The sequence below is a fragment of the Nuphar pumila genome, chromosome 2 (assembly GCF_984573655.1).
Source record: "Nuphar pumila chromosome 2, dmNupPumi1.hap1.1, whole genome shotgun sequence".
NCBI lineage: Eukaryota > Viridiplantae > Streptophyta > Magnoliopsida > Nymphaeales > Nymphaeaceae > Nuphar > Nuphar pumila.
This window is the reverse complement of record NC_143250.1, coordinates 148,391,728-148,463,816: the sequence shown is the minus strand read 5'-3', so window position 1 is coordinate 148,463,816 and position 72,089 is coordinate 148,391,728. Positions and strand designations below refer to the sequence as shown.

The 72,089-nt window shown below is 36.9% G+C and overlaps 2 protein-coding genes across 2 annotated transcripts in view; one reads left to right on the top strand and one right to left on the bottom strand.

Annotated features, from left to right (window-relative positions):
• The window catches only part of LOC149847603 (chlorophyll a-b binding protein CP26, chloroplastic-like), a 3,095-nt gene extending 2,450 nt beyond the window's left edge, over positions 1–645 (top strand). Inside the window, exons 5-6 of the mRNA XM_089997119.1 lie at positions 38–172; positions 294–645. Coding sequence (XP_089853245.1) covers positions 38–172; positions 294–548 — 390 coding nt within the window. The 3' untranslated portion in view covers positions 549–645. The remainder of the gene's footprint in view (positions 1–37; positions 173–293) is intronic.
• A 29,136-nt stretch (positions 646–29,781) lies between these two features.
• Positions 29,782–55,250, bottom strand: LOC149847602 (protein BEARSKIN2-like). The gene is made up of 4 exons (XM_089994266.1): positions 55,091–55,250; positions 53,762–54,033; positions 30,709–30,714; positions 29,782–30,396 (listed from the first exon to the last, which is right to left on the bottom strand). The coding sequence occupies exons 1-4, from the start codon at positions 55,248–55,250 to the stop codon at positions 29,782–29,784; spliced, it is 1,053 nt and encodes a 350-aa protein (XP_089850392.1).
• Positions 55,251–72,089: the final 16,839 nt, after the last annotated feature.

Here is a 72,089-nt window from a genome sequence, read left to right as displayed (position 1 = left end):
AGACATGATTAACCATTCATTGCTAAAACTTTTGCAGACTGGAGCTCTCCTCTTGGATGGGAACACCCTCAGTTACTTCGGTAAAAACATCCCCATCAACCTTGTAGTTGCAGTCATCGCTGAAATTGTCCTCCTTGGAGGCGCTGAATATTACAGGATTATCAACGGGCTGGTCCGTATCCATTTCTCTCCTTTTCTACTCAATACTGCATTTTTTTAGCCTTCTTTCATGTCACTGAGGAAGCAATATAATGACCGGCAACATGGTCATTGGCTTGTTGGTTTGCTTGTAGAATCTTGAGGACAAGCTTCACCCAGGTGGTCCATTTGACCCGCTTGGCTTAGCCAACGACCCAGACCAGGCAGCACTGTTGAAGGTGAAGGAGATCAAGAATGGAAGGCTAGCCATGTTCGCCATGCTAGGTTTTTTTATCCAGGCCTATGTCACCGGCCAAGGCCCTGTGGAGAACCTAGCAGCTCACCTAAGCGACCCTTTTGGAAACAACCTCCTCACTGTCATTGCAGGAGAGCGAGCCCCAGTTCTGTAATGAATTTTAAATTTATTCCACAGTGTTGAATCCGAACATTCTCCTTGCTCCAATGACACATCCTCTCTGCTTAAGAAAACAGGTCATTTTTCTTTTATTTTATCTTCCTTCTTTTGTGGCTTTATTATCTTAATTATTATAACCATGATGAAGGCAGCTGCATCGCAGAGAGAGAGAGAGAGAGAGAGAGATGACTACCAAATTGGATTGCGTCACCATATTTCATCTTAGACTAAATGCCTCCACTACAAAAATTGGTAGAGATCAAAAAGAAAAAAAAAATATAACTTTATACAACAAAAGAGACCACAATTAAAGGAGTCACCATCTTCATGGTGTGACCATGGCCACAAGGACTCCGTTCATCTGGTAGGGGCGACTTGTGAATGTCACCAAGTTGATGGGATGTCACAAGTTCGAAACCCACAGGTAGCGTCCCTTGCCGCAAAGGTCAAAGCTGCGTGTACTGCATGGTGGGCAGGGGGGCATCAAGGGTTTTGCCAGCAGATGTGCGGTCGGTGATGGGGTCCCTTGCCACTCCAAACTACATAGTCCTATGCACCGCCTAAAGATTGAGGATACCAATGGTTGACTGTATCTCAGTGCCCTTCTCATATTATTCATCTCTATGTGGCTGAATGGCTCCATCCAAAAGTAAAAAAAATACATGACACCTAGCAACAAAAGACAAACCTAAGTAGGAAGACAGACGTAGAATTTCCACACTATATCCAGAGAAATACATATATCCCAAAGGAAAGCTGCGGACTCAAAATTTCCAGACCAAAACAATCACAAAAAATGAATCTCAGGAAAGATCCAGTCTTAAGTTGTACACTGAATTATAATGAATGAAGGGCAAGACAAAAAAATTAGTAGAACCTTCAAAATAAGTCAGGATTAATCGATTGTGCCCCCACAATTAAGTTCTTAAGCACATACTTTATAGGCAGAATTCTTTTTACTTGAAATCACTGGCCGATGCATGTTCGACATGGCTGCAATCAACCCCCATTTAAAGTTTAACTGAAGACGAATCTTGTTGATTGCTCTTTGGCTGGATAGGCCATGCTCTTTCATTTGAAATTGAGCACACCTCTGCTCTCTATCAATGTCAGCAGTTCAGATTTATGAAGCATCTTTAGCATTTTGGGCAAAATCTAGAATCATGTCTTTGATTTGTGAATAAACAAAGATCGTGCACATCCCGAACAGTATTGGTTCATCAAGTAGATAATGATGCATAACTGATTCTGTTATACTCTTTGAGGAGCTGGACCTCTTGCAGGTCTCCAGTCAGATCCAAGCTCTTTAGGCTTAGGTTAATCTTATCCATCCTCAGATATATTTCATGTATTTGTAAACAGGACATGGCTAGACTACTGAGTAAGATAAGCTGATCCTCCATTGCTCCTCTCCCCAACATATATTTTTCTTGCTTGTAAGTGTTCATATATATATATATATATATATATAGGCGTGTGTATGTATGTGTGTGTAGGTATACAGTTAGGAGTCTTTGACAAATGAAGGTTAAAGATCCCTGACTTCAAACGACTACAAATAAAAAACATAAAAGGAATAACCATCAGGATGTGTAATGAATGACTTCTATAAAAGTGATTCATTCTTAACCTTAGTCTGATTTAGCTTAAAGGCTTAATAAACAATCTCAATAATCTCATGAGCACAATTCAAGATCGTGAGTTCATATCAGGGACAGTTGCTTACTCTCTGCTCACCAAGGGGCAGCTCAAGATGATGCTACTATTTTATATGGGCAACATTATCTTCATATACAAGGAAAAAATGAAGAAGCTATAGTTCTCATTATTATCTAACAAAAGAAAGTAAAAAGAAAGATTGATTTTTCACAGTAAAAGCATGATAGAGGCATTTATCCAATATTCTTTCAACCACCAAAATCCCAATATATTGTTAAAGATGGTGATGCACTAAAATGATACATGTTGATATGAAGTATCAAATCAGTAATCATGAACACACAGGAAACACCAAATGCATTACCAGATAGATCAGTCTATTACTGTGATTCACGGCCCATGTCTCATACATTAACCATTCTTTGCCACATAGCTTCCTGAAACTTCATCTTCTGATAGGAAGATCATGCTATCATGGGGCAAATAAGGCTTTTATTGCAGTACACAATATTCTTGTAATAGCATCGAAAGGGGGAAAAAACGACTGACAGTGTCTTCCAGTAACCCTGTTCCATTATGTTAGAGTGTATTGAAATATTAATATGATCTCTCCCTCCCACTGCGCATCCATGTCATCTATGAACAGGTAAACCCCTAAGCATTGATGAGAATATGACATTGATTATCCACCCACTGAAAATGGCACTACATTTGTGTTCACAACAATATACATGGTTTATTTATTAACCTATACATGAATCCAGTCTCTAGTACTTATAGCATCAAACATTCATAGGATTAACAGGGAAGACATTTTGAATTCTAATACAAGAATGAGTAAAGCAAGTAGTCTCTTTCCGATTTTGGATAACAAATAAGCAACTGATTTCCTTATGTTGTATAAAATAAATACATGAAACCAAGGTTGTAAGTAGCATATGTAACCCATATCGGTCGAGCCCAAAGTTATATACATATCGTAGTGTATAGTAAAAAATCATAAATTTTTAATAAAAATTTTCAAAAAATCCAAAAAATCAAGAATAATAAAAAAAATAGCAAATATTCTAAAAAAAATCATAACACATGATGAATTGATGGTAAATTGCACAAAATACAACCATAAAATCATATATGAAGCATTTATGTTTCTATGAGTTGCATAAAACATCATCAAACATCAACTAATATAGATAATATTGCATGCATATCTCACAAGTACAATGCAAAATATTAAATATCTTGCAATTAAGAACATGCCACAAGACTCATACTTTCATATTACATAAACAAAAACAAAATAACCAAGTTTATAAATACTCAAGTGTTAAATAACTAAGTTTTTTGAAAATATAACTTCAATCATCACCATCATCATTATCTTCTTCTTCTCCTCTTCCTCCTTTGACATCCATATCGTTTCCAATATACGTGGATTGCGCATACCAAGGCGGTTACAATTTTTTTGAAAATGCCCTTCTAAAAAAAAAATTAAAAAAAAACTTTAGTTTGCAAAAATTTTCAAAAACCCATTTCTTGTTTAACCTAAAATCACTTTCTGAAATTTTGCCTTTTAATTTTTATTTTTCGAAAGAAAATCTAAAATGTAAGTGGCTCAGAAGACGAGATCTAAAATAGAATTTTGAGAGATTTTGCAAAATATTGATTTTAAAATTTGAGGATTTTCTAAAGGAGAGCTTTTGAAATAGAAGAATTAATTTTAAATTTTGAATTTTAAAAATAGATATGGATCTGAGATTTTGAGTAAAGATTGAGTTTAGATCTCGAACTGAGAAAAAATGAGAGGAATTGATCCAAATAGAGATTGGATCTGAATGAAATACCTGAGCCATACAGAGAATTGATTTTGGATTTTTAGATGTAAAGTGAAAAATAGAGGACCCAGGCTCAAAATTGGATCTAAATGTCTGATCTGGATTCGAGGTTGGGTCAAGTATAGAAAATAAAATTGGATTTCGGATCTTCAATAAGGAAGTGAATCTGAGAAATGATTAAAAATTGACCCAATTGCCCTTCTAACTGACTCAGAAGGTGGGTCCTAGGGGCAAAAAGAGAAATTTTAAAACTTTAAAAAAATTGGGGTGTTTACACCGGCATGTGCCAACTCGATCTAGTTCATTCAGATATAACAACAAGAAACCACTACCTACTTCTCGGTATAGATTCTTGATCGAGAACCTCGATGAAGAAGAAATCGTGTGGGACTACTTCAACCGTCAAGAGTCACTCTCTTGATACACCTATGCGTACGATGAGCGATTCAAGCTACTCAGACCTCTTCTTCTTCATTTATTACCAGCTAGAGCAATGTGTCAGACAGTTCTCGCAGAGGCAGAAGCGAATTGATGCTCGACTATTATTAGGCATGGTGCCAGAGTTCAATCTAAAGTCTGATAAGTGGTCTGGAGCATACCATTTCGCTAAAAATAGCTGAGATTCTTTTGTCACCCTCACAATTTTTCCTAGTCCTCAAGTGTTTTCTGACTACCGTGAGTGGTGGCAGATTGTTTGTCTGCCCCCCTTTTGTCAAGTTTATTATTAATAAAATTATCATCCTTCAATAATTCTCATTCTATCATGGTTTGACGACCTCGCCTAGGTAACAAGGTATATTTTAGTTATTTATCAATGCAATTGTCATTATTCCAGCGACGACCCAATCCTTGGTAATGGGATATGTTTCAAATTGTCAACTTGATCCTCAATAAATATTCTCCCTCTATTTGTTTTATCCCAAATCATTTTTTTAGAGTCTAATCATCCAGCTTATTCTGCAGAGAGCATTCATGATCCCATATGGTTCAGACAAGGTCTGGGAAGAAAACCGCACTCGTCCAACAAATCAGCTACTCTTCTGCATCTGAACAAGAAATGGCCTCTCCATGATCCGCCAGGGACCAGAGCCAGCAATCCAATGATGACATTGATCCTCATATGTACTCATTATTTCGGAAGATGATGATTAAAATGATGTCTAAGGAAGCTGAAGCCAGTCCCAGAAAGGCTCCTGCCAAGAAGAAGACTCACTTTACTCTTTCTACCAACAATAACAAAGGCAACATAAATAATCGTGATAAAAATTTAGAGGGATTCAAAGGCCAAAAAGGAAAGTTCTTCAACAATGATAAGACTCTCCAATCTAGTCCCTAACATAAAGAGAAAGATCAAAAAAAAAATAAAGCGCAAGAACTGGAGTACTGATCGAAAGTTCACCCCTCTAGACCAGACACTCGAGAGTGTTCTGAAACACATGCTCGCAAGAGATATGGTATGTTTGCCTAAAGCCGCTGATCCCCCAGCAATTATGGGCAGATTCAAAGAACAGTTCTGAAAATTTCATCGAGCAGTAGGGCACGACACCGAGCACTGCTTCATCCTGAAGAACATCATCCAATATTGCATCGACAAAAATCTCCTTGTTCAAGATAAAGAAGACACCAGTCAGCCATCTTGATCAAGCTTCTCTTTGAAACTGACAATGCCAATGTTTTGTCTTTCCTTTCATTTTGCTTTTGAAGGAGCAATTTAGTATCGTTTCTTTCCTCAATTTATCATTCTTTCTTCAAAGACATCAATACAACATCAATTTTCCTCATAGCTTGGTGATATCTTCTTTATATATTGTCGTTCTTTCTCTTTTTTTTTTCAATATGCCTTTTTGCAAAGAGTAACCTCTTTTAGAGTACCTCCCGAGTCAATCAAGAAATGCATCATAAATTTTTCTCTTGTTATCTTCAGACAATGTTTGTCAAATACCAATTATTTATCCTTTTGTTCAATATTTTATTTCTTAGTCACATTGGGGGCATCTTTTGAAAGTCGATTTTTACCTCAAAATGTTTTGTATGCAGACAGAATCAAATAAAATCTTTCATCATTCATTTGCATTTATTTGCATCAAATTTATATCCATTTAGGAAAAGGGATAAATTTTGAGACCCTCGCAGTTGTCCAAGTCATCGTGAGGGTGAAGATTGAAAATCTCTCATCACAATCATCAAGCACTTTCAAAACACCCCTCTTTTCCAAATTCGATCTTCGGGTCAAGTCTTCTATCAAAACCATTTTCGCCAATCTTGCCAAAATCAACCTTTGGGTTGAGTCTTTTCCTAAATCCAGCTTTTACTAGTCGAACTCTCTAAATTCGGTTTTTACTGGTCAATGTTTCCGAACCCAATCCACACTAGTCTAGTTTTCCTTCAAAGATTTGAGTTTCGACTCAAATTTTCTTTCCTTCAAACTTCAAGAATTGGTCTAGAGAATCCGAGTTCTGACTCGAATTTTCTTCCAAATCCAATTCGCCTAGTTTTCATTTAAAGATTTGAGTTCTGACTCAAATTTCCTTCCTTTAAATTCCAGAATTTGTCTAGAAAATCTGAGTTCCGACTCAAATTTTCTTCTAAATCCAATTCGTCTAGTTTTCCTTTAAAGAATCGAGTTTTGGCTTGAATTTTCTTCCTTCAAATTAAAAAATTGGTTTAAAAAATTTGAATTCCAACTCAAATTTTCTTTTAAATCCAATTTGTCTAGTTTTTCTTTAAAGATTCGAGTTCTGACTCAAATTTCCTTCCTTTAAATTCCAGAATCGGTCTAGAAAATCCAAGTTTCGACTCAAATTTTCTTTCAAATCTAATTCATCTAGTTTTCTTTTGAAAATTTGAGTGTCTACTCGAACCTTATTTCAAATTCAAGAATTGGTCTAGAAGATCTGAGTTCCGACTCAAATCTTCTTTCAAATCCAATTTGTCTAGTTCCTTTTGAAGACTCGATTTTCGACTCAAACTTTCCTTCTAAACCTAGCTTTGCGTTGGTCCTTTTATAAAATCTAGCTTTACGTTGCTCCCTTCACAAAATCCAGTGTTTGTGCTGGTACTATTTCAAAATTCAGTGCTTGTGCTGGTACTTTTTAAAAATCCAGTGTTCGTGGTGGTACTTTTTTAAAATCCAGTGTTCGTACTGATACTTCTTCAAAATCCAATGTTCGTGCTAGTACTTTTTCAAATTTCATTTTTCATGCTGGTACTTTTTCAAAATCTAGTGCTCATGCTGGTACTTTTTCAAAATCTAGTGTTCGTGCTGGTACTTTTTCAAAATCCAGTGTTTGTGCTAGTACTTTTTTTTCAAAATCCAGTGTTCGTGCGGGTACTATTTCAAAATTCAGTGTTTATGCTAGTACTTTTTCAAAATCCAGTGTTCGTGCTGGTACTTTTTCAAAATCCAGTGTTCATGCTGGTACTTTTCCAAAATCTAGTGTTCGTGCTGGTACTTTTTCAAAATTCAATGCTCATGCTAGTACTTTTTCAAAATCCAGTGTTCGTGCTGGTATTTTTTCAAAATCCAGTGTTCATGCTGGTACTTTTTTTCAAAATCCAATGTCTGTGCTGATACTTTTTCAAAATCCAGTGTTCGTGCTGGTACTTTTTTAAAATCCAGTGTTTGTGCTGGTACTTTTTCAAAATCTAGTGTTCGTGTTGGTACTTTTTCAAAATTCAGTATTCATGCTGGTACTTTTTTAAAATCCAGTGTTCGTGTTGGTACTTTTTCAAAATTTAATGTTCATGCTTGTACTTTTTCAAAACCCAGTGTTCGTGGTGGTGCTTCTTTAAAATCCAGTGTCCGTACTGGTCGCCCTTCCAAAATTCAATCCAAACACTAGTCTCGCATTAGGGTTCATGCTCAATGCCAATCTTCAGACCTACGAGCCAATCAATCTTTATCAGACCTTCGGGTCACTCCAGTCTATCAAACTGACCTTAGAGTCACCAATTTTTAGCAATCAGATTTCTGGGTCACCATTTTGTCAAATCGATCTTCGGGTCACGAATTTTAATCAAGCAAACCTTCGGGTTATCAATTTTATCAAAGTCACTCCCAATTGGCTCAATATCAGTTATCAATCATTTTTCTTGCGAGGGACCCTTTTTCAGGTAGAGCTCGAGGAAGCTCATTCTTTTTTCATGCAATCATTGTTTGTTCGCTAAACCATTTTCTAGGGAGAGTTTGAAGGGAGTTGCGTTTTGCGAACCGTTTGCAAGACAATTTTTATTATCACATAAGGAACCCCTTTTCGAAGGAGAGTTTCAATGGAAGTTCATTCTTCATGTGGCCACCCAATATTTTTTGTTAGTCCATCTCGTCATTGAGGACTCTATTTTCAAGGAGAATATGATAGACTCGCTCCTCTATGACAATTCATCGACCTTACCCAATCAATCACCTTTCCATAAGAGAAGTCTGGAGTTAGGAAGTTTCGACGAAAGCTTAATTTCTCGTTGAAAGTTCATTTTGCAGACACCTCCTCTTCAAGGAAGAGAGAAGCATTTTTTATTACCCGTTCAGGTAAGAATCAAGCCTGAGTCTCTCTTTTAGGGAAAGGAGAGGAGAATTTATTCACAGATATGTCAATCGAACGTCAAGCAATTTCTTTCACCAAGGATTTCAAGAATATTTTGCCAAATTATCATAAAAAAATAGTCATTGATCTCAAAACTTTCATTGCACAAAAAATTACCTCAAATTACCTTCATTATTCTTTCCAAAAGGATAAGACTTATGCAAAGAAAGAAGAAAATTCAAGTTTTTCTGTTGGTCAACCAAAAGGATGAAGAAAAATCTTTGATATGACTAGCAAGGAAAATTCAATGATGTTGAAAAGCCATAAGTAAATTGATATTGATCATAGCTATGGCACATTTTTAAAGACTATTCTTCTGGTAATAAGGCAGTAGAAATTTCTTGAGCAAAAAAAAAATCCACTCAATTTCAATATCTCTTCAATCATTTAAGCTACAATTAATTATCTACAAAAGGGATCTCTCAATCATCGTCAAGTTGAAAACTCATGAATGAGTTAGACCCCCGAGGCCAAAGAAGACTCGGATCATCTCCAAGTTGAAGGAGTATATGATGCGTCCTTTCAGGCAAAGTTTAAATCATCGTCAAGTTGAAGGCCGATGCGATAAACCTTTCCCCAATCCCTAAAAGATATTTGATCATGGTTATCATAAAGAGATTTTCAATCCAATGAGACAATTTTATCAATTTAATTCTCGGGACTAAAGAAGACTTAGATCATCTTCAAGTTGAAAAAGTATATGATGTGTCCTTTCAGAAAAAATCAGAACATCACCAAGTTGAATATTGATGTGATGAAATTCTTGTCAAATCCCAAGAAAGCTCACTTTTCATGTCTCAAAAGAGCATAAAAGATCATCAAGAGATTTCAATCAAAGAGACAACATCATTAATATAATTCTTGGGACCAAAGAAGACTTAAAACATCTCCAAGTTGAAGGAGTATGTGACATGCCCTTCCAGGGAAAATCAAAACATAGCCGAGTTGAAGGCTAATGTGATGAAATTCTCGCCAAACCCCAAGAAAGTTCAATTCCTATGTCTCAAAAGAGTGCAAAAAGATCATCATGGGTAAACCCCAAATATCAAACTGTCAAAACTGCCAAGAATTATCTTTATTCATATGAAATTCTTTTATCAATGTCTTTTCATAAGCCACTTTTATGATATTGAGAGCAATTTTTTTATTTTCATATCAAGGAAATGGATAGCTTCCTTGAAGAAACCCAACAACAATAATTTGATTTTGATTCTAGATTCTAGAGAGTTAACTCAGTTGGAGGAAATACTCTAGGTAGAAGAGGGAATATCTTTCAAACAAATGTGCTTACATTTCAATTATTTTGAATCAACTATAATTTTTATCTTATTGACAATCTTTTCAAGCTATCCCGACATGAAGTGAGAGTTTATGTCCATTTTGATATATCATGGCGTTGTTATTATCCATTTTTAGGACTTGATAACACGAGTTTTCAAGACCCTTCCCTTCTTATTTTGATTTGAGCCTGAGCTCTCAGATTCGCACACTTTCCTGTGTTCCCCACTGTCCCACCATAGACAGTCCTATTGTCCCATCATAGATAGTTTGTTTTTGGTTTGAGGTCGAGACACCATTTATATTTTTCTGCAAAAGGTCATCAGTTTCAAAAGTCATTCTGTCTTAGCAATGAGACGTCCAAGATCAACCCCTTTTCAAGCTTTAGGGAACCTCATTTTTCATTCTTTTACAAACCCCTCTCAGATTTATTGTGCAAAATCTGAAGGTTCCATCGTGGTTTCTCCTTTCGAGAATTTTGTTTTCACGTTCAGGGTAGGGTTAAACATGAATTATTTTTGTGAAAGGTTATTGTTTTAAAAGTCATTCAGTCTCAACAATGAGTCACCCAAGATCAACCCCTTTTCAAGCTTTAGGGAACCCCATTTTTCATCATTTTGCAAACCCCTCTCGGATTTATTGTGCAAAATCCGAATGTTCCGTCGTGGTTTCTCCTTTCGAGAATTTTGTTTTCCTGTTTAGGGTAAGGGTTAAACCTAAATTGTTTTTGCGAAAAGTTATTGTTTTAAAAGTCATTCAGTCTCAGCAATGAGACACCCAAGATCAACCCATTTTCAAGCTTTAGGGAACCCCATTTTTCATCCATTTACAAACCCCTCTCGGATTTATTATACAAAATCTGAAGGTTCCATCATGGTTTCTCCTTTCGAGAATTCCGTTTTTCCGTTTAGGGTAAGGGTTAAATCTGAATTGTTTTTGCAAAAGGTTATTGTTTTAAAAGCCATTCAGTCTCACCAATGCGACACCCAAGATCAACCCCTTTTCAAGCTTTAGAGACTCCCATTTTCTTCCTTTTGCAAACCCCTCTGAGATTTATTGTGCAAAATTTAAAGATTCCGCCATGGTTTCTCATTTTGAGAATTTTGTTTTCCCATTCAAGGTAAGGGTAAAACCTGAATTATTTTTGCAAAAGGTTATTGTTTTAAAAGCCATTCAGTCTCAACAATGAGATGCCCAAGATCATTCTCTTTTCAAGCTCTAAAGAACCCTATTTTCTTCATTTTGCAAACCCCTCTTAGATTTATTATGCAAAATCCGAAGGTTCCATCATGGTTTCTTCATTCGAAGATTTCATTATCCATACCCGTTCAGGTTAAGGGTTACACCTGAGCCTCCATTTGTGAGGTATTTTATCCATGCTCGTTCAGGTTAACGGTTACACCTGAGCCTCCTCTGTGAGGTATCTTTCATCCCATCCAGGTTAAGGGCTAAGCCTGAGCCTCGTTCCAATGAGGTGAATTTTCTTATCCATTCTCCATGTCATATCTATCATTATCACCTGAATCAATTCTTTCATACTCAGTCAGATCTTTCTAATTGGAGCATTTTTATAGTCTAAATTTGGTGTATTTTTCTTTGCCACTAAGCTCAGCTTTTAATCGGCTTAGCAGCAAAGAGGGGCATCTATAAACACCCTAAATTTTCCACATTCGCTCACAAACCCTTTCCTCTTGCCACTGGGATCCGCTCTCTAATTCTTCAAGAAATTGATTGGTCGACATCTGAGCCAGGGCCATCCAGAGCCAAAATTTTGCCCCAAAATCAAATACTTTAAAATTTATTCTCAATTTCAATCATCAATTTTTGCCTTCGAACAGAAATGTTCAACTCTTTGTCTCTGCCAAAGGTACGGGACTTCAAATCCCTCATCCAGGGTTTGCATTTTGCATATCATTTCATGTTATTTTATGGCATTGCATGGCATTTTTGAGATTCAAAACTCTGGTTTTTCAAAATCTTTCAATCTAGATTCAAGTTTTAAAATTTTCCTTTCGAAATCAATTTCAAAAACCTAGGTTTTAGATCGATATTTGCCACTTACCAACCCCCAGGATCTTGTATTCCTTTATTTCAAAATATTTTCTTTAGAAAGCGATCTTCATTCATTTTAAACTCAATTTTTAATTGATCTCAATTCTCAGATGAGACCCATCTAGGTGGTGTCGCTTCTGGATTCCTTCATTTCTCAAATTTCAGAGTTTTAGTTGATTTAGGACTCTATCTTTTTACCTTCTTGAACCTTTTCAAAATTCTATTTTTGATTTTAAACCAGAAGTAGCCTTGTCCCTTGTCCATTCCCTTCATTTTGACCCAAATCTCAGAGTTTCAGTCGGACTAGGACTCTATTACAGAGTTTCAATCGGATTAGGACTTTATCTTTCGTTTCTATTTTCACCTATTTTCAATAAGATCCTTTAAAATCTTTTAAAAGAAACTAAAATTTTAGTGTTTCAGTCAGACTAGGACTCTATCATATAGTTTCAGTCGGATTAGGAATCTATCTTTCATCTCTATTTTCATTTGTTTTTAAGAAAATATTCCAAAATCTTTTGAAAGAAATTAAAATTTTAGAGTTTTAGTCAGATAAAGACTTTGTTCTAGAGTTTTAGTTAAATTAGGACTCTAACCCTGACTTCATTTTTTAAGAAAATCTTTCAAAAACTTATTTATTCATCTTTCAAAAAATCAATTTTTAGGACTTTATTAGGGGTATAGTTTAGACTTCACCTTGCAAACCGTCCACCATTCATTTCTATCTGACTTCCTTGTATTCGGATATGAAGTATAGTAAACTTATTGAGCTTGCGAGGCTAATATGAATGGTTCATATGTTTCAAACCTTGATTTATGATTCACCTCCATAATGCCTGAGGCTTTGTCGACTCTTGTTGTGGGATCAAACCAACGACACTTGAATAAAGTTATCGTGTTATATATGCCTAAGTAAGTCAACTCCATTATTTCTTCAATAACACCGTAGTTGTCATATTCATTTTCACCATAACTGCTACCCTTGACACACACGCCACTATTCATCATTGACTTGTTTATATTGTATTCTTTTGTATGGAATCGATAATCATTTATGATGTATCAGTTGTAACATTGCACAACTTTGGTCAGACCATTTTGTAAATCACATATTTTTTTATCATTAACATCACCTTGGCGGACCTACAAGCATAAACAATGATTGTAATCATGACCAATTAAGTAACATATTGTTGTTTACACGTAAAGAATGCATGTCATCGTCCTTACCAACTCTTTCAATCATGCCCCCAACTTATTTTCACGTTCTTTCTATACTTCTGAATCAGTGAGATGTGAAAGTTCTCTTAGCAACTCCAGATCAAATCATATGCACTTAACAAATATTTATATTATCGAACCATATACACACGTATAGAACTTAGTGTTACATATTAAGTATACTTACTCAATGTAGGGGTCGATCGCTGAGCAATTAAAAATGTTATAGATCTGTGTTGCATCTTGATCTTGATCTTCCAAGAGTCTTGACCGACAACTGCCAAAGGCATGCCCAAGTGGTTAAAATATTGACAGTTTGTCAACTATAGTAAATTGTTTTCCATCATCATTATGAGGTGGGCAAGTGTAACGTGTTAAAATGTGAGGTTCAAAGTACATAGATGAGAAATTTGAAATCTCTTTTAAAGTGTACGCCTTAGAAATTGAACCCTCCACTCTTGCTTTATTTCAAACCTTTTTTTTGAGGTCAAACATGCATCTATCAATAATATACATCTCGTAATACAATAAATTTTTAATAGCATTAGAACAAAAAGTATAAATAAAAATATACCTTTCAAATGGGTACATCCACCGATATTGCACTGGACCACCAACCCTAAGTTCATATGGCAAATATATGATCACATGTTCCAACCCTAAGTTCATATGGACTGTGGGTCTCGGACCCGGGCCGCGCCCCCCATTACTGATAAGTAAAAATAAAATAAATAAAAAGGTTTTAAGAAAAGGGGCATACAAACGCCCAAAAAAATCTGTTAGGGTTCTGAAGGAATCCTAACATGATGGAAAAGGGGAGGGGAGGTGCGTAGCCGCCAGAGGTGAGGGTAATGGCCTCCTCCCTTTTTGGGAGGCCACCCTCCTACTAAAGGGGTCTCGAACCCCTCTTCCTCTCACTCTCCTCTTCCTACCTTGGTACCTCCCATCTCACTCTCATTTTTGTGCGCGACAGTAGGACCACCGCTGGCGGCGACCTTCTTCTCGCAACAACAACATCCCCAACCGTCGATTAAGGTAGGATCTCTGTAACTTTTCTTGTAGCTATACCTATGCTCGGGTGTGTGCGAGTGGGGCACCAAAAATCCTCAATAGGGGAGGGGTGTTCAACGTCCTGAAAAGGGGGTTCTGTTAACCCTAATATGAGAACCCCAAATCTACGATTTGGGGGTTTCGGATGTGTAGGTTTCTCTATAATTTTGCATATGTGCCAGTTCCAAGTATGAAATGTGTTGTTGTCAAACTCACATTGATTTTTTTTTTGGGATTTTCAATTCGAAGGAAGGGTTTCTGTGATTCATGGATTGGGTATTTTGTTTCAAGGATGCACACACAGTCTATTCATGTGGGTTGAAGAGTGCACGTCTATAGACCGTGCTTATGGAATTTTTGGTCATGCTACAAGTTCCTTAGATTCAGTATTCTAATCAGCCATGTTTGTCATTTTTTTTTATATAATGAATTTTTGAAATGTTCATTTTGATCGAACATCTTATCTTCGGACAAAAAAAATGTGCCTATTATGAATGTTTACATGTTTATGTTAAGGAGTGTGTATAATTGTACTACTTTAACCTAAAACTGCATCTCTATTTGCTTTAGCATCAAGGAGGTTGTGTGTTTGTATCTCAAACTATGTTTGCATATGACTACTTAATTATGGCAGATTGTATATTGTTTTAAATATTTTCGCCATGAGTGAAATCCGTAGTGCGCATTATTTTCTGAAATTACTAATTGAAACTTATAGTGGAATTTGATGTCCTACCATTTGATACTCTACATTACACTCAACGACCGATATGCACATATTAGACTAATCCAGACACGAATGTACATATTCCAGTTTTTAAGCATGCATAGTTCAAACACTTAGGGTTATGTTTGGGACCACACGTATCCCTGCGGTACACTTGGAAACACAGAGCCATGCTTGTGGGTTGAAAAAATCTTTCTATGAATACACTTATATACATGTATATTTATCAGTTTTTGTAGTTGGCTTATATTCCAAAAATTTGTATTTTTGTATACGGGTCCAGACCCTATGTTAGACAAACTTGCATTTGTTTTTGGGCATGTTCTCTTATTGTTAAATGGTTCTTTGAAAATTATACTCAAGATATGCTTGTTAGGACAAAAATTGTAGATTGGTTGTTGTAGAAACACCATGTTATTTCTTGAAATTATTGCATGCAAATCAGAATTTTGTGAATTGATCCTCCTTGGTCCACTATTACTTTATGTATGTTTCATACTTTATTTCATTATATAGTGCATTCACCTAAGGGTTCAAACACCTGCACACGAGTAATGGTAGAGCCCAACTGGTTTAATAATATTGTGGTACCTTAAATGGAAATTTTATTAAGTTAATCATTTTGGGAAATCTTGTCTAATTGGGCAATATGAGTTGATTACCGGATGCGGGTACTTGAGCTATTAGCTTGTGTGTTATGGCAATAAAACTGATGAAAAACTTAATCTTAAATGGGGTGTGCTCGACTGGTTTAAAGGCACCAGGGCTTGTGTGCTTGACTGGTTTAAAGGCACCAGGGCTTGTGTGCTTGACTGGTTTAAAGGTACCGGAGCACTCTGAGTGGGTCTGTGCAATCAAATAGACAAAAAAAATCGGCTCATATACCCTTGTAAGATTACAAAGGGTGGGGATCTACTACTATGGTAGTAAATTTTGAGGAAACACCCATGTACTTCAGAAAATTTAATTAAATGAAAAGATCAACCCACTCAGATTCGGGCTTACCTTGGAGAGGGTAGGTGGTACAAAACTCTGGGGACATGTGTTTAATTGTTTTGAGCGGAAATGACTCGTTGGTCTCCAGTCCTCGGAGTTGGGGGACCCGGACTACCAATGTGTCCTAGGTGATAGCTCTTTGTTCTTCTGTAGAAGTTAGGGATGCATCCTGTTTTGGTTTGGGCCTTTGGGAGGTTCTCTCGGTCATTGACCACTCCCTTAGGAATTACAATTTTGGTTAGAACATTCGGATTAATAAAACACTCATGAATAGTAAACCTCTGAATGTTCTCTTTCATTACGGGTGATTCGGCCCACGTGTACCCACGGGATAATTAAAGATAAGCATTTGAATTAGATCATCTTAGGTATCACATCTCAGTAGGTAGTGACAAATTTACAATTTTACCCATACACAGTTATTTTGAAAATGTGGGCATTTACATTTAGCATTCAATGAAATTTGTGGTTATGAGATATTTAAATGTTGTTAATGATGTTACATGCCAATTAGCTTCTGATAAATTATTGGTTGTCGTAGCGTAGATCTTTACTTACTCGTGTATATCCTGAAAATCACACACGACACCCATGATGTCTTTTTTTTAAATCGTTGTAATTTTGAAAAGATTTTTAAATGTAAAACATGTGAAAACCAGACATCAAATCATAAAAACCGGTTCTCACTAGTGGATGAGACCGGGTCGAACTCAGGGAACGGGAATATTTCGTATTCAAGTACACAAATCTAACTATTCTTTATTGTCGAATTTATTGAAGTGTAAAGTGTTCAAGAAAAGTAAAAACAACTAACTATTACAACAAATGAATACCCTTCGCAGAGGGCGTAAAGTGCAATATTTACAAACCCAATCAAAATTCTAATCTAAACTGAAAAGTAAAAATCTTCTATCTTCGTACTTCGTGTCACGTAGTCGCTTCCGCTCCAGTCTGTGCTATCCTGCACAATTCAAATGAACACGAGCAGTACCAGAGATAGAAATAGAAACCTATATTAACTAGCTAAATCTTAAAGAACACTGAAGAATATCATCAAAAGAATTTCATGACAATTAAAACTACCTTAACTAACACAAGTAACTAACACTCCACTTTATGAAATCTAATTATTTCAATTAATGAACAATAACGACAATTAACAACTAACATTTCCTCAACAAAACATGCAAAATACACGATTAGGGAATTGAATCAAGGACTTGATATGAAACAAGAAGACTAGTAAACTGAAAAGATCATAAAAAGGAATTGTAAAAACAGATATTTGGTAAAAAACATATTTAAAAACAGGAATTACATGTAATGAAAGACAAGAAACCTAAAAAAATTGAATTCAGGAGATGAAAAACAAGGAATTACTAAAAAAATTAAAGAAAAACTAAATGTAAATGAAGACATAGAGAATTTTCAGAAAACACAATAATCGATGAAATCAGAAAAATAATCAGAAATCAGCTAAAAATAACTAATATTACAATTGAAAAAAAACAATGAAACTAAAATCTAATTCAGTAAGCAATCAGAAACACAAAACAAACTAACTATCATTACAATTGAAAAACAATAAAACTAAAACAGGAAATCCTATGATGAATAAAAAAAATTATGATTAACCAGAATTGGAAATCAAACAAAACAAATCTAAAATTGAACAAGATTAAAAACAGGAATGAAGAGCTGATGCTAAGATCAAAGTTCTATTTATCAGTTTTTTTTTTTTCTGAAACAAAACATAAACACACAGATGATTGATTGAAAAAGAAAACAGAAAAAAAACAAAGAAGAAGAAGAAGAAGAAGATGAAGAATTAGAATAAAATGAAGAGGAGGAAGAAATAGAAGAAGAAGAAGAGGATCGGATGAAGAAAAATCGGAGGAAGAAGAAGAAGAAACTGCAGAAATTGGAAGAAGAAGAAGATCTGAAGAATTAGAATTATTAGAAGCTGCAGAAGACGAAGATTCGGATGAAGAAGAAGAAGAAGAAGACTCAGCACTCACCGTGAATCTGAGAGGTTAGGAAAGAATGTGGCGACCTCCTCCACCACTGCCATCGCCGGAATGAGGAGCTTCCACCACTGCCGCCGGCTGGAAAGAAGAATAGGAAGAGGAAGAAGGAGAAATTAGGGAAAAAGGGTAGCCACCGGCAATGGTGGAGGGAAGAGAGAAGAGAGGGAATAGAGGAGAAGAGGGGAAAGACGGCTTCAGCCGTGAATGAGCGGAGGCCCTGGTTTTTACGATTTTTGGGGTTTTTAAAAGCTTTCAAACCTTTGAAACCGGCTGGAACCGGTTCAAAACAGTTTTATTTTTGAAAAGCAAACCGATTGAACCGGTTTGTGTTTATTTTTGCAATTTTCAAAAATAAAAAACTATATACCAGTTTATTATAAAATTTTCAAATATTTAAAAACAAAACTTATTTATGAAGAACTAAAAAAAACTATTCTAATTTTTTTTTATCTTTTTAAAAAAAACAAACACTTAAAATGAAAAAATATTTGTCTATATTATTTTTTTTATTTCATTTTTAATTGCAAACTAAAACTAAACTACTATGAATATAACAAAAACTAAAATATGTATAAAAATGTAAAAATAAAACTATTTTTCATGCATTTTCTATTTTTAAATCATTTTAGCACATTTACTCAAAAACTAACATAAAATTGGGTTTTTGAAACATTATTTCATAAAATCATGCATATTTAAATGTTAATAAACCCTGAATTATATGCATGATCAAATACCCCCATGCTTATGTTGTGCTAGTCCTCGAGCAAACTAGAAAAATGCAAGAAATCAAACTATCACCTAACTCACTTTCGTAGGAATCACGGTTGCATTTAGCTCATGCAACAAGCTCTTTCAACTCCTGGGTTACCCCAGTGGACGAGTAAGGTCTCGTGAGGGTTTGCAGTGATGCTACCCACAAACATCTCTGTCATGTATGCATAATATTACACATCCTCACAATCAGTAGGTAATCAAAGACTTTATTTTCACAAATATTTCCTATTATTTCAAAATCGAAATGTAATTAGAGTCTTTTATGCACCACCACAGAAAAGAATTTCTTTCACTTTTCTAAATATCACAATTATTTATGTTTTATTCTTAGAAAATCCAATGAAAACATATTATTATTTACTTATCCTCACTCATATGTTTTCTGCACAGGTTTTCTCAATCACACTTCTAAGCATTGAACTTTTCTTTCTTTTTAAGCTCTTTTCTCTCTTTTTTTCTTTTCACGCTTTTTCTTTTTGCGCACTTATTTTTCTCATATAGCTTGCGTGTGGTCTGCTTTTATGCCTTGTGCAATGTCAATATCTTTTATACTTTTTCAATACATACAAAAAGATATCAACTAAGACATAAAAGTGACTTCCTTCATTCACATTTATAACATGAGAGTCAAATATTTCAACTTGTATCTGTTCTCAGTTACTTAGGATCACAAAGTTTTCCACTCTCCTTTTCGAAATGGAATTAAAAGTTTCAACTTACATCTAAGTTCCATCTACTAAGGATTGTGAAATTATCCAAACAACTTAACGCATGCTATTTTTTTCTTTTGAGCTCTTTTTTACACTTTTTTTCATTTGCTTAGTTTTTCAAAAATAAAACTGTGCATATTCATATTTATGATTCAAAATAAATTCTAACATGTATTTATCATCATTTCTTTGAAATCCGCATAAACAACCATAATTTTTAGATCTATGTCAGAAAAAAAATTTCATGGGGCTTAAAAATCCTCTAAAAACATCAGATTTGAAATAACATTCATATAAGTTCCAACTGTTTCTTTAAAAAATCTACTTTTCATGAGAGATGTGTAAACATGTGCAAGAACTTAAACAGAAATATCAAGGTGTGCACTCTACACCCTCCCCCATGCTTGAATAACACTGTCCCAGTGGCACTCCCCCATGCTTGAATGAAACTAAGTGAATGCACATGAGAGGAATAAATGAGGGAAAAGAGTAGAATAACCTGACATGAATTAAAAATGCACATTTTATGAATGTAATGAATGCAATGTATACATGACAATACCTGAAACTCATAGAAAAGATAGAAAATGAAAAAAAATAAAACTAAATGAAATCTACAAATCCTAACAACAAATGTAAAACTGTACAGAATATGGGTTGCCTCCCATAAAGCGCTAAGTTTCACGTCCCCAGCCAGACGGATCCCTGGAAAAACCTTCATCTTCCATGAGATCAATGGACATGAAGTCAGACTCAACCGGGCTCTATGAAGAAAAGAGTGTCATCTGTGACACTACGCACTGTGTTTCCATCCCGTCTACCTCTAACTGTAGGATCATAACTCTCTCGACGTGAAGAACAGAGATTAGTCTCATCTGAGAGACTGGTCAAGAATCGAGAGTCTAGGACCGACCGAGTATCAATGAATGCTACTTCAGACAAGTGGTGAATATGATCAGGCTTGACTTGGTCAAGCACCTTCTGCATCTGCACCTCTTGCTTACTCAAAACGATTGGTGATCCTAAAGGCTGAGAAAATGGGGCTTTATATGATGAAAATGTATGTTGTGAGTAAGGCCCCTTCTGTTGAGGTATCATAGAGATCGACTCGTCAGTAGAAATGATATGGGGTTCATGAGTCGATTCCTGAGTAGGGTGACACGCCTTCCCATACTGAAGGGATGTAACAGATTTGACTTGCTCATGATGTGAAGTAGTGGGTTGCAAATCAAATAACATGGAATCCTCTCCCTTGGATGTGACAACAGACTGACTATGAAGGTTCCCCTGACTTTGTCTACTCAATGTCTGAGCTAACTATCCCATTTGAGTTTCTAGCTTGGCTATTGACTGCGTATGGGAACAAAGAGTTGCATTGATATCAGAAAAGGCTTCTAACATCTTCTCTTGAAATGATGAACTTGGAATGGGCTCCTGAGGAGAAGGTAGACAATACTGGGAATGAACCTGTGGAAATATAGGATGCGAGTAACCTTGTGAAGGGTTACTGGGTCTATACTGTGTCTGGGAGGGCTGATGGGATGGGGAACTAAACTGGTTTCGCCAACCTGGGTTATATGAGGATGTAAATGAATCGGGCATGGGTTTAGCGAAACCTTGGGCAGCATTCACCTGCTCCTGAACGAATTCAGGATATAATGGCGCTGCCGGACAATCCGCAACACAGTGTGCAGGGCTAGCACATAGCTTGCACACTCTTTCTACTGGATTTCTCGAGGAATTGGCTAGGAATTGATCTAACTTCCTAGTCAACTGGTCAACCTTGGTACGCAATTCTAATTCAGACCCAACTTTGGAAATCCCAACCTTCCTAGGACCACTAGACAGAGATATAGTCCTATCGAGCCGTGAAGACAAGTTATGATGCATCGTGTTTTCACTCAAGGTCTCGAATAGAGACCACGCCTCGTCCTCACTCTTGAGCATAAAAGTGCCCCCACAAGACGAATCAACCATTTGACGATGCTTCTCAGTAAGCCCGTCATAAAAATACTGCACCAACTGCCAACGAGGTACTTGGTGATGGGGACACTTACGGAGAAGATCTTTCAATCTCTCCCAAGACTCGTGAAATTGTTCTCCCTCAATTTGAGAAAAACTAGTTATAGCTTTACGAAACTGATTCGTTTTACCAATTGGGAAATATTTTTTTAAAAATTCTCTTTGCATTCCTTCCCAAGTAGTAATACGAACTGTCTCAAGAGATTTTAACCAGTGCTTGGCTTTATCTTTGAGAGAGAACGGAAACAAGGTTAATCGCATAGCATCTTCTCCAAAATTATTGATTCGCACAATCGAGCAAATCTCAAGGAATTCGTCGAGATGACGATATGGGTCCTCATTGCTACGGCCATAAAACGAAGGTAACATTTGAATCACACTGGCCTTAATCTCAAAATGGCTCGCTCCTACATCAGGTCTCGTGATGCAGGAGGCGGGAGTATACGTATTTGGCATGAAGTACTCCCTCAAAGGATGGATCAAATGATGATCGTCAGCCATTGCGTACACCTTAGAGTAGACCGGTGTAGCACACGTCCTAACTTTGGGTTTTCTACCTAACTAACACACTAAGCGGCAAAACCACGCAAACCACAAAGCGAGTAAACTAAAAACAACAAAAACTAAACAAACACCACGCAGTTACACATAACAGAGATTATGCATGAGAAATATAAAATCTATGTGTACGGTACCAATCATACACAGTCACCTCTAAGGGGATCCTAATAGGTGGGTTGTGCAGAAAAGTAAGCTTGTCTCTAAAATATGCACATACGTGGTTCTAAACCTAAATGCAACACAAACACTAGGCAATAAAGTGAATACTAATATTACGCCGTTCCCCGGCAACGACGCCAAAAATTTGATGTCTTTTTTTTAAATCGTTGTAATTTTGAAAAGATTTTTAAATGTAAAACATGTGAAAACCAGACATCAAATCATAAAAACCGGTTCTCACTAGTGGATGAGACCGGGTCGAACTCAGGGAACGAGAATATTTCGTATTCAAGTACACAAATCTAACTATTCTTTATTGTCGAATTTATTGAAGTGTAAAGTGTTCAAGAAAAGTAAAAACAACTAACTATTACAACAAATGAATACCCTTCGCAGAGGGCGTAAAGTGCAATATTTACAAACCCAATCAAAATTCTAATCTAAACTGAAAAGTAAAAATCTTCTATCTTCGTACTTCGTGTCACGTAGTCGCTTCCGCTCCAGTCTGTGCTATCCTGCACAATTCAAATGAACACGAGCAGTACCAGAGATAGAAATAGAAACCTATATTAACTAGCTAAATCTTAAAGAACACTGAAGAATATCATCAAAAGAATTTCATGACAATTAAAACTACCTTAACTAACACAAGTAACTAACACTCCACTTTATGAAATCTAATTATTTCAATTAATGAACAGTAACGACAATTAACAACTAACATTTCCTCAACAAAACATGCAAAATACACGATTAGGGAATTGAATCAAGGACTTGATATGAAACAAGAAGACTAGTAAACTGAAAATATCATAAAAAGGAATTGTAAAAACAGATATTTGGTAAAAAACATATTTAAAAACAGGAATTACATGTAATGAAAGACAAGAAACCTAAAAAAATTGAATTCAGGAGATGAAAAACAAGGAATTACTAAAAAAATTGAAGAAAAACTAAATGTAAATGAAGACATAGAGAATTTTCACAAAACACAATAATCGATGAAATCAGAAAAACAATCAGAAATCGGCTAAAAATAACTAATATTACAATTAAAAAAAAACAATGAAACTAAAATCTAATTCAGTAAGCAATCAGAAACACAAAACAAACTAACTATCATTACAATTGAAAAACAATAAAACTAAAACAGGAAATCCTATGATGAATGAAAAAAATTATGATTAACCAGAATTGGAAATCAAACAAAACAAATCTAAAATTGAACAAGATTAAAAACAGGAATGAAGAGCTGATGCTAAGATCAAAGTTCTATTTATCAGTTTTTTTTTCTGAAACAAAACATAAACACACAGATGATCGATTGAAAAAGAAAACAGAAAAAAAAACAAAGAAGAAGAAGAAGATGAAGAATTAGAATAAAATGAAGAGGAGGAAGAAATAGAAGAAGAAGAAGAGGATCGGATGAAGAAAAATCGGAGGAAGAAGAAGAAGAAACTGCAGAAATTGGAAGAAGAAGATCTAAAGAATTAGAATTATTAGAAATTGCAGAAGATGAAGATTCGAATGACAAAGAAATGAAGAAGAAGAAGAAGAAGACTCAACACTCACCGTGAACCTGAGAGGTTAGGAAAGAATGTGGCGACCTCCTCCACCACTGCCATCGCCGGAATGAGGAGCTTCCACCACTGCCGCCGGCTGGAAAGAAGAATAGGAAGAGGAAGAAGGAGAAATTAGGGAAAAGGGTAGCCACCGGCAATGGTGGAGGGAAGAGAGAAGAGAGGGAATAGAGGAGAAGAGGGGAAAGATGGCTTCAGCCGTGAATGAGAGGAGGCCCTGGTTTTTACGATTTTTGGGGTTTTTAAAAGCTTTCAAACCTTTGAAACCGGCTGGAACCGGTTCAAAACAGTTTTATTTTTAAAAAGCAAACTGGTTGAACCGGTTTGTGTTTATTTTTGCAATTTTCAAAAATCAAAAACTATATACCAGTTTATTATAAAATTTTCAAAGATTTAAAAACAAAACTTATTTATGAAGAACTAAAAAAAACTATTCTAAAATTTTTTTTCTCTTTTTAAAAAAAACAAACACTTAAAAGGAAAAAATATTTTTCTATATTATTTTTGTTTATTTCATTTTTAATTACAAACTAAAACTAAACTACTATGAATATAACAAAAACTAAAATATGTATAAAAATGTAAAAATAAAACTATTTTTCATGCATTTTCTATTTTAAAATCGTTTTAGCACATTTACTCAAAAACTAACATAAAATTGGGTTTTTGAAACATTATTTCATAAAATCATGCATATTTAAATGTTAATAAACCCTGAATTATATGCATGATCAACCCACATCACTTACTTGACACATGATATACCTGCAAGAAAAATTACAGTACTTCCTACTTAGATAGTTGTAGTCTAATTCTTATCAATTTATCATTTTTTAGTTGAAGAATAGAGTTTATAAGCGACTGCGGGATGAGGCTTTGATCGAGATTTTGGATTTATTGTTCCCAGGATATTTTGGTTTTCCTTTTAATTATTAGAACATGTCATTAAACTCTGATATTATTATTCATTGATAATAAAATAAAATAAATGTGTTGGTTGGCTCTTCACTGTAATGTTCCAGAATGCTTAACCTTATAGTATTACTTGTTTTCGCTGTTATAAAAAAAATTCTCAAAAATTTTGGGGCGTTATAGTTATGAACAAAAAGTATAAATAAAAATATACCTTTTAAATGGGTACATCTATCGATATTGCACTAGACCACCAACCCTAAGTTCATATGGCAAATATATGATCACATGTTCCATAACATCAAAAAATGTTGGCAGAAATATCTTCTCTAGCTGACAAATAGTAGTAACGACAGAATCTTTGAGATTCTTTACCTTAATTACTACAACTTCTGATGCACACAATGTTCTAAAAAATTTACTCAACTCAGATAATACCCCGCATATAGGTTTGTCTAACATATCATGGAATGCTAGGAGAATCAACCGTTGCATAATGACATAACAATCATGGCTCTTCAACCCATATAAGTGTCTCTCGTCTATCTTCACAGCTCGAGCAATATTAGAGACATATCTATCTGGAAATCTCAACTGTCTCAACCACAGACATACATGTTTTACTTGATCTAGTCCAAGCACGTACCTTGCCTTTGGTTTCAGTACGTTGCCATTGTACTCTTGGAGTTCCAATTCTGGTCTTTTACATATTACTTTTAAATTCATACGGGCCTTCAGATTATCCTTCATTTTCTCTTTGACATTCATTATCGTATTAAACACATTATCAAACACATTTTTCTTCACATGCATCACATCTAAATTATGTCGTATCAATAAGGTCGACCAATATGGTAGTTCCCAAAATATAGATTTCTTTATCTAATTATGATCCTTTCCAAATCTAAGGAAGTGTGTTAGACTACAAGCATCTGTTAGTCCATATGGAAAGTATCACAATCGTCTTAAAATCTCTATGTCAGACACCGTGTAGGTGGACCTTCTATTTCAGTTGTGCATGCTCGAAAAGCATTTCTTTGTCGTCGGAATGGATGGTCGCTGAGTAGAAATCGACGGTGACAATCAAACCAGCATAGCTTCCTTTTATGCGTCAATCTAAAAGATTTTATGTCCTCCATGCAGTACGGACATGTCAACCTCCCATGTGTGCTCCAACCAAATAACATACCATATGCATGGAAGTCACTAATTATCCATAGAACAACAACTTTCATATTGAAGTTTTATTTTTTTGGGGCATCGTACGTGAGAACACCGTCATTCCATAGTATTTTCAGCTCATCAATCAATGGTTATAAATATACATTAAGATTTTGGCCCAGAGAGGTCAGACTAGGGATCAATAAAGACAAGAAAAGATTTTGATGCTTCATACATAAGCTTGGAGGAAGGTTGTATGGGGAGACAAATACTGGCCAACACGAGTATGGGGTTGATCTACCCCCAAATGGATTACATCCATCTGTACATAAACCTAGCCTAACATTTCTCACTTCTATTGCGAAGGTCTGATGAGTACGATCAAAGTGCTTCCAAGCTTCCATGTCAACAAGATGCGTGATCGTGTCTTCGTCATGTCGAACTTTATTTGCATGCCATCTCATGTGTTTAGTTGTTCTCGAAGACATACAGTCGTTGTAATCTAGGGGTGAGAGAAAAGTAGCAGAGTGACTTGTATGACACTTTTTTTGACCTCGTGCTACCATTGCCTCTTGTCTTTGGCTTGAACCGAGGATGCCCATATGACGGGCATGATCTACTATTTTCTTGATCTTTAAAATACAACATGCAGTGATTTAGACAAGCATCTATCTTTTGATACCTCATACCTAGAGCGTTGACCATAACCTTCGCACGGTAGAAATTTTATGACAATTTTTCATCGTTGGGCAACATACTCTTCATAATAGAGCACAGACAATCAAAACATGATTGGCTCAAATTATACTCTGACTTCAAATTCAGTAGTTGAAGAACTACAGATAAGATAGTGTGACTCTCGCAACCATTCCACAGTGACTCATCAACATCTCTAAGTAAGTCATAAAATCTACTAGCTGCATCGTTTGGTGCTTCTTTCTCTACCTCAGTTGGTACATCACTAGGACCCATAACATAACCCAATTCTTGTTCTGCGACATCAAATATCAAATCCATATATAGATTATTGTGCACCATATCCACCCGTACGTCAAAATTGTTTCAAAATTATTCACCATGAAGCATCCAATTCCGGTAACCACTCACAAAATCCTTTCTGTATAGGTGATGTCTAACGCCATGAGGTTCTACAAATCGATTATTCTTATACATTGTACAGGGGCATCTGATCTGACCAATGGGATCCACTGTACTGACACTTGCTGTTGCAAATTCAATAAAATTATCAACACCATCCATATATTGAAGTGATACCTCATTATCAATTATCCTACGGTACATCCATTCATGGTTTGCACTCATTTTATCCTATAATATTACGGATATTATCTTCACCAGTTAAAAGAGAATCATAATAATGCGTAGATGAAAAAAATATCAAATTTATCATACATTGTTGGTGGATATAATGATTTGATATATATATATATATATATATATATATATATATATATATATATATATATATATATATATATCACAAAGATATTTAGAAAGATGAAATCACATTCATAAACACGATACATTCAATTTAAACATGTTTTCATAATACAATTTCACATGAGGGCATAATTAATTCAAAAATAACTTCATGCAAGCGGGGGACGAGGTCTCCACAGTATCCGGTAGGAGGCTGGAGGTTGGATGGGAAAGGAGAGAGGGCAGAGAGGGATGGGGGCGGAGAGGGAAGTGGAGTTGTCGGTGAGGCAGAGAGGGTGGGCCGGATGCGGGGGAGGAGGTCTCCAGAGGGCATCGTCAGTGAGTCGCCGGAGAGTGGGGGCGGAGATGGCGAGCAGCGTGGTGGTAGGGGGCGGAGGAAAAGGAGGTCGGTGGGCGACGGGTGGTGATAGTCAATAGATGCACACGACGGTCGACGGATGAAACAGAAAGGGAAAGAAAGGGGCTCACATTAGGGTTTTACGGAAAAAATTAGCGACGGAAAAAATTTGTATCAAAATCAATCGCCAATTAGCGACTAAGTCGCGACAAAAAAATTTTGTCGCTCATCCTTCGCTAAGCTAAGACGGAGTTTGAGACAAATTTTTTCATTACTAATCTGTCGCTAATTTGTGATTAATTTTGAGACATAATTGTTTCGTCGCTAACTCCGTCCCTAATTCTAATTTTAAGGACAACTCATTTTCTCTAGCTAATCCATCACAAATTTATGACGGATTATTTCCGTCATAAATTTGCATCGCTAATTAATATTTTTCTTGTAGTGATAACATCATTAGCGGCACTCTTTTTTTAACGATATATAACACCAACAGTAATACCCTTTTTTTAAACGACATTCATCTTTTAGTAATGACACCATCAATTCTTTTTTTTTGGAAGCGACACACCTATTTTAGCAATGACACCATTAGCAACACTTTTTTTTAAACCAACACTCCGACACTCCTCTTTAAGCAATGACACTATCAGTGACATTTTTTTTTAGAAGTGATCTTCATCTTTTGGAAGCACCACTCGTCCTTTGGCAATACCATCAACAATGACATTTCTCTTTCAGGGCACGGACAACAACGTTTCATTGCCTGGTAATTGGTAATTGGCATCAATTATCATCATTGCCTGGTAATTGGTAAGCGATATTTTTCTTTAGGTCATTATTGTTAAAGAGTAGTAGTGTCCTGTGAGTCCTACGTGCCAATTTTTGACACATATTGGGCAGCTAAGGGGAGCATCACATTTTTCGTGCAATTTCATTGGACCTAATTCGTACTTGCTTCCAATGGGGCATAGATTTAAGCCATCTTTGGTGGGACCAATTGGGTCTCTAAGTATGAGACTAGTTTTTGTATGATATTTGTATAGTCAACCCAAATAATTAAGTGGGTCCAGATTTAAGCTAATCATGAAAGGTTTGGTCACCCTAAGTTCTAACATCCTTGTTCCCAAAAACCTGATTCTGAGCCGCCCGGGTCCTCCATAGCTAATGCAAAACGACTCTCCGGGCCAGATAAACAGGTACTCTTTTTCACCTCCAGACTCTTGCAGGTACAGGTTAGTAACACCAAGTGAAGGGCCTCTCCTTGCATAGACAAGTGAAGCGCTGAGAATGTTACAAGCATTAGCAAAACCAAATTCATCTCCATCTTTTTTCGTGCGTGTTCTTCTTCTTGGGTAGAAAACTAGCTAGAAATACACTTTCATGTCAATATATCAGTCTCTCTGGTTCAGGTTAGAACTTTTTGATTAGTTTCATGGTGTGGTGAGACTCAAAATAACAAGATGAAAACGTTGAAGGGAAAAGTAATAGTTTCATTAACTCTTTCAAAAAAAACTATAGTTTCATTAACAGACTTGTACATATTATACAATGGCAGTTACATCAAAAAAAAAAAAGATGAAACGTTCCCTTGATCTTAGGTAAGTCCTGCCTGCCTTGATTTTAGCTAAATTCTCCCTTGATTTTAGCCAGCTCTTTTCTTAACGAAACAACTTAAGTCCAGCTGCTCCCTTCCTTGATTTTAGCTGAATCCTCCATTGATTTTAGCCAGCTCTTATCCTAATGAAACAACTTATCATTTTTTTTATTACCACACGTTTCCATATTTCCCAATACTCTTTTCATTGACAAATTTGGTTGAATTCCAAAGCACAGTGAGAAAAGAAATAAGATCATGCTCATGTTCAACATTTATCATTAATGCTTAAATGAAGTATTCCAAGAAATCAGCTAGGGAAACACACAACACGCGTATGCATGGGCATGCTGCGGTTGCAATGCGCATGAGATCCCGAAGGACATTGTAGACAAGGGTAGGTGCACACAGTGTAACAAATATTTTCAAACATATATAGTTCATAGAGAGAAAAGGGCCTTTATTCCTAAACTCTCCAATTAATTAAGTCCAATAAGAGTAACCAACGCATCATCGTTATTCAGTACTACTTTCCGTAAGTCCATAAATCCATCTCATTCCGTAGGGACAGAGGATTGATGTGGTGCGTGGAAGAGTTGGCATCTCCGAACCTCACCCTAGAAGCATCCTCTTGGTTGATCTGGCCCCCAACAAACTTATCAAGCACAGCCCATTCATTCAAATTCTCATCTCTCATATCGACCAGTTGAGCACCTCCGCCTCCTCCCCCGCTCGCGGCCACCTCCATCCCTCCTTCACACTGCTGGTAACCAACATGCGGCCTCTGGTTAGACGAGAACTGCTTAGCCAGGATGGACGGAGCGGAGGCACTGCAGAAGTCGTAGCCAAGGAGCTTCTGGCCGTGCAGCTGGGCAGCTTGTGCGGGGGGTGGCATGTTCAGCATCTGATCGTGTCGGGGATTGACGCCAACGAACTGCAAGCTACCAATACCATGATCAAAGGGTTGGTGCTGATCAACGTTGTAGTGCCTGTAGCGCAGTTCCTTGTGAGCCCCTGCATGCATCTCATGATCGCCTCCAAAATCGACATTTCCCTCTTGGTCCATGCACATGCTCGTGCTCCCCTCGTTTCCCACTTTGAAGTTCTTCTTAAACACGCGGCAGACGACCCATCCTTCTTCCTGCAAATGCAATGGAGGACTGAATATTACTAAATACATACACGCTGATCGCTATGCAGTGTGCACAAGTGCTTTACTTTTTTTCATAGTGCAGATTCCTCAATTCGATCAAGTACCCTTAAATTAGCCCCAATTGGGAGGGGTTTTGGCTGCTAGGCGGGTAGTAACGATTCCATTCTCATGGACGTCAACCTCTTGCATATAAGATAGTGCAAGGGTATTTTGCCTCTTGCTCTTGCCTAAGCAAGGCGACTCCCTAAGAGAAAGGGGTGCATCACAGGTTTACACCACTGGAAAATCGACCTTAAGTACAGTAGGCTTAGCCAGCGCTACTAGTTCTCTGATCCAGAAGGTGGTTTCACCGTTCCTCAAGAAAAAAAAAACCTTAAATTGCTAACCAAGCCAGAATAGAATGCACCCACACCACTCGGGTTTTTCAACATGCCATATGATGGAATTCTTTCATATACCAGTAGAATATGGCACTTGCCCTTTGGGTTAATGGCAGCTGTACACCTAACCAGGAGAGAGTGGTGTGTGTTCTCCCCCGACGATGGCCGTTAGCTACATCTCGTGTTCGGGGGTCCCAATGGGTGCCACGTATAAGAGCTCTTAGAGCTCGTATCCCCGTGTGTGTCGGCATCATTTAACATCGAAATCTGGTGTGGTTGCAAAGACTTAAGTACCCTTTCCTGCTATGCTCGCCATGAAATGACGATTCAAGAAAATTACAAAAATATCCTTCATTCAAAAGAAGGGAAACAACGGTTCGAAAAAGGACAAAAAAGTCCTTCATCCTGAAAGTATGATGTTAACTCTTCAAAGTCCAAACGTTTCGTTTTCGCCCTAAGCAGTAAACTTTTGCGCCAACTGCTATAACAGGAGCTCCCTTTGACAACGCAAACTTTGTCGTCGTCTCGAGTTGATGTTCCCACCTTGTTTTTTTAGCCTGTTTTACAACACAATGTCGTCTTCTCGACCCTGCCTTGTGTTACAAAACATTCTTGTGTTCTTGATCGATTGGTTCAATCATTGGTGGGCGTTATAGACGAATTTGTTGGCCATCTCTTTTTACAGTCTTCTCTTCTTTTTCTTTGTCGTTAGACATTATAGAAGAAAGCAATGACGCACAAACATTCCAACCAGTGTCATTAAGACATCGTGAGTACCTTTCCATGTCATCATGCTATCGTTGAAGAACGTATGTCGTCTTGAGTGCCATTAAAGCGTTGTTTTGTTATTGCAGGTGGATTTTGTCCTTTCAATGGTTGGAAACTTATCGATATTTGTAAGACGCTGAGACCTGTTGACAAGAATGTTTGTTTACAAATGCGAGGAAAGGCCTCTACTCCATCCGGTATCCTCTATTCAATCAGTATATGCATTGTATCTCAAATCACACTTTTAGTAACATACTCCGATTTGTGAGATATTGTTTTATTTTTTAATATCGATTTGTTTGCTATTATACTGAATTTTAGTATCGATTTGTAATATATTTTGTGATATATTTAGCGATTTGTAAGATATTATGTGTTTTATAGTGTCGATTTGTAAGGTATTATGTTGAATTACCATATCGATTTGTAAGATATTATGTGTTTTGTAGTATATATTTGTAAGATATTTGTAGAAAGACTTTTAAAATGTGTGCGCAGAAATACATTTTTACGTGCTTGCGGTGGCAATTTTCGTATTCAAATCGCTGCTCATTTAGCGATTTTTATTAAACTCGCTTCACAGCATTATAGATATAATGAAAGCGCTATCGTCAACACACATGTATGACATATCGTTTCTTTACAAACTGCAGTTGCTTTTATACTACAATTCATGAAATCGTTTCTTTGACTTGCTTAACCTTATCGGTATCTATTGGTATATGCATCTTGAATAAATCATAGTAAACGTATGCGCTTGCTAACGCAAATTGATATCTTGCTTATAGCAATGGTGAGCTTATCATCTGGTTGTAATGAAGATGATCTATCTCAGTCATTTGAATGAAAGATATAAAGAAGTGAACATATGTATTAATGACGCACCTGAAGAAGTGACCACATGCACTAATGGTGCACATGATAACAAAGGTGCAGACATTGGATTCACTCTTGACTTGAATGTTCCAACAGAATAAATGCAATTCGATAATGAGGTAGATGATCCTGACAGTACACTTGATAAAGGTGCAAGCACTGGAAATGTACAAGATAGTACACCTGACTATGTTCCTGTAGAAGGAATGCAGTTTAATACTAAGGATGATGCATATAAATGTTATAATGATTATGCCTTAAAATTTGGCTTCAGTGTTAGAAGATTTTCTTGGTCAAAAAATGTACAAGGTGTCGTGGTGAGAAAGACATGTTTGTTCTAAGGAAGGTTGTAAGAAATCAATTGAAAATACAACAAGGAGCATGCCAGAATCAAGATGTGGATGTCCAACGAGAATGGTGTTAAGAAGACTTTCAAATGAGAAATATATAGTTCATACTTTAATCAGTGATCATAATCATGATTTATCTGTTTCATTTATGACTCCTATGTTAAGGTTAAATCATAAAGTAATTATAGTGCATGCTGCAATGGCTGAAATAGCTTATAGCACCGGCATTGCACCAAAGAAGACATACAATTTGTTTGCACACATAGATGTTGGTCGCGAGAATGTGTCATTCACACCTATGGATCTAAGAAACCACTTAAGAAGGAAGAGGACAGATAACATGAAGAATGGAGAAATATATTCTTTGGTTGATTACTTACAGAAGAAATCAAGCATTGGCTCTTATTTCTTTAGTGCAATGCAACTGAATAAAGATGGATATGTTGTGAATATGTTTTGGGCAGATTCAAAGTCAAGAGTAGATTATGAATGCTTCAATGATGTGCTTGTTTTTTTATACAACAGTGAAGATTATTACTGAACAATTGTCATTTATGCAGTTTGTCGGAGTGAACCATCACTTAGAGAGTTGTATATTAGGCGATGCTTTTTTGTATGACTAGACCAAGGAATGCTTTGAGTGGTTGTTCAGAGTATTTACACAGGCAATGAATGAAAAGCAACCTGAAGTTGTACTTACAGATGGTGATCAGGCAATTGTGGTTGCAGTGTTTCATGTGTGACCAGATGCACATCATCGCCTATGTTTATGACATATCTTTCAAAATGCACCATAGAACATAAGACACATATTTAATCAGAAGATAGGGTTTGACAAAAAGTTTACAAGGTGTGTAATTGAGAGCGTAGATGAGGTCACCTTTATGTTAGATTGGGAGGAAATGATTCAGATATACGACCTTAAAGACTGTCTGTGGTTACAAAACTTATATGCAGAAAAAAAGAAGTGGGCATTGGCATATGGAAGACAATACTTTTGTACAGATATGATAAGCACACAAAGATCTGAATCTATGCATGCCATGCTGAAGAAAACCTTGTATTCATGTTTCACAATGTTTCGCTTCATGGAGCAATATGAATTATTTGTAGATGTTCTTAGACAGAATGAGCTTAAACAAGATGTGAAATACTTTAATACACGCCCTGTAACTTTGGGCATAAAAATATTGATGCGACTTGTAGATCTGTATACAATAACTGTATTTGAATGGATTAAGAAGGAGGTTATACAGGTCATGAATTGCAACATAGAAGGATACGTGCAAACCGAAAATATGCACAAATACCATATTTTATGGGAGGGCGAAGAGCATTAGAAAAGGCAAGAAGCACATGTCACGTACAATGTTAACAACGAAAAAGTTCAATGTATGTGCAAAATGTATGAATTCAAAGGTATTTTACGTCATCATGCATTAAAGGCACTTAATCAAGAGAAGATACAAGAAATACCTGAGTCATATTTAATACGAAGATGAAGGAGACAAGCAAAGATTGAACTGCTGGATATGAATAATGTCAGTCAATCTGGTGTTGATGAGAAGTGCCACATAACCTCCCGTTATCAACAACTGTATAGGTCATTTATGCATGTTGCAGATTTGGCATCGCAAAGTGAAGAAGCCTATGTATGTATGAGAAAAACGTCAAGAGAGTTACTTGAAGATGTGCAATTAATTTACCATCGGTCCGTTGCAGCTCATGAATATCAGTCCAAGATAATAGGATCGAACAACATAGGTGAAAATCATGTTTCCCTTGACACTCCTGAGAAGTTGTGCCGGAGCGTAAACATCGTCTTCAACAAGTCAATAGTGAACGTTATTGATTATGATGAAAAGATTCACCAAGCAAAGGGTATCAAAAGAAAACATGCCTCTGATCGTAGTTGTTGGAAGGCAAATGATGCACTAAAATTGGTTGGCAAGAAAAAGTCTAAGAAACAACCAACCTCTAATCAAAAGCAACAAAGCCCTTTGCATGAACAGATATGTAAGACATTATATTGCTTCCTATGTAAATTGCATTACGCGAAGCTTATCAATATTCAACTTGTGTAATTTTCAACATACAGCAATACCCTACGGATGTAATTTCCAATGTTGTAACCTTCGATCATTCTGACCAGATTTCCCGAAATGATAGCTTCAGTTTTACAAGTCTTTTGGTATGTAATCAATGTTGGGAGGATGTTTGCATTTCTTGTGAAACTTAATGCAGTGTCATATATTTTCTGTTTCATGACAGGCTCAGATCAATTCGAAAGCGAGCTATGGAACATAGGAATCGCGTGTGGACTATTTTTAAGTATTACCATCAAGTTAGTTGTCATGCCTCTTTGCATGACCCAATTTCCTTATTGTCGGATTTGTTAAGAGTTTAACAAAATAGCAGAGCTTGTTTACTGAGCAATAAGGTACAGTGGAATGTCATTACTACTGAGCTCCTTTACTTGAAGAGGATGTATTCTCATCTGCTCATAGACATTGTAACCAACTACCAATATTTTTTATATATGAATGTGGTTGTAAATCATATAATTCATGTAAATCATATGGATTTGTAGTTACGAAGTTACGATGACAACGATATGTCTTTATTTTTATTTCCAAACAAAATCGTTTGTATTCAAGAATCTAACTCATTTTTTATCATTGAAGCAAAACCTGAAATCCTTAAACCATCTTTCTCAATCGCCCATAAAAGCGATTAGGAAAAATTGATGGTATAGACATTGCCCGTAATAGCAAATCGCTACACCATGTAGCCTTCATAGATCATTGTGTAAATCACGATGGTACGTATTGTTCACTTAGACAAAGCTCATTGTCTAAAAGATAGAAGTCATTTTGTAAATCGTGATGGTATAACGATTTATGATTTGACGTCTATGTCAGTCACAACTAGATGACAATCACTCTGTTCATGAGCACAAATCGTGATAGAGGTGCACTGTGATTGCTTGTGCAAATCAATTTCACCATTTATTAATATTTTTGCAAATAATGTTTATACACTTATATAAAGTCACGTTCAAGAAAACAACTCATTTTTATTTTACACAACGTGAATCGCTTGAACGATTTTCAATTACGAAGGGCAAACATAACAACGATTTGCTTTTACTATATAACAGTCTAATTCATTGGCATATTTAGTGAAATTGAAATTTTATTTATTTGAACCTAGTGGTATTTACATAATTTGTATACATAGTCTACAAGAATTGTTTATACAAAAGTTGGTTGTGCAGTCTATAAAATCTGCTGGAAGTCGATGCACATCAAATTACTCCTGCGTGGGGGGTCCCGTTGTTCGTTGCCTTTTCGGTATTCTTGTCGACTGAGTTATTTTCTCTTCCGCAATTAGAAACGCCATCAATTTTCCACATAGTTCTGTGTGAAATCCAAGCATATCAATCTGTAACAAAAATATAATGTGGCACCAATACATACATTGAGACCCAAATAACAGTGGGTAATAAAGAGCATACAACGTCGAAATAAGGTTCTCGGCCATTATATATCACTTTAATATACTTCATTATAAATACACCACAATCAACGTCATTATTTTATAAAGGAGCATGATGTGCAAAGTGAAAGATCCACTCGCTAACGTTGACTCCCAAACTGTCTTTGACGAAACTGACATGTGATTAATGCAGAAGAAAGTAAATTCTTGACCACTGTACATGATATGATACCCTTATAGATGGAATCTTACGAAATGCAAAATGCCAAGTTGTAAACCACTATGTAAGTCCAACGCATTATAACACCATAGTTGTTTTTCATGTAAATCCATCACATATAAGACCCAATGCTTTTCAGATTGCCAGAGTGTAGGAATCAATATCTGTAAATTGATCATACAAATGGTGTTAGGGTTGTTATGTCGTAACCTTGCACAAGAGATTTGTTCACTTACTTTTACACTTGACCAAAAGTCTCTACAATGATCATCGTTAACCCAGTATGGTAGTCCATCTTGAAATCTAATGGAGTATGGCAATCGACGTATAGTATTCTGTTGACCGAAACAGTGATAATAGCAATGTTAAAACACGAAGCAGCAAGAGTAAATCAAAAACCAAAATAAACATAAAAGATAACCGATATACCATGAAATAAGGGTTGGTGATGCTTCTGGTTTTGCTTGTTGCGTTGCTTTTAATATACTTGACAAAATCGAATATAGTCTATTCGCAATAAATATGAACTTGTTATCATGCATACCCATAGCATACATAAATAGATAACTGATAGTGGTTTCAAACGAACAAAATTACTGATAGTGTTTCCTTCTGCGAATTCATTTTGCAGCTAATTGATGTTGTCTTCGAGTGATTTGTTGAGTTTTTGCCCAACTTTTTTGGTGGATGTTCCACAGACATTAGCAGAATATTCAATAATCGATAATGAAATTCCATTATACAGTACACAACATAAATTGCATAAATGACATAAAAGAGACGAATTGTCAAGAAAACAGATATGATGTTTAGACAATATATGCTTGAATCGCCATCATTGGTTGTGTAGTTGTCGTCGTCTCCTTCCTTGTCCCCTTCATCGATATCGATAACCTATTCACGATGAAGCTAGTTATATGTTCGATTCACGAACATGAGATTTATAAAGGAATTGTTGGTTTGTTTGTTCCTCATTCACGAAGCAGTGGATAATCACACCATCCATTACTTGTGTGACATGTCATTCATATATGAAGGAAACGACATTTCACAGACTGCCAGTATTCAAACAAATAACGCTAGCTACCATAAACGAGAGCCAATAAATTGCATTACGCAGTAATAAAGTTAAAAAATATCATTTCATCTTCCTTATACAAAACTAATCAAAGTGATAGGACGAATCAGTCAAATCACGATAGCAAGTCTCGTTTGGATTTGTTTTTCATCATCTTTTGCATCTTTTATTTGTGATTATGTAAATCGCTATAGGAAAAATGTTAACTAGACAATGCTCGTCAACACAAATCGCGATCAGACAAATCTTAGCAACGAAATCGATTTGCAATTGTGATTTAAATCGGAATGAAATTGTAAATTGTGATAGGCTATATCATTCACATAGACAAAGATCTTGACCTTAAACCCTAAATCTAATTTCCTCCACCAAAAAATCTTAACCTAGAGATATTTACATAATTTGTATACATAGTCTTACAAATTTTTTTATAATAATTGTGTTGTAGAGTACATAAAATTTGTTTGAAGTCGATATCGATACCACAATTGCGACGATGCAGGTTATATGTGTGATTCATGAACACGTTGATTATGAAGGAATCGTCAGTTTGTTGGTTCCTTGTTCACAAAGCAAAGCAAACCCACACCATCTAGAACTTATGCGACGTGTCATTCATACATAAAGGAAACTTCGTTTCACTCACCGCCAGTTTTTAAAAAATAAAGTCAGTTTTCAAAAAGCGCGAGCCAATAAATTGCATTCCACATTAATTAAATTAAAAAATGTCATTTCATCTACCTTTTACAAAACTAATCAACATGATAGGACATAGCAGTCAAATCACGATAACACATCTCGTTTGGATTTGACATTCAAACTCTTTTTGGTCTTTTATATGTCATTGTGTAAATCGTGACAGGAAAATCCTTAACTTGGACAAAGCTCGTCAAAACAAATTGTGATAGGATAAATCGTTGCAGCGATATCGATTTGCAACTATGACAAGATATATCGTTCACATAGACAAAGCCCATCACCCTAAACACTAAACCCCAATACCTAAACGCAAAACCCAAAAACCTAAAACATAAAGCTCATCAAATCATGATATTATATATCACTATCGTTCGCAAAGACAATGATTGATATATCGTTGTCGCGGTCACTTCTTAAAACCTAAAACCCTATACCCTAAACACTAAATGTTGAACCATAATCCTAAACCTTAATCCCAAAAGCCTAGACATTAAACCCAATACCCTAAATCCTAAACCCTACTATCTAAACCCTAAACACTGAACCCTACTACCGAAACCATAAATGCATACTATCTAAACCCTAAACCCAAAAACCTAAATCCTAAACCATACTACCTATACGCTAAACCATAAACCCTACTACCTAAACCTAAAACCATAAACCCTACTACCTAAACCCTAGACCCAAAACCTAAACCTTACTATCCAAACCCTAATTCCTAAAACCTAAAACCTAAAACCTAAACACTAAACCCTAAACCCAAAATGCTAAATCCTAAATCCTAAATCCTAAACCTTAACTCTACTACCTAAACCCAAAACTATAAACCATAAACCCTATTACCTAAACCCTAGACCCAAAACCTAAACCCTACTATCCAGACCCTAATTCCTAAAACCTAAACACTAAACCCTAAACCCAAAACCCAAAACCCTAAATCCTAAACCATAAACCTTAACCCTACTACCTAAACCCAAAACCATAAACCATAAACCCTATTACCTAAAGCCTAAACACTAAACCCTAAACTTTGCTACATAAACCCTAAACACTAAACCTTGCTACCTAAACCCTAGACCCATGCTATCATCGCAAAATTTTTTCCCTCCCTTGCGAGAGAGAAACGAATTTGCGCGAGTCAAACTCGACCAAAGTTTTGAAAATGGTTTTGAAAATTACTCGCCTCCGTTTTGAAAATTTGCGGGAAAATTCCGTGGAATGGGATCCGCCTGTCGGTACGAGATTCAATCGTTCCTGGTGCCTTTACCAGGGGTAATTGAACCAAGGACCAATTATGTGCTTTAACTTGACTCAAATATCTAAATTATGCTCTATTTTCCCTAGAATGCACAAAGAATCAGGCTTGTGCTATGGAATTTTGAAAAATGCAAGTTTGAGAAAATATGATGTTTGCTTTGGAAAATTGAAATGCATTTGGAAAAGGATTGGAAAAGTGCTTGAAATTGGAGTTTCTGGGAAAATCATTAAATTTCATTGGAAATCAGAAATTTGCATTGGAAAGTGATTTTTCAGGAAAGCTTAAAAATCTGAGAAAATTGGTTTTGAGATTGGAAACTTGGAATTGATTTTATGAGAAAATGGATTTGAGAAATGCTGGGAAAATCAGGAAATTCATTGGAAAAGTATTTCTGAAAAGGAAAATGAATTCTCAGGAAAACGGGAATTCTGAGAAGATGGATTTCTGAAAACTTGGGATTTTGAAATTTTATAATTTTAAAGCATAGGAAAATCTTGATTTGAACTTGGGAAATGCTTTGGAATGTCATTTGAAAAACTTAGGATTTTGAGAAAATCAGATCCTGAGAAAGACTTGGAAATTCTTGAGAAAACTGAACTTTTTTTAAATTGAAATTGGAAAATGAATTTGAAAACAATGCAATTTGAATAATATGAATGAATGAATATGAATTTGAAAAGGGAATTTCATTGAGGAATTGGGAAATCCTTTTGAAACTTTGAGAAATGCAGTGAATTTTTGAAGTTAGCCTAAGAGTGTAGGCTGAGGAGGGCTGGAAGCTTGAAGACAGGTCCCAAGTGCTGCTGGTGGAAGACTGTCTCAAAGTGGAGGCTGGCTGGAAGAAGTTGAAGATGATTGTCGGCTGAAGCTTCTCTTTGGTGGCTGGCAATGCACTACAAGAAAACCGTGGATTAGCGACGGCCTCTATCCATCGCTAATCCGTCACTAAGCCGTCGCTAAACTGTTTAGCGACGGCTTAGCGACGGATTAGCGATGGATAGAGGCCATCGCGTTTTTTTGCTCGCTAATTAGCGAAAAAAATTATCTGTCGTTAATTCCGTCGCTAATTTGCGACAGATTAGCGACGGACATTATCCGTCGCTAATCTGTCGCTAAATTTTAAAAAAAAAATAAAAAAAAATTGATCCTTGTCGGGCGGTATTCCGGCAGCACTAAGCCGGACTTATACCGCACCCGACAGGCATTGCATGCACATAACGATCGCTCTGCCTCATCGCGAACCGGCGTCGCCGTCCTCCATGAACCGGTGCTCTCCGGCGTCGCCGTCCTCCATGAACTGGCACCGTCATCTTCCGTGAACCGGCGTCGCCGTCATCCTCTGTGGACCGGCGTCATCGTCCTCCATGAACCGGCGCCAACGTCCTCCAGCGATCGCCGACCGTCCTCCGTGAATCGACGTTGTTGTCCTCCGTGAACCGGCGCCGACATCATCCAGCGATTGCCGACCGTCCTCCGGCGTCGCCGTCCTCCGTGAATCGGCATTGTCGTCCTCCGTCAACCGGCGCCGACGTCCTCCAGCGTTCGCCGACTGTCCTCCGGCGTCACCGTCCTCCACTCTCATGTACATGCTCTCCAATAAGCTCTCCGACGTCGCTCGGTTTAAATCGAGCGCGGTCGATTTAAATCGAGCGCGGTCGATTTAAATTTCAAACAGGGAGAGAGGGAAAATTTCGCGCTTGGTTTAAATCGAAAATTAGCGACGGATTAGCGACGGAAATTTTCCCTCGCTAAATCCCTCGCTAAAATGTTTTTCTTGTATTGAGAATTAGCGACGAAATACTTGTTGTCGTTAATTCGTCGCTAATTAGCGACGGATTAGCGATGAAACAACTTTCATCGCTAATCCGTCGCTACTTAGCGACGGATTCATTAAGAAAGTTTTCTCTAGCTAATCTGTCGCTAATTTGCGACGGAAAAAATCCGTCGCAAATTTCCGTCGCTAATTAACATTTTTCTTGTAGTGATGGTGGCGTTGAAGGAGTCGGTTGCTGCTTCAAGGCGGTGGCTGCAAGCCTGTAAGGGTGGCAGTGGTAGGGCTGTAGCAGCAAAGGGGAGAGCTGTTGTGGGCTGTAGAAGCAAAGGGAAGAGCTCAAGGGAGAGAGAGAGAGAGAGAGGGAGGCGTGAAGAGGTGGGCAGCCGTTCTCTTTCTTTTTTTTCTTTTTGTATTGAACTTAGGTTTTGATTTTCATCAAAATCTAAGTTTCCATTGTTATCTAATGAGCCATACGTGAATGGCTATGGCTGCAGCTTTTGCTTTGAAAAAGATGGAAAGGAAGTAGGGAAGAAAGGGGAAAGAAGGAAGGGAAAGAAAAGGAAAGAAGAGGGGAAGAAGGAAAAGGAAAGGAAAGGAGGGAAAGGAGAAGAAGGACGGGCTGGAAAGACTATACGTGAATGGAGGGAGAGGAAAGAAAGGAGGAAAGAAAGAAAGAAAGAAAAAGAAAGAAAAAGGAAAAAAAAAAGAAAGAAAAGAAATAAAGAAGAAAAGAAAAGAAAATAAAAAAAAATATAAAAAAAGAAAATGGAGGAAGAAAGAAAGGAAATGGGCTGGAGGTTTGGGTGACCCCCTTGCGGGTCCCACCTCACAAAATAAAATAATAAATAAAAATAAATAAATAAACACCAACAAATAAAAAGAAAATTGAAAAGAAACACAATTTTTTTTTATATAAAAGAGAATTGTAAATGAATGGGCCATCTCAGAGCGGGTCCAAATTCTACTTTTGAAATTTATTTTGACGATTAGAGGGGTAAAATAGTCTTTTCAGAAAATTTCCACGCAAAACGAGCTATTTTTGGCAGTTTTTAAAACGAGCTCGGATTTTGAAGTTCAATACCCCGTTGCGAAGCAAATCTAGTGTGGATTTAAAAATGTAATTTTGAAAGAAATCCAGATTGTTTTTCTTGAGAAAATATTTTCAAAACGAAACGAGCTATTTTTGGCAGTTTTTGAAATGAGCTCCGATTTTGAAGTTTAATTGCTCGTTGCGAAGCAAATCCAGTGTAGAATTTAAAAATAAAATTTTGAAAGAAATCCAGATTGTTTTTCTTGAGAAAATATTTTCAAAACGAAATAAGCTATTTTTGGCAGTTTTTGAAATGAGCTCCGATTTTGAAGTTTAATAGCTCGTTGCGAAGCAAATCAGTATAGAATTTGAAAATTTTATTTTGGGAGAAATCCATATTGTTTTTCTCGAGAAAATACTTCCAAATTTAGACTCCCGGTGGTAAAAATGTTAATTTTGGAAACCCGAGGTTCTGAAGTTAATTTATGAAAGCTTTTAAAACTCGATCTAGATTAAAATTTATAAAACTGGAGTTCTGGACTTCAAAAATGAAATGAAATGTGATGAAATGTTATGAAATGCTGAGAAATGATATGAAATGATGAGAAATGACATGAAATGACATGCGAAATGCAGACCCTTAATAAAGAATTTTGGATGTCAGACCCCGATTGACACTTGTACCAGTTTAAAAAGCATTAAAATTGATAAAATTTGCAAAATAGCTCAAGAAATGGTTTTCGAGACTCTATTGGGTCAGAGTGACACTGAAAATTGGGGTTCGAGCTGGATTGAACTGAAATGAGCCAGATTGAGCTGGGTTTTAGAGTTTCAGAACTCCAATGAGTTGACAAGGCACTGACTCAACTGACCTTTCCGACTGAATTTTCAAGAAAAGCTGCCATTTTTAGAGAAATGGTACAGAATGGTCGCTGGAGTGAAGTGAATTACGAACTTGAACTGACTTCGAGCTAAGAAAAAGGTCAATAATACTGACGTGAACTAAAATCGAAGCTCGAACACTAGCTCAATTGGCTGAACTCAGCTCAATTTCAGCTGAAAGAGCTGAAATGGACTAAAATGGACTCCTGAACACTTGGAAATGGTTTTGAACTGAAACTGGAGCGCTTGAACTCCTGGTGAGCTCAAGTTAGACTCTGGGGAGTATGACTGACTATAAATGACTGACTTGGAGACAATTGGCTTGGATTTGAGCAAGAAATGAGCTCATTTCTGAAGAAATGATCCCATTTTGGCAGGAATTGTCAGAAATAGAAATGGTCTTCTCACTGTGAGCTCAGATGAGCTTGGAATGACTGATATTCTTAAATGTTCTGAACTGACCAGTGAACTTTGTTGACTCCGACTGACTAGGGTTCGGGATGACCTAGGGGTAAAATGGTAATTTTCCTAATGAAAATGGGTAAAATGGTGATTTTCTGAAACTGACTCGGGGTTTGACTCCTACACTGACCTAACAGGGTTGGCACTGCACGAGGAGGATTGTTTGAGAATGGATGAGGAAAATTTGGGGTGTTTACAACCCAAAACATAAACCCTACTATCCAAACCCTCATTCCTAAAACCTAAACACTAAACCCTAAACCGCTTATGAAAGTTTTTGCATGAGTACACATCTCTTATCGCTTATAGGATTTTCATTTACGAAGGGTGAACATTACAACCCTTTGTTGACCGCATACATCACAAATCTATTTTGTGATTTTCATTCATGGAGGGTGAGCATTACCCTAAATTTAAACAGCAAACATCTTTTATCGTTGTGGACTATTTTTATTTATGCCAGGCGAACATTAGAAGTCTTTGTTGACCACATACATCGCAAATCTATTTTGCGATTTTCATTCACGGAGGGTGAGCATTATAACGATTTTTGAACATCACACATCACTTATCGCTTATAGGATTTTCTTTTACGCTAGGCAAACATTACAAGCCTTTGTTGACCGCATACATCGCAAATCTATTTTGCAATTTTCATTCACGGAGGGTGAGCATTACAACGTATTTTGAACATCAAACAACTCTTATCGCTTATAGCATTTTTATTTATGAAGGGCAAACATTACATGCCCTTGTTGACCGCATACATCGCAAATCTATTTTGCAATTTTCATTCACAGAGGGTGAGCATTACAATGATTTCTGAACAACACACATCTCTTATCGCTTATAACTATTTTCATTTACGAAGGGCGAACATTACACGCCTTTGTTTACAACATACATCGCAAATCTATTTTGCGATTTTCATTCACAGAGGGTGAGCATTACAATGATTTATGAACAACACACATCTCTTCTCGCTTGTAGGATTTTCATTTACGACGGACGAACATTACAAGCATTTGTTCACCGCACACATCGCTAATCCATTTTGTGATTTAATTTATGTAGGGTAAGCATTACAAGGATTTACAAGCGTGTTTAGTAAAATTGAAATTTTATTTCAACCAAGAGAGATTTACATAATTTGTATACAGTCTTACAAAATTTGCATACAAAATTTGGTATACACAGTCTACAACACATGTTAGAAATCTATGTACATCATATTAATCCTGAGGGGATCGCGTCGTTCATTTCCTTGTAAGTACTCTTCCTGGTTGATTATTTTTCTCTTTCGCATTTAGAAACTCAGTCAATTATTGGCATAGTTCATTGCAGAATTCCAGTATATCATCTTGCAACAAAAATATAATGTGAAACCAATATATAAATTGAGTCTCCAATAACATAGGATAAAAATAGCATACAGCGTCGAAACCAGGTTCTCGTCCATTGTATATTGCTTCAATATACTTCATTATGAATGCGCCATAATCGACCCCATTACTTTGTCAAGGAGCATGATCAACATAGAGCAAGATCCACTCGCCAATGTCGATACCCAAAATGTCATTTAGGAATCTCTCATGTGGTTAATGCAGAATATAGTAAAATCTGGGCCACCGTAAAAGATATGATACACCTATGGATAGAAACTTACCAAATGCATAACATCACGTTGTACACCAGTGTGAAAGTCCAATTAGTTGTAGCACCATAGTTGATTTTCTCGTAAATCTATCACGTATAAGACCCAATGCTCAGCAGTTTGCCAGAGCATAGGAATCAATATCTGTGAATGGATACAATATATTAAAAATTGATAGACAAATCGTGTTAGGAATGTTAGGCCTAAACCTTGGACAAGAGGTTTGTTCACCTACCTTTTCACTTGTCCAAAAGTCTCTACAGTGATCATTGTTACCCCAACATAGTAGTGCATCTTGAAATCCAATAGTGTATGGCTTTCAGCAGACGTAAGTCTGTTGAACGAAAGAGTGATAATAGTAAGATTAGACCACGAAACAACAAGAGTAAATCATAAAAGAAAATAAACCAAAAAGAGTACAGATATAGCATGAAATAAGAAGTGACGATGTATCTAGTATTGTTTGTTGCGTTGCTTTGAATATAATTGATGAAATAGAATATAGTATGTTTGCAATAAATATGATTTTGTTAACATACATACTCATGGCATACGTAAATATATAACTAATAGTGGTTTCATACATACAAAATTATTGATAGTGTAGTGTTTGGCAAATTCATTTTGCATCCGATTGATGTTCTCTTGGAGGCCTTTATAGCGTTGTTGCCCACCTTTTTGGTGGATGTCCCACTGACATGAGCATAATATTCAGTATTCGACATTGAAATTGCTTTCCACAGTATACAACACAAATCGAATATATGCCATAAAAGAGGCAAATGTTGCCAAAACTAGTCACGAGGTTTAGAAACTATATGCATGATTCGCCATCAGTGGTCGTGTAGCTGTAGTCATCTCCTTCATTGCCATCATTGGTCGTCTAGCTGTCATCGTCTTCTTTGGTGCCATCGTCATCTACTACGTCGATATTGATACCCTCTTTGCGATGAAGCATGTTATATATTTGTTTCATGAACATGTTATTCTAAAGGAAAGCTAATGGACAGTCTGCCAAACTTGTTCGACGTGTCATATATATATATATATATATATATATATATATATAAAGGAAACGTCCTTTCACCTACCACCCATTTTCAAAAACCGCGCGCAAATTAATTGCATTGTGCTTTAATTAAATAAAAAAACATTGTTTCAACTGCCTTTTTTTAAAACTAGTCAACGTGATATGACGTATCAGTCTAAACATCGTGTCAATTGGTTTATTATTTTCTTTTTCATCATTTATGAATCAGTTATTATGTAAATTGCGATAGGATATATTGTTCACATTGAAAAAGCTTGTAACAACAAATCGCAATTGGACAAATATTGTTAAATTTTGAAAATTAAAGTATTGTGGTTGTAAGTCGGTTTGTATTTATTAAGTAACCTATATTTGTATTTATTAAGTTACCTAGATTTGTAGTATGAACAATGTTTCGATTTGTGTGATGAGTTTAGGTGAGAGAGTGACCCGACCCGACCCATTGTCCAGGTCTAAATCACCAATCTATTTAACCTTTTTTTTTATTTCTTTTATGCGGCAGAGCAACTTCTTCTTCTTCTTCTTCTTCTTCTTCTTCTTCTTCTTCTTCTTCTTTTCTTTCTTCTTCCTTGTATTTTTCTTTCTTCTTTGTTCTTTTGTGTTCTTTCTACCTTTGCTTGATGGATGGTGTTTGATGTTGATTCCATAATTGTTTCATGCCATGCTGAAAGATCTGTATAATCTTTGATGATGATTATAGTGGTTATCTTCTATGGATATATCGATATATTCATGACACATATGATTATGTCATATTTGTCATGAAGTATATCAAAGCCTATGCAATATATAACGACCATAATTATCCTCAATCTTTGCCACCATACCGGAGCAAGCACAGATATTTTGCATGATTGACAGGTGGGTGATGATGACAATTTATTTGATCTATTCCTACTGTCGGACTCTCAATCGTTCACAAACCATACTTTTCAATTGAAAAAATATTTGCCTAATCTTCGATATACTTCATGACAAATATGATAGTCGTGCGAGCTGCATCTTCTCTGTCTGTTGGAATTCATACCTTTATCTGTTGCCAATATACATCATGAAAAAAAACTTGCAAACAAATAAGGACCTCCATTGGTAGATACATTTGCTTTCGTTCGTTCACAACGACTAGCGAAGGCCACTGAGTAAACTGAAACTACTGATGTTGATGTTGATGTTGATGTTGATGTTGATGTTGATGTTGATGTTGATGTTGATATTGATGTTGATGTTGATGTTGATGATGTATGTTTTGAAGCACATCACTACTTGGATGTGGGTTGATGCTGATGATGATGTCTGTTTTCTTTGATGATGATGATGGTCATGTATTGTATTCAAGCCAAACCATTGGTCATGATGTATTGTAACTAAATACTCATGTAAATGAATGTCATAATGTATCGTTCAAATTATTTATAATAACGATTTGTACTAAGGAATACAAAATCCTTCAATGATCATGAGTTATGAATGCAAACGATTACAACGATTTACAGTTTGAAAGTTAAATGCTAAAGTCATAATGATATGTACTAAAGAATACAAAATTCGATAAAGATCATTACTTAAGAATGAAAAAAACGATTACAACGACTTACACTAAAGAAAGTTAAATACTAAAACGATAATGACTTGCACTAAGGAATACAAAATCTTGCAATGATCATTACATATGAATGCAAAAGATTACAATGATTTACAGTACTGAATGTTAAATGCTTAAGGCATAACGATATGTACTAAGGAATACAAAATCCTGCAAATATCATTACTTAAGAATGCAAACGATTACTACAATTTACTGTACTGAAAGTTAAATGAGTAAGCGATAACGATTTGTACTGAGGAATACAAAATCTTGCAACAATCATTACTTAAGAATGAAAACAATTACAATGATTTACAGTACTGAAAGATAAATGCTAAAGCGATAACAAATCGCGATAGAACGTATCATTCCCTAGGACAAAGCTAATGAAGGAAAATCATAATAGAATATTCATATAAGTTGTACAGATCGTGATAGAACACCTTCTATGAAAAACAAATCGTGATCTCTTATATAAAACTGATTGCAATGAAATCGTGATCTCTTATAAAAAACAAATGTGATCACTTATATTTATGAAGGTCGAATATTACAACGATCTGTTCAACGAAACATGTGTGTTAGAAGTATTCAAAAAAAAATTAAATAATTAAAGAATATCATGTTACAAAAAATAATTATAGAATTATAATAAATAATTATCGGGATAAAAAGAATTGCTATCGTTTATTCAGTGGCACTTGATGACTCATATGGACTATGACATACAAATTGTTTCTTTTTCTTGGTGGACTGTCTATCCTCGGTGGCCTCTTGGTTCTCTCGATCTTATTATAAACATTGGTCATCATCTCTGCGAGTGACTGCATTTGTCTCCCCAAATTGCTCACCTCCTTCTGTAAGTCCTTATTTTCTCTCTCTAATATCTTGAACCTTGTGCCAGAGACAATGTTCTCTTTTATGAGTTGTGTTCGCTTTTCATCGTGTATTGTTACTGAGGAAATTGTTGTTATAGCCGAAGGGAGACGATGAACGAGTTTTAGATGCTGGGATGCGACATGATGGGGGACAGGAGGGAGGCATGGGTTCCCAATATTCTCAATCTCCATATTTCACCACATGGGTTCCCAATATTTTTGGAAATAGAAGAGATCATATTGTCGTTCTTTATAATCATACGCTATGGCACGGATACCTTCTGTGTTTCAGCTATCTAATTATTCCCTATAGTGTTCGTGCCAATTCACGTTCTTGGCCCCACCATTATGCATCTTCCTTCTCACTTCCACAGGCTTCTTTGGGATAGACTGTCCCAAGCCAGGTTGTAGGAGAACTCGACTACCATGCTGTAACTTAGCTTCGTAATTGCTAAACAACCAAATATTGCAATCAGACAGTCTCGCACCCTCGGCAACAAGCTCTTGGTCCTTGTCCTCCCCATCTTCATACGGTCTCCACACAACCTGTATATTGGAGATTATGGTTTAAGTATAGACAATTATTCATGTTAATGAATGTTAAATATTAAAATTCTTTTTAATAACGAGTGCTAAATATATTACAACGACTGTTACTAAGAATGAAAACGATTATTATTAACAGTATTAACAGATAAATGCTAAAGCGATAACGATTTATACTAATGAAGACAAAATCCTGCAACAATAATTACTTAAGAATGCTAAACATTTCAACGATTTATACTACTAAATGATAAATGTTGAACCGATTATAAATTATTTTAGACCATTTACCTGATTTAGTTACAGCTCATCTAAAATGAACTTAGCATTATCCTCCTTGACATTTATTCTAGCTCACCGACCGATCTTTGGAAAACCATAAATCGCAGAGCCACACTGAGGACGCAATGCGATAGTATGCTCTCACGTCCACGCCTATAAAATTAATATATTAGTAACACTACAACCTTCAACGAGCTTAGTCTACAAGTACTAAATATATAATAAACAAATATCTGAACAAATAGCCAAAACCCACTGACAGTTTTCATACCCTTACTTGCATGATAAAGTTGATTGTGCAAGTGTGCGAGCATAGCAGCACCCCATGCATGATTGTCGACTTTGCTTAAGTCTTCCAGGTACTGCAACCACAAGTAACTTATTCTCGAACCAGAACAATCATAAAATAAAGTAAGACAAAAAAAATAAAGAAGGAAGTCGCGCAACTCTTGGTCAGCTCTTTTAGATGCACATGTAGCAGACCGACCTTTCCATTTATTACGAAAAGAAGAAACTTTTATCGATATAGAATTGCTTTAACCAAAAATACATTGACTCCAGTCGTCCATCGACATTCCTAGAAGGGTCGTGCACTTTTCCCTTGCGTTATAGTTTGAATCCCGTAATATGACAGCACTGCCATGGCACTTAAGGCCAGTAATCTGCACCACATCTTCTAGGGTCATGGTGATCTCAAAAAAATCAAACTGAAATGTGCTTGTCTGATGATTCCACTTATTTACCAGGTGGGTCATGGTGTTTCAGCACGTTTCAAAATAATGTTGGTTCAGAAGGCCACCGAAGTGCATATTTTGTAATTGATTCTTCTGATATGCACTCAGCTGACCATACTACAACAGAACTACACGCCACAAACACCGCCCTCCAAGTTTTTCACTTGATGCTCTACTTCTCTTCTGACCTCCCTGTAACACAAAATAGCATATTATTCGTATTAATTGTAAATTAGTCGCATTTGTACTTATACACTTAGCTGTAGACAGTAATCGCTATAAATAATAATTGTTTCACACACACTATCACAGTAATCGCTAACACAATAATCACTATATATAGTAATCGCTATATATAGTAATCGATATCACAGTAATCGCTATACAAGGTAATACTCATCACAGTAATCGCTATCACAAAAATCGCTATACATAGTAATTGCTAACACAGTAAATTATGACAGATAGGATCGATTTACATACCTTGGTCACACTTTTCTCCTCTTCAACCCATCCCTTCAACCTCTGACTTTCTTGTTGCTCTGCCGCATCCCACTGCTTTTCTACTACTACCGTCCTTCGCTCCATTGCCTCCATCCTCTGCTTTTCAATTTCTTTCTTCCTTTCCTTCTCTTCCTCCTACTTTTTCCTTCTCTTTCCTTCTCTTCCTCTTCCTGCTTCTTCCTTTCTCTTTCCTTTTCTTCCTCGTCCTCTTGCTTCTTCCTTTCCCTTTTCTTCTCTTCCTCCTTCTGCTTCTTCCTTTCTCTTTCCTTCTCTTCCTCATCCTTCTTCTCTTTCTTTTGCCTTTCCTTCTCTCCCTCGTCCTCCTTCTTCTTCCTTTGCCTTTCATTCTCTTCCTCATCCTGATACTTCTTCCTTTGCCTTTCCAATTTCATCTTCATCATTTGTCTTTCTTTCTCTTCCTCCTCCTTCTTCTTTAATTGCCTTTCTCTCTCCTCCTCTTCCTCCTTATTCTTTTTTTGCCATTTCCTCTTCTCTGCCTTCTTCTTCATTTGCCTTATCCTTTTTCGTTATGCTAAATACTCCTGGATCATCTTTTGCCTTTTCTTCTCTTCCTCCTCATCCTTATTCTTCAATTGCCTTTCTCTCTCCTCCTCCTCCTCCTCATTCTTTTTTTGCCTTTCCCTCTCCTCCTCCTCCATCATTTGCCTTTTCTTCCTTTGATTTTCATTCTCCGCCTTCTTCCTTTGCCTTTCCCTCTCCTCCGCCTTCTTCATTTGCCTTTTCTTTTTATTCTCTTCCTTCTTCCTTTGCTTTTCCTTCTCTTCATCATCCTTCTTCTTCATCTTTAGTTCTTCCTCATTCTTCCTTTGATCTTCAGCCTCAATATCTGATGGATAATCCTCTGCATAATATAATTTCAACGCTTTGTCCCTATCTTTATCATTCTCAATCTTCATTATATTTTGGTACCTTTCATAATGCTCGTATAGATAGGATTGGTGGATAACTTCTCCAATATTCATCCCATATAATGAAGGGTTATTTCTTGTCTGATGAGTTGTAAATATTGCTAACTTATACAACACATAAATTTAACTGCATCATTATACGTTACAACCACCTCCCCAAGTATATAATAATACAAATTATCTCATTCGTTAAACAATCACCAACATTACAAATCATCGCAATATTTGGCTTCATAAGTAAACATCGTTGTAAGATTCAGCAAACTTAAGTACAAATCGAGGTAACTTCATAAATAGACATCGCTATTACTTTAAATGTATAAATCATTGCAGATTCAAACTTACAAATCATTGTATAAATCGCAACCTTCATAAGTACATATCGTTGAAATGTTTGGCATTCGTAAGAACCAATCATGCTAACAGTTTTTTGATGCCCACAAGGTGAATAGGTACAAATCGATTTGTTTTTGTATGGTAATAGGTGTTATTTAGTATGGAGACGGCCACCCAGTTGTAAGATTTAGCATTCAGATTTATAAATCGATTCGTTTGCATAATGAAACCTTACACGAAACTCACTGAAATGATAGGAGTTTTGGTAATTTGAAAGTCAAGGAGAAACACCAAGAAGGTAGGCATAGCCGATGGTGGCAATGATGTTGCCTCTGCGAAGAAGACGACAAAGGATGATCTGGCGGTAGCAGAATAAGGAAAAGGATTTTGGTAATCCGATAGTGGAGGAGAAATACCCAGAAGGCAGACGCAGTCGATGGTGGCAACGATGCTGCCACTGCACAAACGACGACAAAGGATGCTCTCGCAACAGCAGAAGAAGGAAAAGGATGCTCCGGCGGCAGCAAAAGAAAGCAAAGGATTCTCCGGCGGCAGCAGACGATGGCAAACGGTGCTCATGTAGACTTTGCTGCTTAGGGCGAAAATAGAATGTTTGGACTTTTTAAATCCTTAAGATCAACCATTTTGTGCTTTTCTTGAACAGTTGTTTCACTTTTCTAGATGGAGAACAATTTTGTCCTTTCTCAAACTGGCGTTTCACTTTTCTAGATGGAGGGCATTTTTGTTCGTTCCATGACGAGAATGGCGGTAAAGGGTATTTAAGTCTTTGCATGATGATGACAAACATGGGAATACGAGTTGCACGTGCTTACATATGTGACGCTCATTGGGACCCCCAAACAGGAGATGTAGCTAACGGCCGTCTTCGGGGAGGGGGGGACATATAACCTGCTTGGCCTAACCAGATTTAGATGACAGCTTGATGTCATGTTCTTAGAGGCATATGACAGAATTTTATCAAATAGCCTATGATAGAATCCGCCCTTGATCAGACCAGTACACACCACATCCAAACCACTGACCTGGTTTGCACTTTACTAAGCAAATTATAGTACAAGAGCCGCTCGGCAGAGCCAAGGTTCAGGAACATCATGGTCTGTACATGATTTGACTCGTATTTCCGGGTTGGGAGGAGGAGGAGAGAGAGAGAGAGCTTTGCAGTCTGGTAAATAGACACACATAAAATATGAATTAATAAGTTTAATATATAAAATATATATTTTTAAGTGTAATATATAGAGAAATATATAATTCATGTATAAATAACATGAAAATTGTTTATATGAGCCAGCTCGTGTGCAGATCGCATTGTTCAAGGAAGAGCTTAGCTCAAACATGAACACAAGCTGAGTCATGAGCTCGGTTCATTGATAAATGTGCTAAGCCTGAACATGCCCTGTTCCTGTTCGTTCGGCTCGTTTACCAGCTCTACTTATGGACCTCAAATGTGATTTCTTTTAATTTGGTATAATGGGTGGTTATTGGATCACAAACATGTTAACCCCATTTTCCTTACCAGAGAGGAAGAAAGAGAGAGATGGCATATAATACATACATTGCCTTGCATGTCGTCGTTCTCCTCCAGTCGATACTCATGCATGATCCAGTCAGTCTTCTGGCCGTGGGGGGCACGACCTTTGTAGAACACCAGCGTCTTCCTCATCCCGATCTTCTTGTAGCTGTTCCTTATGCATTTATCCCTCCCCGTCGCCTTCCAAAACCCTGCGCTAGTCGCCCTGTTTGTCCTCGAACCTGTTGGATATTTTTTGTCCTTGTGACTAAAGAAATACCACTCGTTCTGTGGAGTCGACCCAATTCTGCACCTATCTACATTTCATAAACAAAACAATAAATAATTAAAATGAGGGTTATGCAGTTAAATATTGTCTAAAAATATCGTCTTGTTATGTGTATTCAATATAATCTTATCCTAATTCCTTTTTTGGTTCATACGGGAATAACCAATTCAAAAGTAGCCTCCATGGTGAATTGAAGAACCCCGCTTTTGGAAATTGTCATTCTTCCTCAACCAACATTGACATTTTCCTTATTTTCATCAGAGAAAAGTTTTCCTTCTCTAGTGTAGGTTTTGAGCTTTTTCTCTAGTGATGACTATAACTAAAAGTTTAAGTAAAACGAGAAAATATAATGGAGATATTAAAGAGATACAAGTAGAAACTTCTCAATATAGTGAATATATTATTGGAAACTTCTCTGTCTTCTCAAAAAAAAACGAAACTTATATTCAAACGTTATGCTCATTCATGCATAGACGCAGGCATGCATTGTTGTTTTCATAGAAAAGTCAAATATCGTAAAGCAATTCGATATCATAAGCATTTGTGTGCACGATGTGGTGAAGTGTACACGCTCTAGCCTTTAGGCGCGTATATGTGCGTGTGAAATATATTTTACTCTAAAATGTATTTTTTTTTTTGTAATATTTCTCTATGAAGTTATTAATTATAGTCAGCTTTAGACGAAATTCTCGTCCTATGCTGCATGCATCATCTTGAATGACTATTCCTGAAAACAAATCCATAGATGTCACTGAACTTATTTTCAGAAACAAAAACAAGGCTTTGATTCAGAAAAAAACAAGGATCTTTGCTGAGAGCAGTTACCGACATATTGTATATGACGTTATATATAAATACATACTCCACCACCGTCTCACATCTTACTTGATGAAGGTGTGTGGGGGCCACACTCTTGCATATCCCGAGCGAGATGAGCGGTGGTGATTGAATATAACCGACTCTGGGTTATATACGACATGATCAAAACTGCTCTCCAAGACTTGTTACACATAACAGGAGAGAGAGAGAGAGAGTTTAGCATAACGAGTATGTGAAGAGAGAAGGCGAGGTGAAGGTGTATTTACCTTGCAAATCCCAAGGCTCCATCTTATTCAAGTCCACCTCTCTTATCACCTCCAATTCGAACTTTTGGAACGACACCTTCTTCTTCAGATAGTAATGCAAGAGTTCCTCATCCGTCGGGTGGAACCGGAATCCGGGGGGCACTCCTGCCGTCGACGTCATTTCCCGACGAGCAAATTAAACGAAACAATTCTCGATCGCTACCCTTCAAACACCTACCTCTCTCTCTCTCAACAACCCTGTGCATGATGGCCTCTTGGCGTTTTATAGATCTCGAGCGTCAAAAAGTTGACGCCGTTGACGTCGCCGGCGGTTGGGGCGGTCTGCAGTGTGCTAACGTAGAAACGAAGCCATGGGCGTAAGAGAGAGAGAGAGAGAGAGAGAGAGAGAGAGAGTTTCTGGGTTTCCGTGGTCAAATTTTAAGCCGGGAAACGATCCCGATGCGACTGAAAAGGTAGTTCAATGGGGGAAGCAGATCAGGTCATGCTGAACATGAGCGTTTTTCTCATGCCGACATCGTGGCCGTCTGCTTGTATTTTGGATGAATGCCACGTGGTTTTGTTGACTTTTGAGCTTTTTAAAATGCAAATCGGATGGCCACCGGCATGAGCAAAAACGCTCATGTTCAGCATGACCTGATCTGCTTCCGTTCAATGGCGTGGCGCACCATGGTAATTCATATACCCTGTGCTTCTCACCAAGTTCCTAGAGAGACGAGGCACTTGATCGCTTAGTTGCTCATCGATCGTCGTCGATCCGGAGCACAGTGGTAGGATAAACATGTTAGATGTAGAACCCTTCAGGATATTGGATATCGGCTTTGTCTTTGTTTTCAAAGCCATACTCCAACCCAAATCCATACCCAGTGTAATTGATCATACGTGGGTTAATTAGATGCATATCAATCATGAAGTATGGGCTGTGTGCTAATATTGCTTGTCCAGATTCACTTTTTTTGTTTTCATTTTTTTTTTCTTAATTTATAAAAGAAACTGCACCTGGTATGAAGATGATGTGTCCTTAAGCCATTGCCGCCGCATTCAAGAGCTCGGTGCCTGTGCAAGTGCACGGGAACTATGTGTGTGTGGAAGAGCATGCCATGCGGAAGAAGGTGTCACATGGCAGTGGACCGGGGCGGGGCGGGGACAAGGTCTCCACCCTTGCCCCGTTTCAAAATCCGAACCTCCATTCCCGCACGGAGATGGATCTTAACCTCCACCCCCGCCTCCATCCTCATTTCATGTCCATCCCCAGTTCAAATGGGGGCGAGGCGGGGCCCCTTTTACCCTTAGTTTATAGTCATCCCTTAAAGGATTGGGGATGGGGTGGGGAGGGGCTAGGCGGGGATTGGGACAGAGACAGGGCGGGGAGGGGAGGGGAAAAGCGTAAGTCCATCCCCAATCCTTTAAGGGATGCGCAAGCAGTTATGGACATGCGCAAGCAGTTTTGGACACCACGCACGTGCATGCATGCGCAAGCCTTTCTTTTCCAGCCTTTTCTCTCTTGTGCGCCCACTGGGTACAGTTAGCTTGCTTTTAGCACTTTTGAAATTCCTCCAAGGCTATTTAAGCCAGACTTGTAATGTGTTTTGATATGGATCAATACTTTTGAAATTATAGAAATATAAGTGATTTGGCCTATGGGCTTTAGAGTGGAAAGACTCCTTCTTTTCCCCTTCCGTTGAAATGAGATTTTCAGCACAAGGTTGTGAGATCCTTCTTGTTATGCCACTTTGGCTCACGCAAGTGCTGCGAAGCACTTGGGTCTGCTTGGGCCAGCAACGGCGCGTGATCGACGATGTTGGTGGAATAAGCACACGCCGAGTGAGTCAAATAACCGGCTAGCACCTGTGTTCTGCACGCCCTACTCGGCACCCTGCGCTACACACTACCTTGCGCCCCACGCAAGGCATTATGCCCTGCACTGCACCCAGTGTTGCGCAATTGCACCATGCCCCACATTGTGCACATATCGCGTCCTGTGCAAGTCTGTTGCGCACTGCCCTGTGCCATGCCCCATGCCTGATGTATCCCGCGCCTGCCGCAGCTCGTGTCCTACGTCTGCTGCTGCCCAATGCCTGTGTCCTGTGTCTGCCGCAGCTCATGCCTGCCACCACACCGCGCCCTGCACTCTGCCTCACATCACACCGCACTGAACTGCATTTTGACACCCCTGTGCGCTACGCATTGTGACGCACCCTGTGCACCGCAGTAACCCGCATGCCTGCATAGCGCGCTGCCTCAAACCACGTGCCTGCATAGCACGTTGCCTCACATGCGCAACCATGCTGCGCACTGCTCTGCACTCTGCGCTAAGGCAGTGTGCCCTACATCGTGCTTGTGCTGCTCACTGCCCTGCTCCCAGCACTATGCAACTTTGTTGTGCCTTACACTGTGCCCCGCACTACATCCTGTGCAAGTGTGTTGCACACTGCCTATGCCATGCACAACCTTACAGCACTCTGCGCCTGCGCCCTGCACGAGTGTCGCAGCCAGCACCTGCTGTCGTTTGTTGCAGACCTGCAGCAGCCTATTCGCTGCAACCCCACAACATCCTCTTGTCCGAGCTCCTTCTTCCAAACCGCGCGTGCATTTGGCTTCAAATTTGGTAAGCATGTTAATACTTAAGTGAAGCACTTACGTGTACAAGGGTTCGCTCTTTTGAGCTTATAATTTGGGTTTGCGCACCCGTGTAAACAGCCTTGTACCCTTGTCGTGCACTAGACAAAGCCTCCACTCAGCCTTTGTTTTTATTTGGATGTGTTCTTGACGTGTCTAAGCTGAAAAATGCACTTGGCTACCTGTCCGCTGCCTTAGAATTAACAACTCTGCAGAAGAAATATATCTGTCACCTTACGATGGCCGCATCAAAAGACCTAGTGGTGCCGTATCAGTCTGCCATACCTACTGTAGTTGTGCCTACAACATAAAATTCTGAGGTTAGGATCCCCGTCTCTAGGGCCTATGCTGATCACTAGCTTAGGCAGAATTCAGATTACCATGAAATCGAACCTTGACCACCAGTCTAGTCCGCCAAGGCCCCACCCCGCTATGCCAACCCCTTTTTTTTATAACAAAAGCTTGGTGATAAACTCCGTGGGATGAAGGCGTAGTTGTTGTTGTTGTTGTATATGTGTGTGTGTAAGAGAGAGATCAAACCCAGATATGCCCATTTTTACTGGGTTGGTTACGTCAAGCTTGTTGTGAATTCTAATCGCAAAAGGTCCGGTTGAAAGTGCAGCGTGATCTGATCAGCTTTCATGGCTAGCCATCATGTATGGCATTAAGGTTGAAAGGAGTGTAGGTTGACCCACCATTTAGTAGCAAAATTTGCACTCAAAGGGGTGATTTATGCAGTCGTTTTGTGCCAAATCAATGTTATGATACGAGTGAGTATTGCGTATAGCACAGGAAAAGTCGTACTTCTTGATTATAGCAATACCGGAACACATTAATCCTGGATTACAAAGTTAGGATGTCAGTTTAGGAAGTTTTGCCCCTCACAATGCGGTTCTTCATGTTTAAGCCAAACATGCAATCTCAAATCATCCACTTCAAAGTTCAAATCTTCTGTCCGATCCAATATCCCTCCACCGTGATCGAGGCTTTTTACTTCATTTTAGGAATTACTCCCCTCCTCATCAGGTCAGCTTCTTGGCGTTGGGGTCCGAATGAAGCAATCCAATGTGGCTCTCCGGCTTCATCAACGATAAATCAATTAAAGACAGTCGGATTCTCGAGATTAGAATGGCCCATATATATATATATATATATATATATATATATATATATATATATATATATATATATATATATATATATATATATAATGAGACCATCCGACGCACATGAGCATCTTGTACATGTATTTACACTGCAGTTTAATTAAATTACACTGGTTTCTCTTCTAGTGGTTTAGAGATGGAAGGATCAGCACTGTTCCTTCCTTTCTTTCTTTCTTTTTTGAACTGAGGACCTGCATTGGTTGAAGTAGTAACAATTGCAGCTTCTTGTCCTAAGATAAGATGCTTTACCCCAATCTTAGTGGATGGAGCTCAGCTCAGCTTGGTTAATTAAGCACAGCAAATGGACCAAGAGCACGTTCGGAAACCTGTGAAACATTTTTTGTCACCCGGGAAAAGTCGACCACTTTTTTTTCTAACTAGGTTACAAACTTTTTCAGAGTTAGCAAAATTATATCTCATATTTTCCATGTCTTAAAATTTTCATATGTGCCAAAATTTTCCAATAAAAGGTTTCCCTGGCCTTTATCTTCTTTTTGTTTTTATAATCCAAGGGAAAAAACCTCCCATCACCAATTGCACATTGGCTGGTGGCCTCCTGTTGATAATAAGACCCTTGAGGTCCTCTCTTCCCACCAGGGACTGAGTACACCCAGCTTCGACCTTGAGGCAAGGGACGCCAACTGCAGGTTTTGAGCCTGTGATGTCCCGTCAACTTGGTGACATTGACAGGTCACTCTTACCAGATGAGTGGAGCCCTTGTGGACCTGCCTGACCTTTCTTGTTGGTAATCGTCTTTCAACTGATTAATTTCTCTGGTGAGAAGCTTAGGCCTCGGGGGCGGGGTCCTAACTTCAGAGTTTTATGCCGCTGGTATGACGATTGTAGGTATGGTATAGGCTGAGCCAGCACAACCAGGTCTCCGTGTTGAGTGCAGTTTCTTCGGGTTATAAATCCCAAAAAAAAAAAAAAAAATTCATGAGTTCACAAAATGAGCTCCAAGTGCTGTTGAAAGCTGCAAGGCTTAGCCCTATATGCAGCTATATAACTTTTTTTTCCCTGATTTAGCATTTAGAAACCACTGCTATGGTTTGAACATCCCGTTACTGGCTAGGAGGTGTTACATTGACTGTGAACCTGAGTTGGTGTTTGTGGTATATATAAAACTCTAAGAGTACTGCTCCCTTGCCCACCACGGATAGTTTTCCATTTAATTTAGACCTTGGGAAAAAAGACACAAACGACTTCCTTCAACTTGAAAGTCATTATAAGTCGACCCACCTAACCCGGTGTGCGAAGCTCATTTGGAAATATACTGCTTGCTAGTTTGGTGACTGTAATTCTCTATTTCTTTTGCCAAGGAAACAAACCTAGGCTCATGTGCTGCTGAGCCTGAGGTATGAACCACCTCAGACTCAGACTAGTATTCCAACCTAAGTTGTGTAGCTAGTGCACGAATAAATCCTTGCTCACTTAATTAGGCTCAAATATATAAAGGTATGCACCTAGCTAGGTCCTGCAGCCAACTATAATTATAGAACATACCCGTGTGGCCGTGGGGTTTGATCCTGCACCTTCATCTCAGCACCCTCACAACTATAGAACAAAGTGAGATAGCTTAATTTGCTCGAAATTTTCAGCAGGGATCGTACCTAGCATTGGGCTTGATCATTGCCCACAGATTTGAAATGTAATGTAGTATCACGATATATATTTTTTCAAAAATTGCAGGGAGGTTGAGAATTTTTTTGCTTAAAACTTGGGGGTTATTCATGAGAATCTCCTTAGTTGAATTTGTTATTGGTTTTATTGATTGCCCTTGAAGCAAAGAAAGCTCGGTTACAGCGCGTCATGCAATTGGGATCTTCACTTTAATTTGTTGAAATTATAAAAAAATGGTGATTATTAGTAAACAATAATAAAAAAGGAAGAGACAGAGCCGCCATAGCATGAGATGAGCCATGTGGCCTGTGGACTTCCGGGATTTTGGATGATGAAGTTGATTGAATTGCACGCATGGGCTGAATTTAGCCTTTATAAAATGGCCTTGACTTTTTGTTGGGTGATATCAGTTCGATCTTTTATATTTTTCAATGTAACTTTAGTTCTTTTTGACCAGATCATGACCGTTCAAGGGAATATTATCATATTTCAGAGGGTTCATTGGTGTCTTCATTTTCAATCCCAGTTTACAGCGGGGGACGTGGATAAGATTAAGAATACCATTTTCTTAAACCCTACTGGCAGGGGTGTAAACGGATCGGACATTCAGATATCCGATCCGAATCTAACAAGCTATTTCAGTATTCGGATCCTTAAAATGATTAAGATTCCTATCTGCACTCGGAACAGACTTGGATTTTCTTATTCGGATTATTCTTGAACTGTGATTGCATTTGGATTAGTATTGTAGATTGGATTTAATTTGAATTCGGATCAAGATCCGATATGATTGCATTTTTTCTTGTTTTTAATCTTTTTTTATTTAAGTTCCAGTGTTACGCCATATATTATCCAGATTCAACCCTGAGTTTTTTCATATGATTCTGATCCAGACTTCTTGGATTCAAAAATCTATTGTTTGTATTCTGGATCTGGACCCATATCTGATCCATTTTCACCCATACCTACTAGATGGCTACCTTCTTTGCTTTTTCAAAACCAATCTCCATTTTTGTTCTTCGACCATTGGTTTTTGTAGGGCATGCAAAGCATGGTAATCTCTTATGCACAGGCATATATAGAGGCATATTAGTGGTTATGTGAAAATCTGTGTGCCTTCATGTGCAAAACATGAGTAATTTTGTTATCCATCTCCAAAAACGTTGCCTTCTTTTCAACCCTAGGATGGATTGACCAAAGGAATTCTTGAAAATTGAATGTCACCTAAAAGTTGGAAATTTTGTATTATATTGTAATCAAAAATAAAAAATGTCTTTTGAAGTAAATGAAAGTTGTATAGAGATAAAAAAAAAGGTTTTCATGCATTTAAATCCTATGGTCAAGGAAATTAAAGTGAGTGGCCACACGAGCGCATGGTTTCGAAGTAAACGTAGCACTCTTTGACACCTTGACTAATGAATTAGTAATAGAGCAAACTGAGAATCAAAAGCATGAGGATTTTAATATCCGTGAAAATGCATGTCATTCTTTAACAGTTAACGGTTTGATCTAGTCGATGTTGAATCGAACAGAGCTGCTTCATCTTTCTTTCCTTTTCTCTTTGAGGAAATTAATGGGGTGAAGTCAGTTGCAGACAGTCATGCATGTTTATTTCCTATCGATGTGCGAATATTATATATTAACAATTTTGCGAAGTGAAATATATTGCTAACTACGTTATACTCTTTTGAGCAATATATAGCAATAATTGACCACGAGAAGACCTTGAATTCATTGTTAAATTTTTTATAACAGCTTCAACTTGCTAACATGATTGATGGGATCGTCTCTCCCTCATAGCCTTAACTCAGCACTCCAGTACCCATATGTGAGAATGGCACTCTGAGAACCTCATTTTTCAATGATAAATTGGTGCAGTCGGATTAGTCTCTCTGCAGAGGCCAATTGTGCAGTTTAAGCTATAGCCATTTGCAAACTCGGGGGAAAAACCCTTGTTGGATTTGTTTGTTCACAAGAATAACCAAATAAGTAATTAGAGGGGGGCATCTTGATTAGATATTCCATGTATTATCAAATAACCCGAAAGAATTGCCAATCAAAGATATTCCATGTGAATGTAGTTTCTGAAATTTTACCATCACTTTGAAGCTGTCAGGCTGCCAAGGCAGTGATACAAAAAATTTGGTTTTTGGGAACGGCCAGATTCAAATTTGTTACTAGCCACCAACTAAGATTAATCATTGTATATTTGGAGGGGAACTACCAAGTGTAAGATATATATTTTCACACAATGGTCGATCGGTTGACATCAATTAGGAGTGTCATGCAAGCATGGAGGATTTGGAAATTGAATGAAGGGAATGGAAAACTAAAAGATTATGTCATTAAAGTGTAGCTGGACCGTGTTGACTTAAAGCCAGGATAGTGCTGTATTCCGAATGTGCCTCCCTTTCACGTTGCAGATCTATTACGAGGTTTCTTGCGAAAACGGGATCGGTTTGTTAAAAAAGGTCAAGAATAACATAAAATCTCAATAAGGAAGAATCCGTCGGATATATTTCTTTACACAAAATGGCCCAAGTTGTATGGCATGTACAGCCTGTATGCAACGAGTCCAGAACCTGCACACCATTATTTTTTTTCGATGAAATAGCTGGGGGAAGGCCCCCTTCTTTTATTCATATGTTACTACAAAAAAGCAAAGAATGAACAATCACAAAGATTATATATACATCAATACTCAGTTTTTTTTTTGTCTGCCGTACTTACGGTCACAGCATAAAACTCTTAGTTTGCAAGCTGCAAACCTGTACAGGATCCCACCCACTTGGCAAATCAAACCATATGCATGCGTTCCTGATCAAGAGAAAGCGGAGCAAACAAAAGTAGCCCAGTATTAAGACTAACACCAAAATAGCAGGCTGACAACTTGTGAATATTCCCTGTAATCCAAACAAAACCATGATCCAGTCTTCTATGACCCTCACATACTGCACACCATTATTTTGGATGCACCTACTTGTCTGTAAAATGAGATATTTCAGGACATTGAGCTGTATTCGGTGACTGAATATTCCTGCTGTTTCCATTTTTTAGATAAGAGGGTGCCCTAGGGCGCGGTGGGATGCAGGAGAGAGGAATGACTTAGTTGTCACCATGAAAGTATTTTCGATAGATTCATAAGAAGAGCACATCCCGCCAGAGGTTTTTTTTTTTTTTATAACCCAAAGAAACCGCACCCGGCACGAAGACCTGGTTGTGCTGGCTCAGCCTGCCATACCTATGGTAGTCATGCCGACAGCATAAAACTCTGAGGCTATAGGACCCCTGCTCGGGGGGCTATGCTATGCATTGGCATGCATAGAGGGGCGACACCCATGAGAATCGAACCTTGACTGATCGCCTAGCAGCCAAGGCCCCACTCCACTGTGCCAACCTCCTTGGGGCCATCTCGGCAGAGCTTGCATATGCAAACTAATATATATATATATATATATATATATATATATATATATATATATATATATATATATATATATATATATATATATATATATATATATATATATATATATATACAGGGTAACTGAAATATGTTTACTGGTATGAACTAAGATTTTAATAGTTTTTTTATTTTTTAGAAAATTTCACCATACCTATTTGATCTAGACACTTGGTTTTAAAGAAACAAACTCTTGGATCATCCAATTACAATGTATAAGAAGGATCTTTTAAGGGTTGAAAATCAATGGTTTAGAATTTTCATAAATATTGAAGCATAAAAACTCGTATTTCTTAATCTGATTATGATGACCCAAAAGACGATTTCTAGAAAATGGACCATGCCGAATGCATCTACAGGGTTAGATTTGCAAAAAAAACTATGAAAATCTCGATTCATATCAGCAAACATATTTGGCTGGTAAACATATTCTAGTTTCCCTATATATACATTCACTAGAAATATGAGTATTGTGTAAACTTGGCATTTTCAGCTCTTTTTTTTTTGCAAATCTAACCATGTAGATGTGTTCAACTAAATTTGCTAAGAATCGACTATTGAATTGTGCATTTTAGCTGAAAAAATATGATTTTTGGATGCTTGAATATTTATGAAGATTACGAAGAGTTGATTTTATATCGTTAAAAAATCTTGTTAATGCATCATAATCGGATGATTGTAGAGCTGGTCCTTATAAAACTAAGCATGTAGATCACATCCTTTGGGTTAGATTTAAATGAAAGAATGAGAAATCCATGAAAACCATGGTTCACACGGTAGTTCTCATATTTTCAGTTCTTATATATATATATATATATATATATATATATATATATATATATATATATATATATATATATATATATATATATAGAGAGAGAGAGAGAGAGAGAGAGAGAGAGTCACTAGAATATGATAACTGAAAATATGAGAATTAAAAATATGAGAACTAATGTGTGAACTTTGATTTTCATGGATTTTTTGTTCTTTCTCTTGAATTTAATCATACGGATGTGATCTCCATGCTTTGTTTTATAAGAACCCACTATTGAATCATCCAATTTTGATGCAAAAACAAGATTTTTTTAAGGCTTTAAAATCAATGGCTCATAATCTTCATAAATATTCAAGCATTCAAAAAATCATATTTTTTCATCTAAATTATATGATTCAATGATTGATTCCTAGCAAATTCACCATGCCAAGGACATCCACATAAATGGATTTGCAAAAAAAGTGTTGAAAATGCCCATATTTCTAGTTCTCATATTCTAGTGATTATATATATATATATATATATATATATATATATATATATATATAGAGAGAGAGAGAGAGAGAGATGCTAAATGGGTTTTTTTGTTTTATTTTTTAATTTTGACCATACAGATGCCACGTACTCAATTTTATTGTGATCAGCTCTTGGAGCATTCAATTCTAATGCATGAGTGAGTTTTTATAAAATCTGAAAAAACAACGGTCCAAAATCTTTGTAAATTTTTTAGACTCCAAATATCATTTTTTCATCAAAAACGCATGGTCCAGACATCGATTCCTAGTAAATTGACCATGATGAAATGCAAAAGAAGCAACAAAAAAACCAAAAAAAAACTCATTTAGCATATTTTTCTCGTTATATGTATATATATTACATTACAAATACCTTCCCTTTTGATAAGCATTAATGATACCTTAGTGGTAACAATTAATATAGTTGGAATGTGCATAAATTTGTGGTGAATGTTGGTACGCCCATAAAAGAATGTGAAAATTAACAAGCCATGTGTATGTGCGAGCGTGTGGGTGGGTGGGTGCACATGCATGTGTATTGTTATCTTCCTTGACCTTTTATGGATGTTTTGCACCTTACTAATTGGAAAGTATCATTGTGGTTATATGAATTAATCGAACCGCCAAAATTATTTTTCAAGTTTGTGAAACATAAACACACTTGTGCACACACACACACAAATGGTGCTTCACCTAGAGGGTAAATTCTTTTGTTTATGTAAGAACCAGCAAAATTAAATTTTTACTCCAGAAAAAATGTTAGTCCCATTACTACATGTATAGATTTGATTAACAGTGAAAAAAGATAGAATTACAACAAAATGTAGGTGCAAATTTAAATTAGGTTAAATTAAATTCTAAATATGTATTATCATACCCTTTGCCCCAAAGGGGTTTGGCATAATGGGATGGGGCCTAGGCCCCTAGGCAGGTGGTCTAAGTTCGAATCCCATGAGTGTCATCCCTTGCACAAGAGAAAGCATGACGACTCCCTGAGAACAAAAGGTAAGTCCACTGAGTTTTATGCTACCAAGACAGTGATTGTAAGGCAGACAGAGCCAACATGGCTAGATCTCTAATTTTGGGGGTGCTTTCTTCGTGTAAATGTAAATATAAATAAAAATAAACTTTGTTTTCCAAACCCTCAGATTTCAAACCTGAGGGATATTCAAACCCTCAGATTTTAAACCTGAGGGATATTCAAACCCACGGATTTCAAACTTAGGGATATTTTTCTGACTAGAGAATCGATCCCCCCCATCGGCTCTTGGATGTGTTTTTGGGTCTCACTCACAATTTCCAATGAGTCCCCGCACCAACTCAAATCCTCATTTTTGACTGAGCTATGAGGGTTTCAAATACTACCTAAATATTGGCCACACAACAATATTGAATTCACTATAAAATGGAAAAACTCTAGAGAAAATGATGGTATTGTACGACTAATTTGACCTTATTTCTTAAAAACTCTACAATTTTCGATATTCTCCCAATGTCCATCGCAATACTACCCTTTTACTCTTCGTAACTACGAATTTAGGCCTTTTTGGGGATAAAATTATACTACCCATCAGCTATCTTCAACACCCACTTAAATACAAAATTGCAGTTTTTTTTATGTGAATTTAGACCTCAAGAACATCGCATAAATTTATTAGAAAAATTTTGGTGAAACTGAAACCACTAAAATCGCAAATATCGTACTTTTACATATACGTCAATATTTTGCATAAATATATTTGTGAAACACCTCTTGTAAATATCCTACCTTTTTTCGTACACTTTGCGAAATTGCATAAATTTATGTGCAAAACACTTACCAATAATTTTGTAAGTAGCTTATTTTTTCACATATATTGCTCGCGCTTGCATGAAATTATTTGCAAATCTCTAGATATAACATACATCGTACTTAAATATTTGCAAAACTATGAAAATATGTAATATTTCTTATTTTTTGTGAATTTCTCAAATCATACTTGTTTGCATATACATTCCAAAATCTCTTGAAGTATATCTGTGAAATTCCTATTGATCAACAAAAATCAAACAGTTTTGCAAAATTGTTTCTCCATGTATAGACAAGTCAATATGATTAACATAGAACTCAATACAGTTGGTTTGCACGAAATCAGATAACTTAAAGTTTAACAATTACAAAGTTACATTCAATACATGTGCTTCGTTACGAAGTTATTATAAAGACACCTATATTGACGACTTTATATATCGTTGTTATAAGTATGTTTATAACAATGACATTATATGGATGTTAATTCTTATTATTAAAAACTTTTACAGCAGTATTTAACGGGCATATAATATCATAGCTATTGATATATAACGGCGATATAAAAAAGGTCATCGTTATAGGTTTGTTTATAACGATAACATTATACAACAACAACTATGCCTTCATCCCAAAACAATTGGGGTCAGCGATATGAACCAACAAAAAAATCATTCTGGGTCTTCCACATGAATCCTTCTCCTCCAATCATTTCTATCCAATGTCATGTCCTCGGTGAGGTTCAAAGCATTCATATCCTTTTTTATCATCTCCATCCAAGTCTTCCTAGGCCTACCCCGACCTCTTTTAACTAATATATTTTCCCATTTCTCCATCCTTCTAACTGGAGCATCATTAGGCCTTCATCGAATATGTCCAAACCACCATAAACGATTCTCTCTCATCTTATTTTCAATGGGTGCAACGCCTACCTTCATACGTATCTCCTCGTTCCGAATCTTATCTTTTATTGTAATTTCACACATCCCTCTAAGCATACCCATCTCAGCTACACTCATTTTTTGAATATGATGTCTCTTGGCAGCCCAACATTCTGTACCATATAGAAAAGCGGGCCTAGTAGTCATCCTATAAAACTTTCCCTTCAACCGTAATGGCATTCTACAATCGCACAACACTCCAGTTGCACTTTTCCATTTCATCCACCCAACCTTTATCCTATGATTTACATATCCATCAATTTCTCCATACTTTTGAATGATAGATCCCAAATATTTGAAACAATCATCCATTGGTATTTCTTGCTCACCAAGCTTCACTACACTTCCATTACTACTTCGTTGCTTACTAAATCGACATTTCATATATTTTGTCTTACTCTTACTCAACTTAAAACCTCTTGCTTCCAATGTCTGTCTCCATAATTATAACTTAGCATTAACCTCAGCTTTAGACTCATCAATCAAAACCATATCATCAGCAAACAACATACACCACGGCACATTTTCTTGAATTGATCTCGTAAGCTCATCCATCAGCATAGCAAATAGGAAAGGGCTTAAAGCGGATCCTTGATGTAACCCAACCGTTATAGGAAAATTGGTTGTCACCCCTCCACAAGTGCGGACATTGGTTACTACTCCTTCATACATATTCTTAATTATACTAATGTACTTGAGAGAAACACCTTTTTTCATCATTGTCCACCAAAGAACGTCCCTAGGTACTCTATCCTATGCCTTCTCCAAATCAATAAAAACCATATGCAAATCGTTGCTCCTCTCTCTATTTCTCTCAATAAGTTGTCTAAGAAAATGTTTAGCTTCCATACTTGATCTTCCAGCCATAAAACAAAATTGATTCTCTGATATCATGAAAATCTTCTTCAATCTAAACTCAATCACTTTCTTCCAAAGTTTCATAGTATGACTCATGAGTTTTATATCACGATAGTTTGTGCAATCTTATATATCACCCTTATTCTTATATAGAGGCACTAAAGTACTCTTCCTCCACTCATTAGGCATCTTGTTTGTCCGCCAAATCTTGTTAAAAAGATTTTTCAACCATTCTAAATCTTTCTCTCCCAAGCATTTCCAAGCCTCGATAGGTATACCATCTAAGCCAACTGCCCTTTTTTATTTCATTTTCTTCAAAGCCTTTGCAATTTCTTTCTTTTGAATTTTGCGCATGAAGTCACGATTCATCTCATGAAAAGGAATGGACAAGTCTCCAAGATCCTGAGCTTGACTTCCATTAAATAGTTTATCAAAATAATCTTTCTATCTCTCCTTAATCTCCTCATCTTTGACTAAAACCCTTTGTGTTTCATCTTTGATACATCTAATCATACCCAAATCCCTCGATTTCATATCTCTCATCTTTGCAAGCCTATAAATATCCTTCTCGACCTCTTTGGTATCCAACTTGTCATAAACCTCCTTATATACCTTATCCCTCGCGTTTTGAACTACTTTTTTAGCTTCCTTTTTTGCTATTATATACTTCTCCAAATTCTCATTATCACGACTCTTACTTAGATTTCTATAACACTCTCTTTTAACCTTAATAGCTAATTTGACATCCTCGTTCCACCATGATGTATCCTTACCTAGCGGTGCACCGCCTTTAGACTCACCCAATACCTCCTTAGCCACCTTTCTCATGCCACCCGCTATCTTATTCGACATTGAGTCTGAATCCTCATCGAGACACCAATCAACTTCCTTAACTATCTGCTCTACAAACATTCTTTGTTTAGCTCCTTTCAGTGCCCACCACTTAATTCTATGATCTATCCTATGTCTATCCCTTTTGCGGCATTGTCTAATTTTAAGATCTAAAATTAAGACTCTATGTTGTGTAGCTACACTTTCTCCCGGTATAACCTTATAATCGATGTAACAACCCCTATCTCTCTTTCTAATTAGGAAAAAATTTATCTGACTTGTATTAACCCTACTTTTAAATGTTACTAGGAGAGACTCCTTCTTCCTAAACCAAGTGTTTGCTAAGATCATATCATAGGACAAACCAAAATCTAAAATCCTTTCTCCACTTTCGTTTCTTTTTCCTATACCATAGCCTCCATGGATACTCTCAAATCCATCCCTACTAATGCCTACATGTCCATTAAGGTCACCGCTGATGAAAAGTTTTTCACCATAAGATATCCCTTGTACTACTCCATCTAAATCTTTCCAAAATTGATGCTTAATGGAATCATCTAAACCTACTTGAGGTGCATAAACACTAATAATATTAATAATATATGTACCTAATACTAATTTAATAAGTAAAATCCTATCACCCTTCCTACGGACCTCAACTACATTATCTATAAACTCACAACTCATAAGAATCCCTACTCCATTCCTATTTCTATTTATTTCTGTATACCAAATCTTATATTCCCGAGGTTCTATCACTTTTGCCTTCTCACCTACCCATTTGGTCTCTTGTAGACATAAAATATCAATCTTTCTCCTACACATAACATCTACTAACTCTACCAACTTACTAGTTAAAGACCCTATGTTCCAAGTGGCTAACCTAATTTTATGGTCTTGGACTAACTTCTTTACCCCCACCCATCCAACAAAGTGAGGGAACCCTCGCCTATTTGACACCACACCCGGGCGCCGGTGTGGCGCGTCGCTTTCGGGCGACAACCTAGCAACCCTTGCCCATTTATCACTGCCTCCGGGCCTATAGAGTACAACGCGTCGCTCAGTAGGGAATGCCCCAACAAAATTCTCATATTGGTTCATATTCATAGGGTATGACTAAGTTTTTATGTTGGCTATCGCTGGCCTACCGCAACCCTCCTCCTTTATCCGGGCTTGGGATCGGCAGTGTATAACTAAACGATAACATTATATGGTTGTTAAATATGTTGCCATTATAAATACACTTATAATGGTGACTCTAGATATCGTCGTTATAGATATGTTTATAACAGTGACATTATATAGCAGTTAATTATTGTCATCAAAAAACTTTTACAGCAATATTTAATAGGCATATAATATTGCCGCTAATGATATATAACTACGAGATAAAAAAAGTCACTGTTATAGCATAGTATTTTAAAAGGGCCTGATGAATCCTTTTTTTTTCTTTTCTTCTCTCTTTTTGATCGAGCTCGTCAAACCGCAGTTTGACGATGTCTGAGCTCTTCCCTAGGCACATGTCTCTCTTCCTATGGCACCCCTTGTCTCCCTTCGACGATGGCATGACACAACTGCACCCCATCTCTTTTGAGGTACAACTTTTTCATTGTGAAACTTGGGTTTCGATGAGAGAATCATCTTTTCTAGGTAAGGTTTCTGATTTCTCAATTTTTTTTTGTATTTTTCTTTGATTGTTCTTTTGTCTGTTCAAAATTAATGAGATGGCTGCCCCATCCTTGTTTTTTTCTCTCTTCAAATTTTTTTGGTTTGTTTTTTTTTTGCTATTTTTCCTGTTTAATTTTTTTCATGTGTTCTTTAGCTATTTTTTTTCCTATTCAGAAGGGTTTTCGGGTTGATAGTTGATGTCTACAATATGTTGTTAAGATTTTGTTGTTTTCTCCTTAAAAGCAGTGTATCAGTGCTATTATTGATAATCATTTTTTTCTTCATGCTTTGGTAAGTATTCCAAAAGTGTGTATGGTAACAGAATGATATAGTTCTATCAAATTTTTTTCACTGCAGTTTTAACAGTGTAGAAATGTCAGTGAGCAACTATAAGGATATGGAGGCTAAAGGCATTAGTACATCTATTGCAAAAAATTTATTGTAGGAATAAGCATATGGACTACCAATATTATTAGTTAAATTCATACATTTTAAAGAAAAAACATAAGATTATGTATTCTGAATTCTGTTCAAAATAAGAATTTTAAATTCTCTCTCTTTCTCTCTCTCTCTATAGAGAGAGCCATACACCAACGTTTTTTTTTAAGTTATTTGATCCCATTTAGTTTTTTTTTCATGTTCCATTTTTCTTCATAATGCAAGTGTGATCATTGGCTATCCGATTATCATTGGTTGTATATTTTGGACCTTCCTTTGGTTGGACAGTCTCCCTTCCCTATATATATATATATATATA

Coding starts and splice junctions, on each gene's coding strand:
- LOC149847602 (XM_089994266.1), bottom strand. CDS start 55,250: ATGACGTCGACGGCAGGAGTGCCCCCCGGATTCCGGTTCCACCCGACG. Junction 54,034..55,090: donor GGAGCCTTGGGATTTGCAAG/GTAAATACACCT, acceptor TATGAAATGTAG/ATAGGTGCAGAATTGGGTCG.